Here is a 71465-nt window from a genome sequence, read left to right as displayed (position 1 = left end):
GCATTTGGCAGACGCTTTTATCCAAAGCGACTTACATTGCATTTTAAGGTACACATTATGGGTAGAATCCCTCATCAGTCTGTTCTGATTCATCAACACAGTTTCACTGATCCATAATAAACCCCAAACCCAGGATAGAGTGTGTGTGTGAATGTGGTCTGGAGTGTGTGGATGAGGCTCATTGTGTCTCCAGAGACGCTGTAGAAGGACAGAGTTCCTGCTCTGGGATCCACACACACTCCTACTCTACGACTGATGGGCTTTACAGGGAGTTCAGTGCGTGTGTTATTGTGACTGAATGAGTAACTGTAGGAAGTGCAGAGCAAACTCCAGGACTGATCATTAGATCCAAACACACACTCTTCACCCCACCCCTTCCTGCTGATGCTCTTATATGACACTGATATACACACAACACCACTCCACTCAATCTCCCAGTAGCAGCGTCCACACACACTCTCTCTACACAACACCTGAGGATACACATCAAATCTGTCTGGATGATCAGGATACGGCTGGACTGTGCGAGTGTGTGTAATCTCTCTGTTCCCCTCAGACAGACGGAGGTGTGTATTTGCTGTGTTCGGGTCCAGAGTGAACTTTTGTGAAACTGATGAAGAGAAAACACATCAGAATCAGGAATTATGAATCTGATCTTATAGTGTAGCTGAACTCTTCATGATCAATATATCAGCAGTGTCTCAGTACAGTTACCAGATATCCTGTGCAAATCTTCAGGGGTGGTAAGTAATCAAGTAAAAATACTTTGATACTTTACTTAAGTATTTTTTTCGGGGATCTGTACTTTACTTGAGTATATTTTATTTGCATCTACTTTTACTCTTACTCCACTACAATATTAAAGGCAAAGTTTACTTTTTACTCCAATACATTTCCCCATGCCCGCTCCAAGTATTAAGTATTTATTACACTTGATTTCCAAACCGGTCTGGTCGGTCATGGATGATCCAGTCGGGTATAGACTTGGAAAAGCTGACAGGTCAGGTTTGCCACACTAACGTTAGCTCAGTGTTTCCCCAGCTTTTTTATTTTGCGGCACACAATTTACTATGAAAACATCGGTAACATTTTACAATACAGGTGCACTATTATAATTCATGCCTAACTAATGCACAGATAATCATGAGTTAATGTATTACTAATGAAGAACTAAACCATTTATTAATGATTACTGCATCAGCAACTAATGAACATTCTTTATGATTAATAGATTAAGTAATATATGAATTTCTATTCATTAAATATGACATCATTAATTCCCTAATAACATATTACATTAACTAATAATGTAAATTCATGTATTCAAAGCATGCATTCCGACTCTCAGTTGTGTTTAATTCATCATTAATCATAACAATTGGCAAAATTATATTATGACTTTACTTGTTGAGGCACATGACTATTAACTAATTGTTACGTAATATGTCATTGTGGTTATGGCTTTTGAATTAATGTTGAATTAGTTAATAGTATCTTGCTCCTCATCTGTTTTATGGAGCTAATGTTAAGGAACATGTCTATTTTAAGTTTAACCCTTATACTGCGTTAAGGGGCTTCATTGTCGCAAATCTAACAATCTTAATTGCAGTATCTAATCTTATCATTTGTTCAATTAAAGCATTGCATATCAGTCCCAAAAGATTTTATCTGCTTAATTATTGATATTTACAGTTAATTTGAATATTTACTTTTTACTTTTGGTACTTGAGTACGTTTTAAATCTGATACTTTTGTACTTTTACTCAAGTAATGTTTGAATGGAGGACTTTCTACTTTTACTGGAGTATTTTTTTATTTAGGTATACATACTTTATTTAGATATATATACTTTCACTTGAGTATAACTTTTGAGTACTTTTACCACCTCTGCAAATCATTCCCATGATCAACTCTAAAGCTCTTCTGTCATGTTTTCTTTCTCCTTCTACAGGAAGAACATGAACACACACAGTGAGTTCTTCTGCTTGTTTTCTCAGTGACTTACATTGTAGGAAGTCGTTCCTGGTCCTGGGAACAATGTTGGTGAAAGTGACTGTGGAAATCAACAGACATGAAGAGTGTGATCATCATGTCAAGAGAAAAAGATCCCTGCATCCGTTCCTAAGACATTTCTAATATGATCTTCTACATGATATGAGATGATGGAGGATGATTTCTGAGAGCAGATGAATCTCCAGGACTTTACCTCTGTCAGAGATCTTCTTCAGCTCCTCTTTGCAGAAATCCTCCAGTTTGTCCTTCAGCTGACGGACAGATTCTGTCACTCCATCAAAAGAGGAGAGAGAGCTGAAGGGATTGTCATTGACGTCTGTAGATTCAGGAGGAGCTGAGAGAGACTGGAAACTCTACAGGAAACAGAAATCAAAGCTCATCACCTCCACACTTCAGCCAATAACCTGCACTACTGTCAGATTTGATCTTTAGTAACGCTCCTCAATCCAGCACTTTCACAGCCTCAGCTTCAGTCTTCTCATATTCATTATATCACGTTAGAGCTATACTGGGTAAACCCAGCGTGATCTGCCGGCGATTTGATTTCGCCCTGCAGTTCAGTCTGGAAACCTCTACATTAATTTCCACTGCTTTGGTTACACTTTTGTGGGAACCAATAACAGACTGGCTTATCCACCTGCTATTGGCGGATTTAACACGATGACGGATAGAGAAATGGGTCGTTGCCCGTTGATCACGCCTCTTGTGGTCTGATTGGTTGAAGGACTATCCAGTTGCATACAGATATATTTGAATAATGCTCGTTGATCACGCCTCTTGTGCAGTAGAAAATACAGAGCAGAACAATGTTTGATCTTAAATTGAGCTTGGTCTGGTGATAGCCAGACAAAGGTTAGAGCCAGAAGTTCTAGCATTTGACACTCCAGCTGGAGGGGGCGCCACTGAGCACCTCATTACCACAGTAACATATTCACACGGCACTTTAGCAAACATTCACCACATGCTAAGTACATTTAAGATTGATATTAGCATATAGCCCAGGTGATATGTGCAAAATTTAAGGTGATATGTTAACCTTTTCATAAAAGCATAAAAATGGGTAAACTTGTAAAACTGGTACAGTTTGGGATCCTGAACATTTTCAGAAATGGAGCCATCGCAAAAACGCCTCGTGGTGGCCATTTTGCTTTCCACCACAACCATAAGTTTTTGCATCTTATCTCTTGTACTAAATATGATAACACAGATAATGTGATGTGTACTTCTATGTTTTGATGGGAAAGGATTATGATCGTGTAAGGTATGTACTATTGGGTATCATAGTTTTGTGATAAACCTGCCCTCTAGTGGTGACCTGTAGTTTTGTCATTCTTAAAAAGGGAAGATGTGTTCGGAGTTTAGCCGACCGGATACGGTGAATGTTTAATCAGTCAGCGAGCTCTGCTTCACCTTCGTTGCTCTGGTTGGTTTAGCGCTATCCTATCGCGTGCAGAGGGAGTTTGAAAGACAACCGTTTATCCGCCCCTCAGATTGAGCTGTCAATGGTGAGTTTCCAGACCAAACATCGTGATGTGGGTCTGGCTTGTCAGGCTAGGTGTACGCAAAACTTGCCCTTGATAAATGCCGCGGCTGAAAACGATCGTCATTAGAATAACACGCCCCTATATATTCAAGTCTCCGCCTCCCCCACGCCCTCATTTTACGCCATGGACACACGGAAGACGGCAAAGAAGCGAAACTTCTCCGACGTGGAGATCGGGCGCGTCTCAATCATCTCACTAGTCCACTAGTCAGGGCACTGATTAGGACATAAGTCAACGGGCTGACTCACTGATCAGTGCTCTGACTACTGAACTAGTGAGATGATTGAGACGCGCCCATCGAGACCATCACCAGGGAAGTGGAAAACAAATGAAATTGTTTTATTTGGGAGTTTAAAGAGTGGGATTAAAGGCACCCACAAAAACTGTTAATAGTGTGGGGGTTGAGAAGCGCACTCCAGCAGTTTAAAGCTGTTTGGATGAGAAATTACCACAATGCATTATTTAACAGCACATGTTTTGAAACTATTAGCATTTAATTTCGTATCTCGGCACATGTAGGCTATTGGGGTGTACGATAGTGATGATGATGTGGAGGACCATTCATTCACATTAATAATTGCATGACAATTTGTAAGATTCTTATTATTATTATGATTTTTATTATTAATGACACCTATTGTTATTTAGAAGAAGAATGTCATTAGGCCTACAAATCAAACGCTTTGGTATAGTCACACAAATTAAACATTGAAGTCCATGCTGCACAGAAATAAACACTGAAGTTTATAATTACTATGTTGTTGTTGGTGTTGTTTTTTACAGTGGGTCATAATATAGCATATCTTTGTCAGTGCGTTTTGTGGTGTTAGGAATTGTTTTTCTGCGCATTTTCGCACTAACTCAAACGTGCGTACACCACCTCCTGAGCTGGCGGAGGATTTGAGCGTGCCGTACGCCAACGTCCATATTGATGAATCTCAAAGTCACCGTGGGTTTGGGTGTACGCTGGAAATTTGGTGTACGCACTTTTGATAAATGAGGGCCATTGTGTGTAAACGGCTCATTCTGCTCTCATGAAATGTTTCTCTGTGAGTCTCTCGTTCTTCTAGATCTCTGTTACCTGCAGGAAATGGATGTGATCCTGTGTGTGTGAAAGCTGCTCCAGCTCAGCGTCTCTCCTCCTCAGATCATTGATCTCCTGCTCCAGTCGCTCCAGTCGTCCTTCAGCTCGACTCACTGCAGTCTTTTCCTGATCTCTGATCCGCTGTGTGGCCTCAGAGCGGCTTCTCTCAATGGAGCGGATGAGCTCAGTGAAGATCCTCTCACTGTCCTCCACTGCTGTCTGTGCCGAGCGCTGTTAGGACACACATCACAATCACACAGTGGCTTCAGTGAGTCCTGACTGAGACTTCTCAAACTGCTCTTCTTCTCCAGACTCACCTTATGAGCCTCCACAGCCTCTCTCAGCTGCTGAAGATCTTTCTCTCTCTGCTGGATCCTCTGCTGGAACGACCTCTGCGTCTCCTTCAGCTGGTGCTAAAGACAAACCAATGACAGCAGAAACATCAGACTGTGTTACAGTTCCTGTTCACTTCTGCTGACGTCTGCAGTGTGAATGATGTTTCCTGATCATATGGTGCCAATCAGGGCCAGACTAGGACATCATTTCAGGCTGGGAAATATCACACCCATCCAGGCCATCCCATACACCCACAAAAGGTTTAGATCCTTAGGCTCAGCCTCTTTTGAACGGCACCTTCACTTCCCTTTTCCTTTTCTTCATTTTCCCAGCTATGTCTCGGTCTCGACTCTCTCCCTTGTGTTTTTTTATTTCTTTGCTTCTAACCCGTCACTTTACAACAGAACTGTCTCAACGGTGTTGTAAAACATTTTTTATATAAAATATAAGCGTTTTCTTATAATAGTTTTCTATGGGAGGAAAAGGTTTAGCGTGTAATTAAACGTGTTGTGTTCATATTCTGGGCTTTTTTTGTACATAGTATACTTTATTAGTGTTTATTACTGAGTTTGGTCTGTTAATAACACTCTTAATACATTAAGCCACATTAGGTGTTTTAGAAGGTCCCTATAAACAGTGTCAGCATTATTTCATCAGTGTGTGGTTTAAAGTTCATACCTGTTTCTCTGTCCTCTGAGCTGCAGCTGATACAGTGTCGTGGTTTTTATGTTCATCCATCATGCACAGCAGACATATACACGTCTGATCAGTGCGGCAGAAAACCTCAAGGAGCTTGTCGTGTTTCTGGCAGATCATCTCCTGCAGTCGTCCAGTGGCTTCAGTCACTTTATGTGGCTTACGGGAGTGATAGTCCTCATGACGGTCAAAATGAGTTTGACAGAAAGACTCCAGACACACCAGACAGGACTTGACGGCTTTGTGTTTTCTTCCAGTACAGACGTCACACTGCACATCTCCAGCTCCAGCGTAACAGTCATCAGGAAGTTTAGTCTTCTTCAGTTTGTCCACCACTTCAGCCAGCATGGTGTTTTTAGCTAAAGCAGGTCTTGGACTGAAGGTCTGTCTGCACTGAGGGCAGCTGTAGACTCTCATCTGATCCTCCTGATCCCAGCAGCCCGTAATACAGATCTTACAGTAACTGTGTCCACAGGAAGTTGTCACTGGATCCTTCAGGAGATCCAAACACACTGGACACAGGAACTCATCCTGAGAAATTCTGGCTTCTGCCATTTTACTGCGTGAATACAGAGACACAAACACACAACAGCTCAACTTCACTCCAGTTTCTGTTTTCCTGAAATGTGATTCCTGCTTCCTGGTTCTGTGTTGGAGTGACGTGTACAAAAGTCTGATCATAAAGTCACAGATCATAAAGTGTCCACTAGAGGTCAGTCTCAGACAGACACTCAAAGAATAAGTGACAGAGAATCAGGACAACACCATTAATAACTTCAGTGAAACTGCATCCTAATGATCACATCTATGTAAGTGTTTTAAACTATATAGGAAAAGTTATTTGCCTTGTTTTATAACAGTTCTTGACTAGAATTATCTACAGTGTGTTATTCTCCTCAGATGAACATCTAATGAACTGAAAATCTCTTCAGTCACAGCTTCATCCTTCATTCAGGGGATCCAGGCAAGTTATGTGGCATAGACATTGATTTTATTTAGACGTTCCCTCACATTTACTACGATTGGCACGTAACTGTGACAGAGGGCTCCGTCACGATCTACAGCAGTATTACATGTTACACGCACATTTGATGCACTATCCACTCAGTTTGCTGTTTTCTACCCTTGGGTGCACACGAGGGTTAGGTTAACACTTCATTAGCATACATAACACATACATATTTCACACCATTATCACATCCCTTCCCATATACCATAACAAACATACACAGACACCAGTTAAGTTCATCGATAAGATGTTTATTGTACTTCGCTGTACATCATGCTTTGTCTTTTGCGTTTTTTGTGTGTGGTGTTTAGTCCTGGTTAGCGGCAGCAACTGGCAAACCCGGTTACGATCCCCGGCGTTTGCTTGAGCAGGGGGTGGTAGTTTGGAGAATTGGAGTGGCCAGTGAGTACTCTTAAATGGGTGACCTTTATGGAGAAGGATCTGTCAGCCAAGTGCTTCCCCTGCAAACATGCCCCTGCGGGGCCTCTGCTGGCTTTTTGTGGGCAGAGTGGGCTAGGGCCAGCCCACACCAAACCTAAACAGGCTCACTGCGGGCTTGCCCAGGCGAGGCCCACAGCTTTTGTGTAGGTTTTGTGTAGGCAGCCCAAACGTAGTTTTTTTTTTTTTTTACTGCACACAAGATCTAAAAAAACAAATCATACTTTCAAAAGCCTTTTATTTGTTTTACTGAATATCGATGTTTGGCCTTAAATTAACAGTTCCAGTTGGTGGTTAAAATCTGGCTGGCTATATAATAATATAAAACAAACAATCTATCAACCTTGTTAATTTCGAATGCTGCATATAATGAATAAAATCATAGGCTTTTAATTTATTTGTGAAGCTCAAAATGAAAGTGTTATTGGCGGTACAGAGCTCTGCGTCATATTTTGTTTGGAACTATTTCTTGCGGAAGAATCATATCACTGCGCAGTGCGCACCTGAGAGTGACTCGCCGCCAACGGTCGAATTGGATCTGCCTTCATCTGACGGATTTCTCCTGACTCTGAGGTGAGTTTTAATTGTAATTGTATTATATTTGGTATTTAACAGTAACGTTACCTATTTTCCACAGTGTGTGTTCGTCTGGGATTGTATTTTAGTATGTTTTTGTTAATCCAGATCCTTAGTTATGTTTTGTTTAACGTTGCTTAGCTTAAACTCGATTTAGTTTAAATAAATAGGCTAAATATCGGTTAGTCCTTTTCACCCGTTTCCCCTATTCTGTATGTTATACGTCGGTTTGCCACAGTAAACTGCTCAAGTCTGATGAAAAAGTTCGTTATAAACTTATCATAACGGCTGTGCTCGGAGCACACGTGGTGTAAGCTGCTCATCCCAAATAAGGGCAGTGACGTCAGTGGCGTCCATGGGGTTTCCTTGAGTGTGCCGGGCGAGAGAGAAACACCTGTGTCAAATTAGTAATTAGAGAGTGAAGCTATAAAGGTATGATGCTTCTGTTGTTGGCCAGGGCTTTTTCTGTGAGTGCTGCTGAGTTCCTTGCCGAGGCTGCCGTGCCGGGACGTGGGCTGAGGATTGTTCCTGTTGCGTGCGAATAGCTGGGAGGGATAGTCTGTAGTATTGGGGTTGTCTAGTGATGGGCAGACCGAGGCTTCGTGAAGCACTGAAACAGTTGAAGCAAATGTGCCGAAGCTTCGAAACAACACCCGACACCCGTCTCCATGACGCCATCTAGTGGACACTGGCGTGTATTGATCTGAAATAACCTTGACTGTGATCTACTGTTTGTAAAAAAAAAAAAAAAACACGTTTTTAACATCTGGCTCACAACTACTTGGTTTTGTAACCTGTAGCCTCCTCATTGTAAATAACTTTAGTTTTTAGTTTTGTTTTTTTGAAAAATTAAGATTATTAAAAGAAATAAAGCCACAATGTGTCATTTGTTCCATAACATTTTTATTAAAAAATATGAATTATGACATACAAATGAGTGAAAATTACTGAAAATTAAGTTAATGGATCCGATCCTGCATTCTGGGTCAATACAATACACACATCTCACTTTATGTGGTGTTTCCAATTGGAAATGCTCCCACACCAGATGTAGTACGAGATTTCGTTTTTGATTAAAAAAAAGCATTGTCATTTCATCATTGCGATATTTTAGAGAAGCATACATTTTTAAGCTTTGATAATTTTAGGCGTTTAAGTACACTTGTTTAGTATACAAAATGTGACATAATCTTGCTCCCGCTCCACTGCATGGCTTTTTCCAAAGACTTGACAGTGGAGGTTATACACGGGCCTGTGTCAAAGGAGACTGCGTGATAGGCTCACCACTTTTGGGCAAAATGTTTTGTCAGTAATAGGTGGTAAACTCTGGAATAGTTTGCCCCTTTCAACAAGAGAATGTCCTACACTCAACACCTTTAAAACTCACTTAAAACAGTGGCTTCTTGAAAACCAGAGGTGCACTCATATTTAACTGTCATACATTTATCAATAGCACATGTACACTTACACTGTAAATCTGAACGTAGTATAGAGGTGAATGAACAATGTCTTGCCATTTGTGTAATTTTTTGTTTTGGTGAATGTGAATGATGTTGTATGATTGTTGGCTGTCTTTGTTATTTTTGTTATCTGCCTATAGGGACTGCAGATGAAAAGTAGTTATTTTTACTAATTCTGGCATATTTACATGGTGTATTTTTATACAACAATGTTCATGAATATGCTTGGTCCCTATTAAATAAACGAATAAAATAAAACAAAAATATATCACCTATGAATATCTATCTATCTATCTATCTATCTATCTATCTATCTATCTATCTATCTATCTATATCTATATATATATAATTCTATATATTCTATATCTATAATTCTAACTTAGCCTATATGAATGTGTTACTAGCCTATATCTATCCTATCGGTCACTGATCAGTCAATATAGCCTCATTTAAATCTAGCCTAAATATAACTAACCAAAGCACACAATAAATCTCACTTATATCACAAAATCTCTCTCCTCTGACAAAAACCCACGAGGTGAAGATGGATTATCTTGACTTTTAAACTGTGGGGAATGAGGTTCATTCAGATGTGTGACGGTGCGGTTTGTTCCCGCCCCTTTTAATCAAAGCAGTCTCGACAGGCGCACCTGATGAAACACTTCGGTGCTTCGTTTAGCGGCAGTCACGTGGCATGGGTGTGTCGAATCACAGCTCGGAGCAGCGTTTCGAAGCATCCGCGCTTCGGGATCTCGATACAGCGTCGAAACGGCAGGTTCGCGTCAGCCATCCCTAATAAAAAGACTGTTACAATAGTCTAAACGGGATGAAATAAAAGCATGAATGATCATCTCCAATTCAGCCTTTGACACCAAGGCTCTTATTTTCGAAATGTTCCTTAATTGAAAGAAACAGTTTTTAATAAGTAGATTTGAGTGTTTCTCCAAGGACATGGCCGAATCAAAAACAACACCTAGGCTCCTAAGACTCGGCTGGACAGACGATCTTAGGGCACTGATATGTTGTTTAATCTGAGAGATGCTTTGCTCAGGGGCAATGATCAGTGTTTCAGTCTTAGCTGAATTCAGAAGTAAAAAGTTATCATTTAGCCACTGCTTGATACTGCTCAGACAGCTGATTAAAGAAGACAGTTTATGTAACTCAGTAGGATTAAAAGAGCAGTACAACTGAATGTCGTCGGCATACAGATGATAGGAAACATCAGTAAACTGGCCAATTACCTGTCGTAGCGGCAGTATGTACAGCAGGAAAAGAATCGGTCCCAGGACAGAACCCTGAGGTACACCACTCATTAAACCTGCAGTATCTGACATGATCTGAATAAAAAAAAACACAAAAACTTCTACCAGAAAGGTAAGAGGTAAACCATTTATAGCCGATTCAGATATCCCTACTAGATCCTGAAGTCTATTAATCAAAATATTATGATCAATAGTGTCAAAGGCAGATGTAAGGTCCAGTAAAACTAATACTGTATGCTTCCCAGAATCAGCTGACATCAAAATATCACTCGAGACTTTAATTAATGCAGTTTCGGTAGAATGGTTTTTACGGAAACCTGACTGATATTTATCAAAAATATCATTTATCTTTAAGAAAGTCGTAAGCTGCTCTGCTACCACTTTCTCTAGAATCTTAGCCATAAAGGGGAGTTTGGATATAGGCTTATAATTCATTGGCTTCAATGGGTCTAGACTTGGCTTTTTAAGAACAGGTTCAACAATAGCATGCTTAAAAAAGTTTGGAACCACACCAGTTAAAAGAGAACTATTGATAATTTCTACAACACAGGGGCCAATACTATCAAAAACCTGCCTTAACAGCATAATCGGGAGAACATCACTATGACAGGAAGTAGGTTTCAGATTATCTAGCAGAGTGGTGACCTCATGCAATGTCACTAGTTTAAAGGAGAAACACGGATGTGAAGGAGCCAAGATACATGCCTTTATACGGGCAGGTCGAGGTAAGATACTAACTCTAATATCCCTAATCTTCTCAACAAAGAAGTTAAGGAATACATTACTGTCTGATGGAGAGAAAACTGCAATTGGAGGGACAGATGGCGAAACAATAGAGTTAATGGTAACAAACAAGAATTTGGGGTTTTTCTTATTAGAGGATATTAGCTGAGAGAAGTATTTCGTTCTAGCACTTTTCAGAAGTTCATTTAGAGAAGCAGTTAATTCCCTAAGATAGAGCCTGTGAACTTCGAGTTTAGTTGTTTTCCATAAGCGCTCTATTTTCCAAAACAAGGTCCAGAGTGTGCCCCTTTAAATGTGTAGGTCCTGAGACATGGTGCGTAAAGTTAAAAGAGTCAGTAATGGATAAGAGGTCTGTAGCTGCAATACATGAGATATCATCAATATGAAGATTAAAATCTCCAATAATTAAAACTTTCTCCAGCTTGATTATAGAGGATAGAAAGTCAGTAAAATCAGTAAGGAAGATGCCTGTAGGACCAGGGGGGCGGTAAATTACCACACAATAAAACATATGAACAGAACCGACCTTAATCATCTGTGACTCAAATGAGGAGAAGGTTTCGGAGTTAATTACTCTGCATAAGAATTTGTCACAATACACAGCAGCAAGGCCGCCACCTCGACGTGCCATTCGAGGTGTCCCAATCACAGAGCAACCTGCAGGGCAGAGTTCATTTAAATGTACAGCTTCCTTATCCTTTTGCCACGTTTCTGTAAGAAACATGAAATCCATCTTTTCCTTGGTAAAAAGATTGTTGATGGCATGCGCCTTACTAGTGATGGAGCGAACCTTTAGCAGTGCTAAACAGAGTGATGATGGCAAGCTGGTCTCCTTAAGGGCAAGGTGTAGTGGCCGCAAACACCTGATACAATCACGCGGTTTCCAGCGGTGCCAAGTGGTCAGTCGCTGGTCAGGCAGGTCCGCCACAAACTGCAAATCCAGACAGCGTTTTCTCCATCGGCCCACATTGACCGAAGGGGAACTTGTCCAACGAGCACCAGCATCCTGGGGAAAAACAGGCAGCAGCCACCGTGGCCGCCACCCACAAAAAGGCTTGGGCACCCCCATTCCCGAAGACAGTCTCATTCCGACCTGAGTGCCAGCTCTGCAGCCCCTTCTCCTTCGTCTCCGCTTGGAATTGCCACGGCACCGAAACAAAAATCGGAATTCATGTAGGCTGGGCACACACACCAACGGGGGCGGAAAAGTTTGACTATAACTTTCCCAGTTGTTACAAAGTCCTTCCATGTACACTCCAATGTTCATCAGGGTGAAACGATCGTATGTCCGAACAGCAGTGGCACACTGGTGTAAAGGCATGGTTAATGTAACCATAAGAGAGACGAAAACAAACAAATAAAAACTACATAAATGTGACACAGTAGTGGCCATGCCAAACAAAGGCGCCATCTTGCTTAGTGGGCGTGGGCGTTAAAGGGGTCATATAATGGTAAATGCACTTTTACAAGCTGATTGTATGGAAATGTGTGTTGGCAATGCCTGTACACAACCATCCTATAATGATTAAAATCCATCAAGTGTTTTTTTTTTTTTAATCTCCTTGTATGTTTTCCCCGTCTCATATCGAGCCGTTCGATGTGTGATGTCACACGCTTGGACACCCCTCCCCCGATTGTTGATTGACAAGCAGCGTTTCGTCTCAGACCCGCCCTGAGCGAGCTCAAGCTGTCATCATTACCATAGACATCATGCCAAGGAAGTGTCCAGCATACGGCAGAATTTGTAACGAGTGCTCTCAGAAGAACCATTTTAGCCGTATCAGACGTTGTGGGAGTAAACCTCACTCCTCTGATCTCAAGAGACACTCTAGCGACTGACACTAGAGGTTGAAGCCTTTAGCCTCCTTGTTAAAGCGTCCGATTCTCATGCTTGGAGCGGTTTGAACAGGAGGGGTAACACACGCACAAATAATTGTAGTAAATATTTAGTTATAATAATAGTTGTGACAGTGTTAATCTAAATAATTGTAGAACAGTAAAGTAATACTTATTTATCTGTTATAGTAATAGTTTATGATTGTACCAAATGTCAAATACTGACACATTGGAAAGTCCATAGAAAATTAGATAACGTAAAGTAAATAAAACTAAATAAATACAAAATAATACGAATAATAGAAAGAGTGAAAGAAATACAAATGTCAACTATGATATGAAGAGTAATCGGCACTGGGTGACGGGATATAGCCTGAGCTTCACGTTTTTAAAAAAAGGGCACGTTTCTCGTAGTTTATGAAAAAGAGGAATCAGTTCTCCTGTTTAGGGATTGCAAAAGAGGGGACCAAGTCAATATGATGTGCAAATGCAGTTAATTGCTCCAAATTTGAGTGTACTAACAATAATCTGACCATTGATTTATTGAGACTTCTTTCCCATTTGTTTCTTTGCTACAGTCAGTGAGATTAATAAAAATGGTTTGAGATGGTTAGAAATCTGTAATGTAGACATGTCCCCTAGCAGAGCTATTATGGGACAAACTGGGATGCTGAGCCCAAGGATATCTTGAGAGCCTATTCATCACCAACCAGAATGACCGAACAAGTGGACACTGCTAGAATGCAGGAAAATAATCATCAGTGTTCTGTGTATAATCTTATATTGAATCAATTGGATTCTGTCATTGCAAGACACACAATAAATATTATTGCAAACTTCTGGCCAGTTGATATTTTGATCTGTACCTAGGTCATTAGCCCATTTTTGCATTGGAGTGACCATATCATTTTCTGAAGACTTAAAAAAAAGTATATATTTGTGATAGTATTTTAAATGGCGCTTGAGTGAAGTGTAGTTCAGGAAGACCACTGATCGCTACACGATATCAGCTGACGCTCAGCTGGCTTGATACTCCACCTACTCTAAGTTATAGCAGGGGGTCCAGCCCTGCTCCTATACCCCTTTTCCACCAAGGCAGTGGTGGTGCTAGTTCAGAGCCAGAGCCTAGTTTCAAATCAGTTCTTTGTGTTTCCACAGCAAACTTGTGACCGCCATTTTTTAAATAGCAGCTAATCAAGCTAACAGCTGCTCTATTGTAATCTCTGTCTATACAAATCATGGAGAGCTGCACGAATGCGTTGGATTCGCGGCGTTTTGATGCCGATGTAGGATCATAAAGCCATGAGCCATTGAGGGAAGGCTCGTTCGAGATGCATCGAACCAAACCGGTTCTTAAAGGCTCTCAAGTCAGCTAGAACTGCTTAGAACTGACACTAGCACCGGCTCTAAACTAGCACCCGGTTCATTCTGGTGGAAAAGGGGGGCTAGAGGGATACCATCCTGCAAATTTCAGTTCCAGCACTGCTCCAACACACCTGTCTGTAATTATCTAGCACCCTGATTACCATGATTAGCTGGTTCAGGTGTGTTTGATTCAGGTTGGAGCTCAAATCTGCAGGAAGGTAGCTCTGCAGGACCAGGTGTGTTTGAATGTTCTGTCCCTGAATGGAGCTGTCCCCGGAAATGTACCCGGTTTACAGCTCATTCCAAACAACCCGCAGATATATTGGGAAAAAGCGCACAACCAACATCATACAGCAGCCGCTGGTTTTAGGAGCAAGAGTTTAGTGATCATTTTCACCAGCAGATGGCGCTGTGAGCTACGCTGACTCTGCTTGGCACGCCGCTACTACTTCATGAAGAACGTCGAGAGCAGAAAGAACGGCATTATCGTCAAATATCAAAAGAAACCTCGTTATCGCTTTCAAGGTAGTAACATACTAACTATTGGCTTTTAATGTAAAGTAATATTGTTTGTATGTACTTTATAACAGAGCCTCAAAATGTGTGGATTGATTTGCCCTGAAAAGTTCTGCAGTCACAACGCAGTGATTACCATACCTCTGAAATATAAATTAAATACAGTACATGTGCAGAATACATATACAATTTCTACCTAAAATAAGCCTAAAATGCTAAATAACATGACCAATTAAGGATAATAAGAATTATTTTCAGGACTAAACATAAAACTTTTGAAGTAAAAACATTCATTTATATAGTAAAGCCTAAACTTAAATACAGTTATACAATATTTTTGATTAGTTTTATTTATCCTGATTGTTTTAATTTTATGTATTTTTGTTCAGTCATGTTACAATATTGTTTTAAACTGCTTATTTACAATGGTTAATAGCCTAACTGCTTTCATTTGTTTTAATGTTTTTTTATTGTATTAAATCCAGACCAAAAATCCTAATAATCAAACTAAATCATAATGATTATTAATGTTAATAGTAATATAGGGACTCCACAACAACAGAAACATTACAATTATTGTCCCCGTTTTTGAACTAAAATACAACAAATGAGATTTTGGTGATATTTTGACCACTGAAATAGGAAATGTCCCCCAGTTACCATTTCAGAATTATGGTCACTGTTTTCACTACATTAGTTTGAATCACTAAATTTAGTGATGATAAATATTTGCAATAAATTTAGTCATGGATTATTATCATCTAAAATCTTCGAAATAGTTAAATTGTTTCAAATGTTTACATTTTGTATGTGTTTATCTGTTCAAAAGATTAATAAACCAGACACGGATGGCAGTGCTCTGTTTTAAGTCTTTTTTTATTATTATTTTTTTACCAAAAATACTTTTTGCTGGTTATGGGGTACTTGGCTGAAAAAATACTTCACGGGGGCTACGTCACTAAAAGAAGGTTGAGAACCGCTGTAGTAGATCATGTACCTTCCACCAAGCATTCATGGTACTAATAGTCTTACTGTTTTTACAACCTGGGAGAGATTTGATTGATTTGTCTATTAATGGTCGAAGCGTTATGTCTAATGGGTGAACCAGATCACTTTCGCTATTTAACCATGGGAGATTTGAGTTGTGTATCCAGTGGTAGATGTTGAGAAATAAAGTAAAGGTAGAAGTTGGGTGCTTTGAGTCCTCCAAACTTCTGTGGCCTTTGAAGAATGGATAGCTTTATGAAAACTTGGATATTGTACTATTTAAAGTGGAGAACCAGCCCGGGGCTGGAGTGACTGGGATCATGGAGAAAAGATAATACATTTTTGGAAATATATTCATGTTAACAGATGATAGACGACCAATTAGGGATATGGGCAAATTGTTCCATCTTTCCAAGGTACTTTGTATATCTTGCAATGAGGGGACATTGTTGAGTATAAACAGATGTTTGAGATTAGGGGAAATATGAATTCCAAGGTATTTTATTGTTTTGGCAGTATGTTTGAATGGGTAAGTCTCTAGCTCAGCATCCCAATTAGATTTGGTAATCGGCTGAGTCTCGGATTTTGAGCAGAGTATCCTAAAATCATTTATCAGATTTAAGTGGTTTTTAACCGGACCTTTTTTAACCAGCCCATGTTTTGGAATGACAATAACATAAATCCTTTATCATCATCATTAGGCATATACAGCAGTTATTAATCATTAAGATTAAGGCTAAATTATTCATCGAAACTTGGAAGCCATATAAAGAATATCTTTATTTATTTCCCATTACACAAAATACAATATTAACACTGCAGATTAAGAATTCAGATTATTTTACAGATATTAATGTAATGAACAGATGAAAGCATTATTTACATTTATGCATTTGGCAGACGCTTTTATCCAAAGCGACTTACATTGCATTTTAAGGTACACATTATGGGTAGAATCCCTCATCAGTCTGTTCTGATTCATCAACACAGTTTCACTGATGATCCATAATAAACAGTAAACCCAGGATAGAGTGTGTGTGTGAATGTGGTCTGGAGTGTGTGGATGAGGCTCATTGTGTCTCCAGAGACGCTGTAGAAGGACAGAGTTCCTGCTCTGGGATCCACACACACTCCTACTCTACGGCTGATGGGCTTTACAGGGAGATCAGTGTGTGTGTTATTGTGACTGAATGAGTAACTGGAGGAAGAGCAGCACAAACTCCAGGACTGATCATTAGATCCAAACTCACACTCATCACGCAACCCCTTCCTGCTGATGCTCTTATATGACACTGATATACACACACCACCACTCCACTCAATCTCCCAGTAGCAGCGTCCACACACACTCTCTCTACACAACACCTGAGACCACTCATCAAATCTGTCTGGATGATCAGGATAGCGCTGATCTGTGCCAGTGTTGGTAATCTCTCTGTTCCCCTCAGACAGACGGAGGCGTTTATTCACTGTGTTCGTGTCCAGAGTGAACTTTTGAGAAACTGGTGAAGAGAAAACACATCAGAATCAGGAATTATGAATCTGATCTTATAATGTAGCTGAACTCTTCATGATCAATATATCAGCAGTGTCTCAGTACAGTTACCAGATATCCTGTGCAAATCTTCAGGGGTGGTAAGTAATCAAGTAAAAATACTTTGATACTTTACTTAAGTATTTTTTTCGGGGATCTGTACTTTACTTGAGTATATTTTATTTGCATCTACTTTTACTCTTACTCCACTACAGTATTAAAGGCAAAGTCTACTTTTTACTCCAATACATTTCCCCACGCCCGCTCCAAGTATTAAGTATTTATTACACTTGATTTCCAAACCGGTCTGGTCGGTCATGGATGATCCAGTCGGGTATAGACTTGGAAAAGCTGACAGTGTGTCAGGTTTGCCACACTAACGTTAGCTCAGTGTTTCCCCAACTTTTTTATTTTGCGGCACACAATTTACTATGAAAACATCGGTAACATTTTACAATACAAGTGCACTATTATAATTCATGCCTAACTAATGCACAGATAACCATGAGTTAATGTATTACTAATGAAGAACTAAACCATTTATTAATGATTATCAGCAACTAATGAACATTCTCTATGATTAATAGATTAAGTAATATATGAATTTCTATTCATTAAATATGACATCATTAATTCCCTAATAACATATTACATTAACTAATAATGTAAATTCATGTATTCAAAGCCATGCATTCCAACTCTCAGTTGTTTAATTCATCATTAATCATAACAATTGGCAAAATTATAATATGACTTTACTTGTTGAGGCACATGACTATTAACTAATTGTTACGTAATATGTCATTGTGGTTATGGCTTTTGAATTAATTTTGAATGAGTTAATAGTATCTTGCTCCTCATCTGTTTTATGGAGCTAATGTTATGGAACATGTCTATTTTAAGTTTAACCCCTATACTGCGTTAAGATGCTTCATTGTCTCCTATTAATTGCAAATCTAACAAATTCTTAATTGCAGTATCTAATCTTATCATTTGTTCAATTAAAGCATTGCATACCAGTCCCAAAAGATTTTATCTGCTTAATTATTGATATTTACAGTTAATTTGAATATTTACTTTTTACTTTCGGTACTTGAGTACGTTTTAAATCTGATACTTTTGTACTTTTACTCAAGTAATGTTTGAATGGAGGACTTTCTACTTTTACTGGAGTATTTTTTTATTTAGGTATACATACTTTATTTAGATATATATACTTTCACTTGAGTATAACTTTTGAGTACTTTTACCACCTCTGCAAATCATTCCCATGATCAACTCTAAAGCTCTTCTGTCATGTTTTCTTTCTCCTTCTACAGGAAGAACATGAACACACACAGTGAGTTCTTCTGCTTGTTTTCTCAGTGACTTACATTGTAGGAAGTCGTTCCTGGTCCTGGGAGCAATGTTGGTGAAAGTGACTGTGGAAATCAACAGACATGAAGAGTGTGATCATCATGTCAAGAGAAAATGATCCCTGCATCCGTTCCTAAGACATTTCTAATATGATCTTCTACATGATATGAGATGATGGAGGATGATTTCTGAGAGCAGATGAATCTCCAGGACTTTACCTCTGTCAGAGATCTTCTTCAGCTCCTCTTTGCAGAAATCCTCCAGTTTGTCCTTCAGCTGACGGACAGATTCTGTCACTCCATCAAAAGAGGAGAGAGAGCTGAAGGGATTGTCATTGACGTCTGTAGATTCAGGAGGAGCTGAGAGAGACTGGAAACTCTACAGGAAACAGAAATCAAAGCTCATCACCTCCACACTTCAGCCAATAACCTGCACTACTGTCAGATTTGATCTTTAGTAACTCTCCTCAATCCAGCACTTTCACAGCCTCAGCTTCAGTCTTCTCATATTCATTATATCACGTTAGAGCTATACTGGGTAAACCCAGCGTGATCTGCCGGCGATTTGATTTCGCCCTGCAGTTCAGTCTGGAAACCTGTACATTAATTTCCACTGCTTTGGTTACACTTTTGTGGGAACCAATAACAGACTGGCTTATCCACCTGCTATTGGCGGATTTAACACGATGACGGATAGAGAAATGGGTCGTTGCCCGTTGATCACGCCTCTTGTGGTCTGATTGGTTGAAGGACTATCCAGTTGCATACAGATATATTTGAATAATGCTCGTTGATCACGCCTCTTGTGCAGTAGAAAATACAGAGCAGAACAATGTTTAATCTTAAATTGAGCCTGGTCTGGTGATAGCCAGACAAAGGTTAGAGCCAGAAGTTCTAGCATTTGACACTCCAGCTGGAGGGGGCGCCACTGAGCACCTCATTACCACAGTAACATATTCACACGGCACTTTAGCAAACATTCACCACATGCTAAGTACATTTAAGATTGATATTAGCATATAGCCCAGGTGATATGTGCAAAATTTAAGCTGATATGTTAACCTTTTCATAAAAGCATAAAAATGGGTAAACTTGTAAAACTGGTAGAGTTTGGGATCCTGAACATTTTCAGAAATGGAGCCATCGCAAAAACGCCTCGTGGTGGCCATTTTGCTTTCCACCACAACCATAAGTTTTTGCATCTTATCTCTTGTACTAAATATGATAACACAGAAAATGTGATGTGTACTTCTATGTTGTGATGGGAAAGGATTATGATCGTGTAAGGTACGTACTATTGGGTATCATAGTTTTGTGATAAACCTGCCCTCTAGTGGTGACCTGTAGTTTTGTATAGGAAATCAAGTTCAGTTCCAGTTCAGTAAAAAGAACAACGTGAGTTGCAAAGTTGACGATTGTGTTGCGTGATTATTATCTGCCGGCAGACACGACAGATTCCATATAAAATATCATAATCAAATCATAATTAATGGTGAATTCAGTGACGTGAGAAGGAAATCTGAGAACCTAGGCTTGACTTTATAATATCATGTCTGTTGCGTGCATGTTGTGTAGAGTTTCAAAGGTTTAATGCTTTTGTTCATTAACCCTAAAAATACAGTGACTGTAAAGAGCAGAATATTTATGATGACCTAAACAACAAAGCTTGAAGAGAATGTGTCAGAATGTCAGAAACACGTTTGTTTGATTGATTTGCTGTTGTGTTTTTGCAGCAACTCCATTTCTCTCCATTTCTGAAAATATTCAGGGCCGCAAACTGAACAAGTGTGCTTTTATGAAAAGGTCATAACTTTTACATATCACCTGGACTAATAAGAAATATATGATTAATTCATTAGAAATACTGCTAAATAGTAAAAAACTAAACTTTTGTTTAATTGACAGAATTATAAGGCAGAGTTTTCTAAATTCATATTTCATATGTGTGATAAGACATTAATAAGTTAATAATTAATAATTAATGTATTTGTTTTCATTAATTTATTTTACTTACTATGTAAAGTATTATTATTACTAAATAATAATTTAATATGCTTGGATTTGGGCTAATTTAACTTTATAAAGTATTGAAAAAATAATATTCTAAAGTTGAAATATTTCAACGTTTCTCATTTTATTCTAAGCGTGGTCCATTGATCTTTAATTAAACACATTGGCCCTCATTTATCAATCTTGCGTAGAAACGGGCGTATATGTGGGCGTAAGATTATGCTTACACTCCTCTCACCGCCCGATTTATGAAGCTGTGCGCACCTCTGACATCCAGGAGTACGCTAGCCGAGAAATCTAGAGGCACCCTAGCGGCAGCAAATCTAATCTCCCCGCGAGTGTCGTCTAGCAACTCTCAATACCCTTCTGAGCTGTATTCCCCTAACTCTTGCTGGCCCAATCACATCGTGTATAGAGTCGGTGGGTGGGGCCATAATGACGACGGCCGAGTTGCGTTTGCGTGCTTCTAGTAAACACAGAAACTGGCGAACGGCGGTCTTTTGAATCAGCTTTGACCGCGACTCTGGAAGACTTGGAGTTAAGCTTTTCTCTGAGAAAAGAACAAAGAACGGCACTGAAGTTATTCTTAAAAAGGGAAGATGTGTTCTGAGTTTAGCCGACCGGATACGGTGAATGTTTAATCAGTCAGCGAGCTCTGCTTCACCTTCGTTGCTCTGGTTGGTTGTAGCGCTATCCTATCGCGTGCAGAGGGAGTTTGACAGACAGCCGTTTATCCGCCCCTCGGATTGAGCCGTCAATGGTGAGTTTCCAGACCAAACATCTTGATGTGGCTCTGGCTTGTCAGGCTAGGTGTACGCAAAACTTGCCCTTGATAAATGCCGCGGCTGAAAACGATCGTCATTAGAATAACACGCCCCTATATATTCAAGTCTCCGCCTCCCCCACGCCCTCATTTTACGCCATGGACACACGGAAGACGGCAAAGAAGCGAAACTTCTCCGACGTGGAGATCGGGCGCGCTCAATCATCTCACTAGTCCACTAGTCAGGGCACTGATTAGGACATAAGTCAATGGGCTGACTCCCTGATCAGTGCCCTGACTACTGAACTAGTGAGATGATTGAGCCCATCGAGACCATCACCAGGGAAGTGGAAAAAAGCGAAATAGTTTTATTTGGGAGTTTAAAGAGTGGGATTAAAGGCACCAACAGAAACAAAATATGGACCCAAATAACGAGTACTGTTAATAGTGTGGGGATTGAGAAGCGCACTCCAGCAGTTTAAAGCTGTTTGGATGAGAAATTATCACAATGCATTATTTAACAGAACATGTTTTGAAACTATTAGCAGTTAATTTCGTGTCTCGGCACATGTAGGCTATTGGGGTGTACGACAGTGATGATGATGTGGAGTACCATTCATTCACATTAATAATTGCATGACAATTTGTAAAATTCTTATTATTATTATGATTTTTATTATTAATGACGCCTATTGTTATTTAGAAGAAGAATGTCGTTATTATATATATATATATATATATATATATATATATATATATATATATATATATATATATATATTATATATGTCGCAGCTGGAGGAATACAGGCCTACAAATCAAACGCTTTGGTATAGTCACACAAATTTAACATCGAAGTCCATGTTGCACAAAAATAAACACTGAAGTTGATAATTACTATGTTGTTGTTGGTGTTGTTTTTTACAGTGGGTCATAATATAGCATATCTTTGTCAGTGCGTTTTGTGGTGTTAGGAATTGTTTTTCTGCGCATTTTCGCACTAACTCAAACGTGCGTACACCACCTCCTGAGCTGGCGGAGGATTTGAGCGTGCCGTACGCCAACGTCCATATTGATAAATCTCAAAGTCACCGTGGGTTTGGGTGAACGCTGGAAATTTGGTGTACGCACTTTTGAAAAATAAGGACCATTGTGTGTAAACGGCACATTCTGCTCTCATGAAATGTTTCTCTGTGAGTCTCTCGTTCTTCTAGATCTCTGTTACCTGCAGGAAATGGATGTGATCCTGTGTGTGTGAAAGCTGCTCCAGCTCAGCGTCTCTCCTCCTCAGATCATTGATCTCCTGCTCCAGTCCCTCCAGTCGTCCTTCAGCTCGACTCACTGCAGTCTTTTCCTGATCTCTGATCCGCTGTGTGACCTCAGAGCGGCTTCTCTCAATGGAGCGGATGAGCTCAGTGAAGATCCTCTCACTGTCCTCCACTGCTGTCTGTGCCGAGCGCTGTTAGGACACACATCACAATCACACAGTGGCTTCAGTGAGTCCTGACTCACCTTATGAGCCTCCACAGCCTCTCTCAGCTGCTGAAGATCTTTCTCTCTCTGCTGGATCCTCTGCTGGAACGACCTCTGCGTCTCCTTCAGCTGGTGCTAAAGACAAACCAAATGACAGCAGAAACAGCATAAAAAAGGTTTAGATCCTTAGGCTCAGGCCATGCAGTATGATTAAAGGTTTTAATAAGATTTTAAACAATCAGAATAATTAAAGGTTCTCTATTGAACTGCACCTTCATTTTCCCTGATATGTCTCAGTCTCGACTCTCTCCCGTGTGTTTTTTTTCTTTGCTACTAACCTGCCACTTCACAACAGAACTGTCTTAAAGTGTTTGCAAAAAAATATTTTTTATATAAAATATAAGTGTTTCCTTATAATAGTTTCCTAGGGGATGAAAACATTTAACATGTAATTAAACGTGTTGCGTTCCTATTTTGGGCTCTTATTTTGTACATAGTATACTTTATTAGTGTTAGGTTTACTGAAATGGTCTGTTAATAACACTCTCTTAATATGTGTGATGATTGACATCTCAATGATTGACCAATTATGTGAGATTTATGTTGAAGGTCTGCCCCACCACGCTAGTTGCTGGATGGGAGAAGCCATTTTTTTCCTCTGTGCGACTGGTGAAACGTAGCCTAGAAATGTAGACGCACCCTAGCGGCAGCAAATCTAATCTGCCCGCAAGTGTCGTCTAGCAACTCTCAATACCCTTCTGAGCTGTAATCGCCTAACTCTTGCCGGGCCAATCACATCGTGTATAGAGTCGGTGGGCGGGGCCATAATGACTACGGCTGAGTTGCGTTTGCGTGCTTATAGCAAACACAAAAACTTGCGAACCGCGACTCTGGAAGACTTGGAGTTAAGCTTTTCTCTGAGAAAAGAACAAAGAACGGCACTGAAGTCATTCTGAAGAAGGGAAGATGTGTTCGGAGTTTAGCCGACCGGATACGGCGAATGTTTAATCTATCAACAAGCTCTGCTTCACCTTTGTTGCTCTGGTTGGTTGTAGCGATATCCTATCGCGTGCAGAGGGAGTTTGAAAGACAACCGTTTATCCGCCCCTCGGATTGAGCTGTCAATGGTGAGTTTCCAGACCAAACATCTTGATGTGGGTCTGGCTTGTCAGGCTAGGTGAAACGAGCAGCAGCATAACCGTGTAAAAGTTTAAAAATTGTGCAGAGAGGTTTAGCTGAGAAACATATGGTCGATTTTCTTTGGATTTGGTGAGTACACATTTTGAAATGTGTAAACTGTCATAAATGTGATTTTAAATGAGTAATGATGTGTTCAACTGAGAGAGATTGAAAACGTATTTCCTTATCAGAATGAAAAGCTGATAAGATCTGCTGTTTAACATGGTAAAAGAGATGTAATGGTAAACTAATTGAGTAAATGAGTTCTTAATGTTAATATTTCTTTGTTGATGGTGATGAAAGAGCAGTTTTATGTTTGTTAACCAATGTAATGTTACCTAAGCTGTCGAATTACGATGGAAGTGTAACTGCTATATGTTAAATAAGGTAACAACTGTTACTATGTGATTGTTGTAAGACTAGAAGCAGTTAATGTAATGTGTATTGTGAACCAAAAACTGCCTGTTGCACATGCAGGTCGGGGTTTTGGCCTACGCTGGAACTGTTCAATTCAGCGTGAGTGTGATGATTCGAGATGGCGGGCCTTTCCCAGTGAGCTGAACATTGTGAACTGTGAGATTTGAGTTCAAACAAACACCTGAGGTATTGGGTAGGAAAGATCTGATTGCCTGTTAGTTCCTTCTTTTTCGAGAGAGAGACTGCTCAATGAGTGTTTTATTTTTTCTCAACGGTTTTTTCTTTTGAACTACTGAATCGTTTTCAGCGATCCTACAGACTTTTTGAATCTTTGAACCGATTCTTTGAACCAAATCTTCAAATATACCTTTTTGAACTGAATCTTTTTGAACTGAATCTATTTGAGCTGAACCTTTTTGAACTGAACCTTTTAAAGGGATAGTTCACTTTGAAATTACATTTTGATGTTTTAGCTTACCTCATGGGCATCCGAGATGTAGGAGTATTTGTTTCCCCAGCAGTTTCAATTTTGATAATTTTAGGTCAAACCGTTCTTGTCTGTGCCTCAGATAATGCAGGTCTATGGTCACCACCTCAAAGAGCACACACAGAGAAGTCCAAATGAAACAATGCCCCATCGTAAGTACACACTGATGGCCTAAGACACGAAACGAGCGGTTTGTGTGAGAAAACCAACAGTATTTATATCGTTTTTACCTCTTGTACACCACTACGTCCGACTGATCCGAGGGCGCGCGTGCGTGTTTCTTGTGGTGTACATGTGCTCTTTGAGGTGGTGACCTGCATTATGTGAGGCACAGACAAGAACGGTTTGACCTAAAATGATCAAAATTGAAATTTCTGGGGAAACAAATACTCCTACATCTCGGATGCCCATGAGGTAAGCTAAAACATATCAAAATTTAATTTCAAAGTGAACTATCACTTTAAGATTTATTGAACTCTTATTGTGAACCATTGGATTTCCTTGTTTAATCAGGGATTTATTTTTGAATGTGAGTTGAATGAATTGTCCACATTTACAATTGTGAACATTTGAAATTGATACTGAATGGGTGTTATTCTAGGAAGTTTTCATAGCCTAGAAGGTGCACCCAAACCAACTAAGAGTCAAGTGAACTTGCTCAATTGAATTGAATTGGTTTTCATTTTATTTTCCTTTGAAAGAAATTTCTATTGTTACTAAAGATTTTCTTTACTAATTCTAGTGTTGTCTTTATTACACCTCCATAGTCGAACCTACTGGCCTATTATTAATACTAGCAGCAAGTACAATATTATTTGACGCATGTGCTACATGTAGTTTAAAGTTCATACCTGTTTCTCTGTCCTCTGAGCTGCAGCTGATACAATTTCGTGGTTTTTATGTTCATCCATCATGCACAGCACACATACACACGTCTGATCAGTGCGGCAGAAAACCTCAAGGAGCTTATCGTGTTTCTGGCAGATCATCTCCTCTAGTCGTCCAGTGGCTTCAGTCAGATTGTGTCTCTTTCCTTTAAACAAACTCTCATGTTGTTCAAGGTGATTCTGACAGTAAGAGTTCAGACACACCAGACAGGACTTGACGGCTTTGTGTTTTCTTCCAGTACAGACGTCACACTGCACATCTCCAGCTCCAGCGTAAGTCATCAGGAAGTTTAGTCTTCTTCAGTTTGTCCACCACTTCAGCCAGCATGGTGTTTTTAGCTAAAGCAGGTCTTGGACTGAAGGTCTGTCTGCACTGAGGGCAGCTGTAGACTCTCATCTGATCCTCCTGATCCCAGCAGCCCGTAATACAGATCTTACAGTAACTGTGTCCACAGGGAATGGCCACTGGATCCTTCAGGAGATCCAGACACACTGGACACAGGAACTCATCCTGAGAAATTCTGGCTTCTGCCATTTTACTGCGTGAATACAGAGACACAAACACACTACAGCTCAACTTCACTCCAGTTTCTGTTTTCCTGAAATGTGATTCCTGCTTCCTGGTTCTGTGTTGGAGTGACAAAAGTCTGATCATAGTCACAGATCATAAAGTGTCCACTAGAGGTCAGTCTCAGACAAACACTCAAAGAATAAGTGAGAGAGAATCAGGACAATACCATTAATTAATAACTACAGTAAAACTGCATCCTTATGATCACAGGCATAGCTTCATCATTAATTAATTATGTGTGATTGATTTTATTTAGTCCTTTTAGATGTTCCCTCACATTTACTGCAGTTGGTAGATAGCAAAATGAATGGACTGGAATAGCCTACAACTACATTAATTATATAACTATATCTACATGCATGATAATTGTGATGTATGGTAATTGCATTATTATCCCTTGGAGGATGGGGCGACATGTTGGGTTGTAACCTGTAGAGGAGAATGAAAAGTTCAATAAAACAGTAAGTCGCATGAAACCAGTGTCTCTGTGAATTATTCAAACTTGCATCTAATAAAAATCACAGAAAACTATGGAGCAATTGAAGCCTCCTAACCGTCTCGATTTTGAAGGAGATCTGGCAGAAAACTGGTGAACGTGGATTCCAACGTTTGACCTGTATCTCATTGCAACTGACACTGCAGAGAAAAGAGACAAGGGGAAATGTGCGACATTTCTTGAGATGGCTGGAGATGATGCCATAAAGGTATTTCACGAGTTTGTGTGCCCATATAATCTTAGTGAAAGTGGTAAACAGATTTGGCTTGCTGTCTGCTATAGAGGGGCTCGGAGAGGATATTCTACCCGAGCTCTGATTGCCCCCCTATATCAGGCAAAATTGTACAAAAGGAGTAGCAGGGGAAGAAGAGAGATATCTAAGGGCATCTGTACAGGAACAGGAACCGAACGAAACCATTGATGCATACGTGACTGCCTTGAAAAATGATGGCGAAAGACTGTGAATTTGGAAGATTAAAGGATGACTTGATTAATGATTGCGTTGTCTGTGGAGTTAGCAAAGACACTGTGAGAGCTAGGCTTCTCAGGGAAACTGATTTGAACCTAGCAAAGGCTCTAGTTATCTGTCGGACCAACTAAATAACACAAAGCCATATGAAAATGCTGCATGAAGAAGCAGAAGTGGCTGTGAACAAAATCACGAAAACAAAGTCAACTGTAATGCGAATTTCAAGCACAAGGGGAAAGAGAAAGACGAGTACATTGTGAATATGTACATGAGCCAAGGAAGTGTCCAGCATATGGCAGAATTTATAATGAGTGCTCTCAGAAGAACCATTTTTGCCATATGTGTTGTTGTGGGAGTAAACCTCACTCCTCTGATCTCAAGAGACACTCTAGCGACTGACACTAGAGGTTGCAGCCTTTAGCCACCTTTTTAAACCATCCGATTCTCATGCTTAGAGCGGTTCGAACAGGAGGGGTTACACATGTACAAAACACCAAAACAGAAAGGCAAACCTAGAAGTTTGGAGAAAGAGGTCCATGAGATGGAACAAGAAGATGCTGAATTGTTATATAGATCCAATCGAAATTGAATAAAGTGAGCAAACAGCTAGCAAATGGCTGACACAAATTAATACAGTCTCTACCAGAGAAAGGGAAAACAAGAAATGGACTCAATAATTAAGAATAAATAACTGCATACTTACCTTTAAGCTAGATAAAGGAGCTGAATGCAACGTGTTGTCCTTTGAAGACTTTGAGAAAGCCTTTAACATGAAAACACCTCTGAAGAAGTCAAACTGCTCATTAGCTACATATTCTGGCCACACATTGGAGAGAAAAGGTAAAGTATACACACAGTTTTTGTGGGGGGAAAAAAGTATATATATACAGGTCCTTCTCAAAAAAATAGCATATTGCGATGTAGTTCATAATTTTCCATAACGTAACGATAAAAATTAAACTTTCATATATTTTAGATTCATTGCACACCAACTGAAATATTTCAGGTCTTTTATTGTTTTAATACTGATGATTTTGCCATACAGCTCATGAAAACCCCAAATTCCTATCTCAAAAAATTAGCATATCATGAAAAGGTTCTCTAAACGAGCTATTAACCTAATCATCTGAATCAACTAATTAACTCTAAACACCTGCAAAAGATTCCTGAGGCTTTTAAAAACTCCCAGCCTGGTTCATTACTCAAAACCGCAATCATGGGTAAGACTGCCGACTCGACCCTGTCCGGAAGGCCATCATTGACACCCTCAAGCGAGAGGGTAAGACACAGAAAGAAATTCCTGAACGAATAGGCTGTTCCCAGAGTGCTGTATCAAGGTACCTCAGTGGGAAGTCTTCGGAAGGAAAAAGAGTGGCAAAAAACGCTGCACAACGAGAAGAGGTGACCGGACCCTGAGGAAGATTGTGGAGAAGGACCGATTCCAGACCTTGGGGGACCTGCGGAAGCAGTGGACTGAGTCTGGAGTAGAAACATCCAGAGCCGCCGTGCACAGGCGTGAGCAGGAAATGGGCTACAGGTGCCGCATTCCCCAGGTCAAGACACTTTTGGGCTACAGAGAAGCAGCGCGGGGCTGTTTCTCAGTGGTCCAAAGTACTTTTTTCGGATGAAAGCAAATTTTGCATGTCATTTGGAAATCAAGGTGCAAGAGTCTGGAGGAAGACTGGGGAGAAGGAAATGCCAAAATGCCTGAAGTCCAGTGTCAAGTACCCACAGTCAGTGATGGTCTGGGGTGCCATGTCAGCTGCTGGTGTTGGTCCACTGTGTTTTATCAAGGGCAGGGTCAATGCAGCTAGCTATCAGGAGATTTTGGAGCACTTCATGCTTCCATCTGCTGAAAAGCTTTATGGAGATGAAGATTTGGTTTTTCAGCACGAACTGGCACATGCTGACAGTACCAAAACCACTGGTAAATGGTTTACTGACCATGGTATTACTGTGCTCAATTGGCCTGCCAACTCTCTTGACCTGAAACCCATAGAGAATCTGTGGGATATTGTGAAGAGAAAGGTGAGAGACGCAAGACCCAACACTCTGGATGAGCTTAAGGCCGTTATCTAAAATCTATGAAAGTTTAATTTTTTTATCACAAAAGATCACAATATTTAAAACTTTTATCACAATATGCTATTTTTTTTAGTGGACCTGTATATCACATAATAGTCGCTTCAACCCGCGGACATAGAAAACAAACCACGTCAGGCTAAGACCTAATTCTGCCGTTTGCCAGTTGGACACGCGATCCGGATCATGATTCCTCCTACTTTGTGTCGGTTGCATTAAATTACTTTACAATATATTCACTTCATTTTTTAATCTGATTTATTTAAAAAAACATTAAATCATCATCAATAATATGCAGCAGTTATAAATCATTACAACTCGAGGTGAATTTATTTGTTGAAACTTGGAAACCATATAAAGAATCATTTTTTTATTTCCCATTAAACAACATGCAATATTTACACAGAGAATTAAGATTATTTTACAGATATTAATGGAATGAATGAATGAATGAATAATGGGTAGAATCTCTCTTCAGTCTGTTCTGATTCATCAACACCATTTCACTGATCCTTTATATACCCCAAACCCAGGATAGAGCGGCTGAGTGAATGTGGTCTGGACTGTGTGGATGAGGCTCATTGTGTCTCCAGAGATGCTGTAGAAAGACAGAGTTCCTGCACTGGGATCCACATACACTCCTATTCTATAGATATCATCATACATTCCTACTCTACAGCTGATGGGCTTTACAGGGAGTTTAGTCTTTATGTCACTGTGATTGAATGAGTAACTAGAGGAAGAGCAGAACAAACTCCAGGACTGATCATTACATCCAAACCAACACTCAATACCCCGTCCCTTCCTTCTGATGCTCTTATATGACACTGATATATACATACCAAACATTTCACCACTTAACTCAATCTCCCAGTAACAGCGTCCACACACACTCTCTCTACACAACACCTGCTGATAATGTTCAAATCTGTCTGGATGATCAGGATATGACTGAATCTCTGGGTAAGTGTCAGTAATCACTTTTTTCCTCTCAGATAGTCGAAGGTGTTTATTCACTGTGTTCCGGTCCAGAGTGAACTTTTGAGAAACTGATGAAGAGAAAACACATCCGAATCAGGAATTATGAATCTGATCTTATAATGTAGCTGAACTCTTCATGATCAATATATCAGCAGTGTCTCAGTACAGTTTACCAGATATCCTGTGCAAATCATTCTCATGATCAACTCTAAAGCTCTTCTGTCATGTTTTCTTTCTCCTTCTACAGGAAGAACATGAACACACACAGTGAGTTTTTCTGCTTGTTTTCTCAGTGACTTACATTGTAGGAAGTCATTACTGGTCCTGGGAACAATGTTGGTGAAAGTGACTGTGGAAATCAACAGACATGAAGAGTGTGATTATCATGTCAAGAGAAAATGATCCCTGCATCCGTTTCTAAGACATTTCTAATATGATCTTCTACATGATATGAGATGATTGAGGATGATTTCTGAGAGCAGATGAATCTCCAGGACTTTACCTCTGTCAGAGATCTTCTTCAGCTCCTTTTTGCAGAAATCCTCCAGTTTGTCCTTCAGCTGACGGACAGATTCTGTCACGCCATCAAAAGAGGAGAGAGAACTGAAGGGATTGTCATTGACGTCTGTAGATTCAGGAGGAGCTGAGAGAGACTGGAAACTCTACAGGAAACAGAAATCAAAGCTCATCATCTCCACACTTCAGCCAATAACCTGCACTACTGTCAGATTTGATCTTTAGTAACGCTCCTCAATCCAGCACTTTCACAGCATCAGCTTCAGTCTCCTAATATTCATTAGTTTCCGAGTTTACACTTTCATCAAAAAAAAAAGTTATGCATATTTGGCGTGCTGTCCGAGGGGAGCAGAGGGGAGATAACTCCTTATCTGTAAATACCTATAAAAGTCCTGTTTTTCCAAGCCAAAGGTTTCCCTCAACACATTAAAGCTTTTCATTTGATTTTCTTTTCACAATTTGGTAAAAAATCTCTACACCCTTTGTGACCCAGACCTTGAATCTCAGGTTGGTTCTGTTGGGTACAAAACCTTGGTCATAAGCCAACCAGCTTAAGATTTTAACATCTTTATTTAGTTTGTATGTTTTGATCAGCTCTTTCCAGGTTGTAAGCACCGATTTTACCCAGGGATTCTCAATTTCATCCAAATGACTCAGCCGTTTAACATCTGCCAATAAGGCCTGAACAGGGACCTCAGGCAAAACACTACACTCAATATTTTTCCATTGAGCTTCACATTTTGAATCACACCAGTACAGCAATGCTCTGATTTGGGCTAAAAAGTAATTTTTCAGGCAAGGTAAACACTATCCACCTTTTTCTTTTGTAAGTTGTAAGGTTTTAAATCAGATACAAGGTTTTTTGGCTTGCCATGCAAATCTTGAGATTGTTTTATTCCACTCATCGAATAAATGACTGGGAATGGAAACTGGGAGGGTCTGGAACAAGTAGAGGAATCTGGGCAAAACGTTCATCTTAATAGTTTCTATCCTTTGACTTAGACTTAAGTATGGAATAAGATTCCATTTTTCAAGGTCCTTCTTTATATTGGAAAAAGGAGGGGTATAGTTTTTCTTTAGAATTGTTGATGAGTCTTTATGGAGAATTCCACCTAAATATTTGAGAGATTCTGCTTGCCATTTAAATGGGTAAGTCTTTCTAAAAATCAGCGGAGGTCTCCAATAGGAAAGAATTTCAGTCTTCTGTATATTCAATTTCTATCCAGACACTGGACCAATACCATTTAGGAAATGCATCACATTAGGTATACAGATTTCTGGTTTAGTCAGGAACAGTAGGACATCATCTGCGTAGCATGTAATTTTCTGTTTGATCCCATCAATTGTAACCCCGTGGATAGTGTTTGATTTCTAATATATTGGGCCAATGGTTCTAAGTATAAAGCAAACAGAAGAGGGGACCAGGCACAGCCCTGCCTCACCCCTCTTTCCAATATCTAGTGACCATTAATTTTGACTCCTGATGTTGGACCATAATAGAGAGCCCCAATATTTCTAATTATTTGGTTATCCATTTGGAATTTGTTTAAAACTTTGAATAAATAAAGCCAATTTACGGAATCAAAAGCTTTCTCAGCGTCCAAACTAATTATGACAGCTTATTTTTGGTGTTTTTCCACATAATTCATTATGTGTAAAGATCGTCTTATGTTGTCCTGAGCTTGTCTATTATTAATAAACCATGTTTGGTCGTTGTGAATTAAATTTGGGAGTATTTGTTCCATTCTTTTGGACATAATTGAGGTGTATATACAATAATCCACATTCAGAATCGAAATTGGTCTATTTGATGCACAGTCGAGTCGATCTTTCCCTTCTTTGGGTATTACAGATATAATAATGCGTTCGATTTATATAGCGCTTTTCTAGGCACTCAAAGCACTTTACATTGAAGGGGGGAATCTCCTCAACCACCACCAATGTGCAGCATCCACCTGGATGATGCGACGGCAGCCATTTTGCGCCAGAACGCTCACCACACACCAGCTGATTGGTGGAGAGGAGACCGAGTGATGAAGCCAATCAGGTTATGGGGATTATTAGGAGGCCATGATGGACAGAGGCCAGTGGGCAAATTTGGCCAGGATGCCGGGGTTACACCCCTACTCTTTTTCCGAAAGACATCCTGGGATTTTTAATGACCACAGAGAGTCAGGACCTCGATTTAACGTCTCATCCGAAGGACGGTGCTCTTTGTCAGTACAGTGTCCCCATCACTATACTGGGGTGTTAGGACCCACACAGACCACTGGGTGAGCACCCCCTGCTGGTCTCACTAACACCTCTACCAGCAGCAACCTGGTTTTCCCAATTGGTCTCCCATCCAGGTACTGACCAGGCTCAGCCCTGCTTAGTTGCAGTGGGAAACCAGTCTTGGGCTTTATTCTTGGGCTTTTTTACAGATATAATGGCTTTTTTCCAACTTGGGGGGTCTGAGCTTCTTTAAGTGTCCATTAAAGGTTGTTAAAAGCAGGAGAGTATGTGTTTCTTTCAATGCTTTATACCACTCGGAGGTGAACCCGTCACTCCCCGGGGACTTATTGTTCTTTAATCTCTTGATTGCATTCTGTATTTCCAGAGCAGTAATTTCAGACCCTAGTTTTTTATTTTGTTCTTCCATCATGACAGGCAGGTTAAGGGTTTCCAGAAAGGAATCTATTTCGTCTTCCTTATCAATCAATCAATCAAACTTTATTTGTATAGCACCTTCTAACAACCAAAGGAACTGTTACACAAAATACAACAATAAAATTTAAAGTGCTATAGTGCTACAGTGTGGTAAAGGCCAGTCTAAATAAATGCATTTTTATCCTGGACTTGAACAGGGCCAGGTCTGTAAGAACACACAGGTCTACAGGTAAAGTGTTCCAAAGTTTAGGAGCAGCAAAAGCAAATGAACGATCGCCCCACTGCTTGCACCGGGACCTCGGAACAACTAGCCTCACCTGGTCAGCCGACCGGAGGGCTCTGTTTGGACGGTAGACACTTAAAATCTCTAAATAAGGTGGTGCAAGGCCCTAAGAGCTTTAAAGGCAAACATTAAAATTGTAAAATCAGCACGGTACCGAACCGGGAGCCAGTGGAGGGAACAGAGAACTGGGCTAATGTGGCTGTTTCTAGATGTACTGGTTAGAAGACGAGCAGCTGCATTCTGTACCAGTTGGAGACGATGGAGTGAAGACTAGTGTGATGCCAATGTAGAGTGCGTTACAATAATCAATGCGTGAGCTGATAAAAGCATGAATTGCCTTTTCCAGATCACTGCGGCACAGAAAAGGCTTTGGCTAAAAGTCGCAGCTGGAAAAAGCTTGCTTTTACTACAGAGTTAATTTGTTTGTTAAAATTCAGATCTCTGTCAAAAGTCACCCCCAGATTCTTTATGGCATCACTAACTTGAGGGGTTGTGCTTGATGATATATTGTTGTTTAAAATAGAGGAACCAAAAATGATGTATTCCGTTTTACTCTCATTCAGATGAAGAAAGTTTTGTGAAAGCCATTGTTTAATATCAGACAGGCAACTATGCAAGGAGTCTAGAGCTGAGCCATCATTTGAAAGCACAGGCATATAGACCTGGAGGTCATCTGCATATAGGTGGAAAGAAAGATTGTGCTTAGCAATAATGGAACCAAGAGGCAACATGTACAGTGAAAATAGAACAGGGCCAAGAATAGATCCTTGTGGCACTCCAGAGGACAGAGGAGCAGTGGATGACGAAAATTCATCGATCATAACTGAAAAGCTCCTGTTGTTCAAGTAAGAGCAAAACCACTGCAGGACTGAACCCTTGAGGCCGACCTGCAGACTCAGTGCTATGTCATGACCAAAACCAGACTGAAACTTTTCTAAAATTGAGTTATTTTCTAAAAAAGGCTGTAACTGTGATAGAACAACTTTTTCTAGGACCTTTGATAATGGTAAATGAGAGACGGGTCTAAAATTAGACAAAATGTTGGGATCCAGGTTGGGTTTTTTCAAAATTGGTCTGACCACTGCGTGCTTGAAGACAGTTGGGACAGTCCCTGAGCTGAGGCAGCTGTTAATAAGCGAGAGGATGCATGGCCCAACAGTATCAAAGACCTGTTTGAGCACCTTGGTTGGAACAGTATCGAGGGGGCAGTTGGTGGGCGACATCCCCTGCACCACCTCAGAAAGGCGTAATAAAGACACAGGTTCAAATCGTTCAAACACTGCAGGGGAGACAACAGAAGGGTCAGCGTTGATGTAAAAAGTACTGTTCATATTCTGCCTATCAAAGGACTAGCCTGACAAGCCAGACCCACATCAAGATGTTTGGTCTGGAAACTCACCATAGACAGGGCTCAATCCGAGGGGCGGGATAAACGGTTGTCTTTCAAACTCCCTCTGCACGCAATAGGATAGCGCTACACCAACCAGAGCAACGAAGGTGAAGCAGAGCTCGCTGACTGATTAAACATTCGCCGTATCCGGTCGGCTAAACTACGAACACATCTTCCCTTTTTAAGAATGACTTCAGTGCCGCTCTTTGTTCTTTTCTCTGAGAAAAGCTTAACTCCAAGTCTTCCAGAGTCGCGGTCAAAGCTGATTCGAAAGACCGCCGCCGTTCGCCAGTTTCTGTGTTTACTAGAAGCACGCAAACGCAACTCGGCCGTCGTCATTATGGCCCCGCCCGCCGACTCCATACATGATGTGATTGGGCCGTCCAGATTTTGAGGAACACAGCTCAGAATGGTATTGAGAGTTCCTAGACGACACTTGCAAGCAAATTAAATTTGCTGCCGCTAGGGTGCGTCTAGATTTTTAGGCTATCAAAGGACACTTGCTCAATAAAATAAATAGTTATTATCTACTGAAATTAGATGAGGGACTCTGCCTCCGTTGGCGATTTAAACACATATTTCTTTCCTTCGTATGTCTACAGCAATGTAGCAGAGAAGGTGAAAACATGCCTTAGTTTCCTTCTTCTGAATTCCTCACAGGCCTGCTGGAATTCTGCTTGCTGTTGACGAATGGGGTGCGGAAAATCCTGGGAAAAGTAGATCTTCTTCCCCTTGTATTGGATGCTTTTCTTAAGCCTGGCGGCATGCATGACTCGTTCCTTATCCAGGAAATTCAGGAATCTCATTATGAAGCCGCGTGGGGGAGATCCGCATTTCCTCTTCTCGCGCCAAGCCTATGCGCCTGTTCTATTGTCACCTGGGGAACCTCTACCAGCTTCTGAATCAACGATTCGAGGAAGCCTTCCACATCTTCTGGTTCCTCTCCCTCCGGAATTCCCACGAGTCTGAGATTCTTTCTGCGTCCCCGTGCTTCAAGATCAATGAGCTTTCTTTTTTTGGTTTTGTTTTTAGCCCATGACTGAGCGTTCTCCTCATGTATCTGAATCACTTTCGCTTTCAGGCCTTTAGCTCTCTCAATTCGGGGAGTTCGTCTTCTGTATCACTGATGCGGGCTTCTGCGGTCTGGATACGCCTCTCCACTCCTCCCAGATCAGTCCTTAGAGCGACAATCTCAGCCCTCTTTTCAGCTCTTCATCTCTCCACACTACGGCAGACATCGTCCAGTTTCTCAATGCCCCTTTCGAGTGTGCGTTCTTTTCAGGCGTCATCAGTCTCTGCCCTCGTTGGCCTAGCATCGCTAGCTTGAGCCGCTACATTCCCGGGCGAGGTACAATCTGTTATTTTAGATTGCTTACTTGTCGAGGATTTACCCGAACCAGTGTTCTTTGGCTGTTTGGACATCTTTCACTGCGTCTATTGTATTGGGGTTTAAGTCCAATGTAAGTCTTTTAACTTCTCAAATTAATTTCTATGAAAGTTAATCTTGCAAAGGCATGAACTGAAATGTGCCAGACTGAACTCGCGTTGTGAATGTATGCCGCTAGTGTAGTCGCGATTACCTCAGCTCTCATCATGAGACAAGCTCAAAGACTGGCTGTTTGGGACTATTTATGATGGGGTACTTTTGAGGCAATGGTAGAGGTTCTCGCTCGAGAGCAGGAACGAGGTGCCAGGGAGAGGATCTCTGTTCCAGTGGTCCCAGTTCCTGTGGTTCCCGTCTTCCGGTGGTGCCAGTTCCGGTGGTCCCAGGTCCTGTGGATCTAGTTCTGGTGGTCTGTGTTCCAGTGGGCTCAGTTCCGGTGGTCCCTGTGCTGGTGGTCCTTGTGCCGGTGGATCATGTTCCGGTGGTCCCTGTGCCAGTGGTCCGTGTTCCTGTGGTCTCAGTGCTGGTGGGTCCTGTGCTGGTGGATCGTGTTCCGGTGGTCCCTGTTCTGGTGGATCTTGTTCCGGTGGTCCCTGTTCCAGTGGATCGTGTGCTGGTGGTCCCTGTGCCGGTGGTCTCAGTGCCATTGGCTCGTGCTCCGGTTTTCCCTGTGCCGGTGGATTGTGTGCCAGTGGTCCCAGTTCCGGTGGATCGTGTTCCGGTGGTCCCTGTGCCGGTGGTCCCAGTTCTGGTGGACTCCGTTCCGGTGGTCCCAGTTCCAGGGGATCTAGTGCCGGTGGACTCTGTGCCTGTGGACTCCAGGCCGGTGCCCTGGTCTGTCCCTCCCGTCCCTAGTGGAGCATCTGGTAGCCGCTCCTTAAGGAGGGGATCATGTCAGATGCCTGTCCTGTCTGCACATGTGGGTTTTATGTTGAGCGTGTGCTTCTGTCATTGCCTGATCCCTCCCCCTTGTTTTATGATTAGTGTTTGATTTCTCCCATCTGTTCCCTCTTCATTTCTACCCTTTATAAGCTCCTTGTGTTTGTCAGTCTTTGTCGGATCGTTGTTCCTTGTGATCTCTGTTGGTTTGTTCCAGTTTTGTATTTTGTTATTCTTATTATGGTTTTTTTCCCTCGTGGGTTTTGTTTTGAGTTTGTTTTATTTTTTAAAATAAATCACCTTACTTACTGCACTTGAGTCCTCACACCTGCTGTCCTTAAGTCATTCCGTGACACATCCAGAAAGTATTCACAGCGCTTCCCTTTTTCCCACATTTTATGTTTTTCAGCCTTATTCCAAAATGGATTAAAATCATATTTTTTCCTAAATTCTACAAACAATACCCCATAATGACAACATGAAAGAAGTTTGAAATCTTTGCAAATGTATTAAAAAATAAAAAACAAAAATCACGTACACAAGTATTCACAGCCTTTGCTATGACACTGAAAACTGAGCTCAGGTGCTCCTGTTTCAACTGATCATCCTTGAGACTGAGTCCACCTGTGGTAAATTCACCTTCCAACAGGACAATGACCCTAAGCACACAGCCAAGATAACAAAGGAGTGGCTATGGGACATGAATGTGAATGCCCTTGAGTTGCCAGGAGATCTCTCCAGTCTGGAGAGATCTGAAAATGGCTGTGCACTGAAGCTCCCCATCCAACCTGATGGAGCTTGAGAGGTCCTCCAAAGAAGAATGGGAGAAACTGCCCAAAATAGGTGTGCCAAGCTTGTAGCATCATTATTTAAAAAAAACTTGCGACTGCCAAAGGTGCTTCAAAAAAGTATTGAGCAAAGGCTGTGAATACTTATGTACATGTACATTTTTTTTTTTATTTTTTTTTACAAATTTGAAAATATTTCAATTTATTTTATTTTATGTTGTCATTATGGGGTATTGTTTGTAAAATTGAGGAAAATAATAATTAGTTTAATCCATTTTGGAACAAAGCTGTAACATAAGAAAATTTGGAAAAAGTGAAGCTCTGTGAATACTTTCCGGATGCACTGTATCTAGAGGCATTATTTAAAAGCACACTGAAAGACTTTTAATGAAGTGAAACAGGTTTTTATTAGTGATCTGGCAGCTAGTGATGAGGAGAGAGAAATTATCAACTGAAGTCTCAATAGAAAGCAAACTGGACAATTGGTTTACTATAAATAAGTTTAGATTTGGAGCCTGTGCACTCTTAAGTTGTGAAACTATCACTGCTAATGAACATTGCTGAACTACTGAACATTAACGTTGTTCTTACAACCAATATGTTTGTGCCACTGCAATGAAAGCAGAACAATAATTAATGTACGCCAGTTGGGAATCGTTCAAAATTAAGAAACTACATTTATATAATTTGTGTCATCACTGCTTTATAAATGTTGCTATGTAAAATTTGAGTAAGTAAGTTGTGGAAACGGCCCTGATCACATTGTAGACTTTAGTAGATTTCAGTTCAAAGGCTACGAGTAAACTGACCATTATTTATAACTTTTGAGCAGTGGCTCTGAAAGGTCATGTTTTGTGTGGTTCCTGTATGTTATACAGCCTCACTCGGTCTTCATGGTCACATTCATAAATGTATTAAAGGCAAACAATTACGAAAATTATTTTTTAAGATTTGAAAATCATCTGATGCAAATCTGGTGAATATTACTTGTTCACTGAATTCACAATGATTAAAGAAATCAGAAGGAAAAATTTGTGAGGACTTCAGTCATCGGGTGTTTCTCTGTGAGTCTGTTGTTCTTCTAGATCTCTGTTACCTGCAGGAAATGGATGTGATCCTGTGTGTGTGAAAGCTGCTCCAGCTCAGCGTCTCTCCTCCTCAGATCATTGATCTCCTGCTCCAGTCGCTCCAGTCGTCCTTCAGCTCGACTCACTGCAGTCTTTTCCTGATCTCTGATCCGCTGTGTGGCCTCAGAGCGGCTTCTCTCAATGGAGCGGATGAGCTCAGTGAAGATCCTCTCACTGTCCTCCACTGCTGTCTGTGCCGAGCGCTGTTAGGACACACATCACAATCACACAGTGGCTTCAGTGAGTCCTGACTGAGACTTCTCAAACTGCTCTTCTTCTCCAGACTCACCTTATGAGCCTCCACAGCCTCTCTCAGCTGCTGAAGATCTTTCTCTCTCTGCTGGATCCTCTGCTGGAACGACCTCTGTGTCTCCTTCAGCTGGTGCTAAAGACAAACCAATGACAGCAGAAACATCACATAAAAAAGGTTTAGATCCTTAGGCTCAGGCCATGCAGAATAATTAAAGGTTTTAATAAGATTTTAATACATCAGAATAAAAGGCTCTATTAAACTGCACCTTCACTTCCCTTTTCCACCTCTTCATTTTCCCTGATATGTCTCGGTCTCAAATCTCTCCTTTGTTTTGTTTTATTTCTTTGCTACTAACCTGTCACTTCACAACAGAAATGTCTCAACATTGTTGCAAAAATAAGTTTTATATAAAATATAAAGTAATAAAATATAAGCATTGTGTTCATATTCTGGGTTCATCTGATTTTGTTTTACATGGAATACTTTATTAATATGATATTTCCTTAGTTTGGTCTGTTTATAACAGTGTCTTATACATTAAGCATTTTTCACGTTAAGCGATTTAATCTGTCGCTGCACAACACAACTGTTTTAACATTGTTGCACATTTTTTTTGTCAAATATAAAACGTTTACTGAGTTTAGTCTGATAATAACACTCTTAATACATTCAGCCACATTAGGCGTTTTAGAAGGTCCCTATAAACAGTGTCAGCATTATTTCATCAGTGTGTGGTTTAAAGTTCATACCTGTTTCTCTGTCCTCTGAGCTGCAGCTGATACAGTGTCGTGGTTTTTATGTTCATCCATCATGCACAGCACACATATACACGTCTGATCAGTGCGGCAGAAAACCTCAAGGAGCTTGTCGTGTTTCTGGCAGATCATCTCCTGCAGTCGTCCAGTGGCTTCAGTCACTTTATGTGGCTTACGGGAGTGATAGTCCTCATGACGGTCAAAATGAGTTTGACAGAAAGACTCCAGACACACCAGACAGGACTTGACGGCTTTGTGTTTTCTTCCAGTACAGACGTCACACTGCACATCTCCAGCTCCAGCGTAACAGTCATCAGGAAGTTTAGTCTTCTTCAGTTTGTCCACCACTTCAGCCAGCATGGTGTTTTTAGCTAAAGCAGGTCTTGGACTGAAGGTCTGTCTGCACTGAGGGCAGCTGTAGACTCTCATCTGATCCTCCTGATCCCAGTGGACTGTAATACAGATCTTACAGTAACTGTGTCCACAGTGGATCGTCACTGGATCCTTCAGGAGATCTAGACACACTGGACACAGGAACTCATCCTGATCCACTGAAATTCTGGCTTCTGCCATTTTACTGCATGAATACAAAGACACAAACACACAAAAGTTCAACTTCACTTCAGTTTCTGTTTCCCTGAAAATGTGATTCCTTCTTCCTGGTTCTTTGTTGGAGGGACGTGTGCAAATGTCTGATCATAAAGTGTCCACTAGAGGTCAGTTTTAGACAGACACACAAAGAAATATTACAGAGAATCAGGACAACACCATTAATAACTTCTGTAAAACTGCATCCTAATGATCACATCTATGTAAGTGTTATTAACTATATAAGAAAAGTTATTTCCCTTGTTTTATAACAGTTCTTGACTAGAATTATCTACAGTGTGTTATTCTCCTCAGATGAACATCTAATGAACTGAAAATCTCTTCAGTCATAGCATCATCCTTAATTCAGGGGATCCAGGCAAATTATGTGACTTAGACATTTTTATTTAGAAATTCCCTCACATTTACTACGATTGGCACGTAACCAAATTAATTGCCTGAAATAGCCTACAGCTACACTAATTATATATCTACACATATGATAATTATGATAAATAAACTCTTATATTCTCCACTCAGAATGAAAGAACACACAGGATTACAATGAGAATTAATATCTTTTTTTAAAAGTTATAAAACAATAGAAACAAAGACTGCAGGCAAAGATTGTCACATGCCCTTTTCTCTGTGGGACAAACCTGCCTCAGTGGGAAAGCTATGCTATGTAGCTAATCCATTTAATTGTCTTTAGCATGTGGGGTAAGTAAAAACTATTTGAATGTATCACATTTAATATTATCTTATAGATTAAAGCAGTGTTGAATGGTTGAATATTTTCTGTGGTTGAATCAATGAGAGGTAATGGCTGATTTTGTACTTTCTGTAGAAGTGGTTTTGGTCTACTGTTTTAAGTTCTAAAAATCTTTTCTTTTAAATTCACAGTTAGGGTTTGGAAATGGACTTGTTGTAAAATATTACAGGCGGATAACTGTGAAATAGTGGACACATGTAGGCCTTCAACTTGTTGGTTGTTGTGTTGTGCCTCATGAATGTGTTGATATCAAGACATGTTTTAATGCTTAAATGCTCTTGTGTGTTGGACAACATTTATATGAATATGAATAAATGGGTTTCCCTGTATTTTGATGGTCTCTTTAACAGATTCTGTTGACTATGAGTAACATTGCACTACATATCTATTAGCTCTCATTATAGTGTTAGTAGAGTATTAGAAGACTGGTTGGGTTAGGGTTAGATTAGGTTGACATGTAGTTACTTATAACCTTTTGCCATGGTCACCAGAACTCCTGGATTCAGTTCCTCACCTGGACTGAGTATGCCCAGAACTCCTGGATTCAGTTCCTCACCTGGACTGAGTATGCCCAGAACTCCTGGATTCAGTTCCTCACCTGGACTGAGTATGCCCAGAACTCCCTCAACTGGTCATCCACCGGCCTGACCCCGTTCCAGTGTGTTCTCTGTCACCAGTTCTTATGATCTGGGGAACCTTCAGATATTCCAGCTGTGGATTTCTGGATCAGGGAGAGCAAGAGTCTGGGACGAAGCACACCATCGTCTTCAACGGCAGTGTGTAACGTCCAACGGTCCGAAGCCAACCTACCGACCCGGGAATAAGGTGTAGCTCTCAACAAGGTAAATCAAGCTGCAAAAGACATATCACCATCACATGATACCATCACCATCCTCCGTCAAGTAAACCCAGTCATATATGAACTGCAACTCTCATTGAATTCACTCAATATTCACATCTAACCTCACCATCCCTCTTTACTTTCCATTAAATTTTTGGGATTAACACTCTTTGCATGCAGGATGGTGTTACAATCTGTATTCATGAAGACAACCGTATTAGTTTTTATAAATAGTAATATCCAGAGATGGGGACTCGAGTTTGAGACTCGGACTCGAGTGCGACTTAAGTCGCACATACAGTTACTTCAGACTCGACTTGAGACTCGTCCTCGAAAGACTTCAGACTCGACTCGGACTCGAGCTGCGGGACTCGTGAACAATATTTATTTTTAGTAGGGCAGTCAAAATTAACGCATTTTAACGGCACTAATTTTATTAACGCAGTGCACATTTTCTGTTTGATCTGTGGCCAGTAGTTGGAGAAATTGACATCAGCCATAGACGTAGGCTAGTAATGCAGCAGTAGCAAACATTAATAGGGGAAGAAAAGGGTTAACAATAACATTACTCTGAAAAGTGCAGTTATAGCCTACATAAGATACCATATTTTCTACTTAACTTTTATTAGACTCCAGATCGAAAAGTGCGTTTTTGACTGAGCGCATTCTCTGCCTGCCGAGCGCGATGGACTGAAGCTGGAGGTAAATCATTAACACCATCACTGCTTATACTACATGTGTTTTATTGAACTAAATACATTAAATCGGCTAAAATGAATACGCAGGTTAGTTTTCTGAACAAGAGCGCTCCCAAGTCGGTGTTACTCACACTGTTCGCGTGAATCGCGGCACAGTTCAGCGCAGCTCTTAAAGGGGCCACGCTCTATTCCTACTCATGGAATATGGACCTCCTCCAAGTATGTTGTGGTGCTGGTGCTCTCACAGGTCCGCATTATCATTATAATTCAGCGACAGACAAGGGAGTCCTTTTTCTTCAGAACCTAAATTTTTGGTCTGTACTGTATAGGTTACTGTGCATTTATGCTAAGGCAAAATGCAGATATTATCTTAAAGGTAAAGCATTCTTTTTGTTTTTGTCATGTTGCAATACCCTGTTTACAGTTATATAACAAAATCAAAGCTGATACGGTATGTTAATAGAGATAGGTGTCAAAATAACATATTACATGCTTTGAATTCCTATAGCTTTGCAGTGTTCTACACAGCCTGGATGGGTCGCCATACGTGATGCAACACTTAAGAGACTTATTATAATAAATAGACTTGACTTGGACTCAAGCCTAGAGACTTGAGACTTGACTTGGACTCAAGCCCAGAGACTTGACTTGGTCTCGAGCCCAGAGACTTGAGACTTGGACTCGAGCCCAGAGACTTGTGAGCATCTCTGGAAATATCTAAAATGTCTCTACTCCAGTGGTCCCTTCTCTGGTGATCTCTGCTCCGGTGGTCTCTGTTCTGGTGGTGTCTGCTCCAGTGGTCCCTTCTGCCGGTGGTCCCTTCTCTGGTGGTCACTGTTCGGGTGGTCCCTGTTCCAGTGGTCCCTGCCCCGGTAGTCTCTGCTGCTGCGGTGCCTGCTGCTGTGGTCCCTGCCCCGGTGGTCCCTTCTCTGGTGATCTCTGCTCGGGTGGTCTCTGCTCCAGTGGTCCCTTCTCTGGTGATCTCTGCTCCGGTGGTCATTGCTCGGGTGGTCCCTGCCCCGGTGGTCCCTTCTCTGGTGATCTCTGCTCCGGTGGTCACTGCTCGGGTGGTCTCTGCTCCAGTGGTCCCTTCTCTGGTGATCTCTGCTCGGGTGGTCTCTGCTCCAGTGGTCCCTGCCCCGGTGGTCTCTGCTACGGCAGTCCCTATTCCAGTGGTTTCAATCACAGAGACGTCACAGATATTGATGCCATCCCAGACGCGCTGCCCAGGCATCTTTCTCTGCCTGCTCTCTCCCCAGGAGCTGTGCTCTGCCCACGCCGCACTGGCCTCCCGAACTCTAAATTCCTCCCTGGTCTGTCATTCCTATCCCTCCTGTTCCGCCCTGGGTCTACCCCGCCATCCCGCCCCTGGGTCTACCTCAGCTCCAATTCCCTCCTGGACCTTATAGGAATGTCTGGTAGCCATTCCATTTAAGGGAATTTATGTCACGATTCCAGCTCTGGGTCTTTTGTTTTGTATGGACATTTATGTTGAAATGCTTTCTATTTTCATTGTTTCTATGTTCTTTTCCTGTTTGGTTTCTCTGTCTCCTTGTCTTATCAGTTGTTATGGTTACCTTCATCGTACACACCTGCAGTCTATCTACTCAATGTTTTGTGTATTTATGGTCTTGGTTTTCATGTAGGGTTTGCTAGTCGTTAATTGTAAGTTATGTTCTGACCTGCGTTTACTGTTCTCTGGTATGGATCATGTTTGTGTTCTGTTTCTGATGTCCCTGTACTCTTCTGAGGGGTCCTGGAATTAAATGTGTGCATGCAAATGGATTCTCTCTCAGCTTCTTTTCTCAGTGATCCGTTACAGATAGTTAGTAAACTAAATGGTAAACGTATTTGGTGTGCTGTCCGGGGAGAGGGCTCTGAGCTCGGTAACTGGCCCAAACACAAGAGTATCCCCCCATAAATGCAAAAATTAGCTTCAGACAACAGCCAGGAATTATCCCCCCCAAAATATATAAATGATGAGGCTGATGTTGTGGTGTTTTGCAAGGAGACAGTTGATTGCTGGATTGGGAGCTTTCGCTCTATATACGATAGATGTTCAATATTCACTGTAATCGGATGGGTAGGTAACCACTGATAATGTGTGCATCTAGTTATTATTGTAGAATGGGAAGGCTTTGCGGCATCCAACCGGAGTTCAGTACTCACTGCGATCAGACGGGTAAGCTTTGCTGATGATGTGGATATTTTGTTATTTTAGATTGGGAAGGCTTTTGCGGCGTCCAACTGGAGTTCAATATTCGCTGCAATCGGACGGGTAAGTCTCCGCTGATGATGATGTGGACGATTTTGTTATTTTATATTAGGAGGGCTTTTTGCGGCATCCGACGGGAGTTCAATACTCACTGCAATCGGACAGGTAATCCACGCTGTTGGTGTGGATGTTCGTTATTTTAGATTAGGAAGGCTTTTGCGGCGTCCAAAGGGAGTTCAATACTCACTGCTATCGGAAAGGTCAGTCCCTGCTGATGATGAGGTGGTCAATTTGGTTCTTTTATATTGGGAGGGCTTCTTGTGGCATCTGACAGGAGTTCAATATTCACTGCGATCGGACAGGTACGCCTCCGCTAATGCAGACAAGAAGACGTTTAGCTGTTACCGCTTGGGAGGGCTCTCGACCCATTCGACAGGAGTTCAATACTCACAGCGATCGAATGGGTAAGCCCGGGAATCAAATGAGTTAGTGTTTAGCTGATAAGGGTTTGGTGTGCTTTTTGATGTGGAAGCGGTCAACCAAGATTGAATGTAGCTTTTGAAAGCTTCAGGTGGCCAGCGACCAAGAGCTTGGGGTATCGAAAGGATGGGAGATTATCACAAATCATATTTTGTGAGGGAATGCCTTTGAGACCTGGGTCAAAACCAGCTTGAGGCCAGACAGCAAATATTTGGTAAATTCAGGATCAGGGTGCTGAGACAGTTCTGATGTCAAATGTAAAATATTCACAGGAGTCTTTAAAAAAATGTATTGGTGTGTTTCTTAACAAGGCATGAGCGCCACCACAATAATTAAAAAATGTTTTTTTAATTTCCTTTAAAACTGGCAGATAATAATAATAATAATAATAGATTTTATTTATAATGCACTTATAACAACAAAAATGAATAACAAGTAAAAATATAGAATACTACAAACAATCAACCAACACAGAAAACAGAACAGAAAGAGCTGATGGTGAACAGAAACAGAGTTGATGGTGAACAGAAAACAGAACTGATGGTGAACAGAAACAGAGCTGATGGTGAACAGAAGCAGAGCTGATGGTGAACAGAAGCAGAGCTGATGGTGAACAGAAACAGAGCTGATGGTGAACAGAAAACAGCTGATGGTGAACAGAAACAGAGCTGATGGTGAACAGAAACAGAGCTGATGGTGAACAGAAACAGAGCTGATGGTGAACAGAAAACAGCTGATGGTGGACAGAAGCAGAGCTGATGGTGAACAGAAAACAGCTGATGGTGGAAGTCTCTGTTAGCTCCGCAGCACACTGTTGTCCACTCCATGTTTTAATTTTCTCCCAGCGGCAGTGTCCTGATGACATCGCCGAGGCACGACAGCTGAAGACCAGATGATGGGTCTTCATGACGATTCAAACGATGGGGATCACCGCAGCACCATGCAGGAGGCAGAAAATTTTTCCGGGCACTTCTGTGGACACACCGGGGCCGGCGCAGATGTCCAAGCCGCTCCACGGCCGCAATGCAGGACGGAACAGCGGCGCAGCCGAGAAGCGGAACATCCCAACATCATGCCGGACGCCGATTACGATGGCCCGGATGACGCTAGCCCGGTGCAAACTTCAGCCACCATGCAGCTTAAGCCCAAGGGAGACCACCAGTGAGCAGTCGCGGCGAGAAACATCAAATGTCCTCCAAACCAGAACCAACCGCAGCAATTAAAACATAAACACTAGAGAAGCGGTGGAAAACGGCGAAACGACGAACAAAGTCCTCTCAGTGGCTGCCAGCAATCAGCAACAGCCCCAATTGTAGCTCTGACTGTTAGACTAGTCACAAACATAAGAAAATAAAATAAAATCTAAATCTAATAGTACATTAACATGATTTGTGGGTGGAGAAGCGGCGAACAGACAACGCCAGCGTCCTCTCCCCCACGTATGATGTCATCAATATATCAGAAGATTTTTGTACAAAAAGCATTAATATATCAATGAAGACAAACTCTTTCTCCCAAAAACGCAACCTGTTGGGAGAAGTTATCTTCAAACACAAAACCCTAATGTTTCAAAGTCAGGATAGATTCTGCTGGAAAACTCTCATCCATTAATCCAGATGGTAAATAATATCAGAGCAAAAGCTGTTGTAAAAGAAATGACTAACTTTTGTTCAAAATTTGGATGACCTAAAGTCATAACATACAGATCAAGAGTCTGATTTGACCTCTTCTCACAGGTTCTTCATGAGCTCAGGCTGAAACATCAGTTATCGAGCGCCTACCATCCGGAGTCCAAAGGTACGCCGGAACGTTTTCAGCAGACTCTTAAGATCATGTTGTGAGTGTACTGTGTTGAAACCAGTCGAGACTGAGATGAGGGGTTTACAGAAATCATTAGGCTTTAGTCCCATCGATCTGGTGTTCGGTCATATTGTGTGCTGACTTCCGTAAAGGAAGAAATTTCGGTAATGGAAGAAATTTCCTCACCCCTGTCCGTACGTGATTATGTGAGTCAAGTTCAAAAGCGATTGTGCCGTGCCTTAGAAATTGCTAAGAAAAACTTGGCCGTGGCTCAAACGAAAGTTAAAAGAAATTTGCCAATTTTCTGGTCCCTACATAATTGACAAAAAATATATATTTTTTGTCAAAAATATTTATTGTAAAAATATATATTTCTTCAACAATTATGGTGATGTTGATCAGAGTATTTCCTTAATTATTATCCAACTATTTATCTCAAACTACAGTGCTGTTCCATGATAAAAGACGGCCTTAAACTGTATCCACATCATGTGAAAAGCTGCAGTCTGTAACTTTTGGCGCTCTAGCAGTTAATAAGCAGAACAGCATGCGTCTTTTGGAAGAACATTGTAGCTGGAGCTCTTTCTCTGTTCATATCTATGATGAGTCGTGCAGGTACTGGGCTAATCCCTGCCACCATTTTAGTGCATTCCACTTCATGAAGTGGACAAACCCTCGTCCCCTCGATTTCGACAGAGGGAGCGAGTCTACTCTTGATGTACACTTCAAGCAACTTTATATACCACAATTCAACTTTGTGACATCACAGCAGATTGTGCTTAACGTAAGTGTATGATCTAATAATTATTTTCACAATTAATCCCATAATACTTGTAACTAACTACCTTATGTTCACAGTCAAAGAATATTGATGTTTTTTCATTTGTGTAATTTTAGCTCATAGGATTTTATATATTTTCTCAAACAACTTATAAGCATATAGAATGGTGCATAAAACAGATCCATAAGTGAAAAGAGGGTTTGAATAATAAATGACTCCACAGTGATTTCCAATTGATCAAGGGCTTAGTGCTTTCCATTTAAACCTTATTTGTGAGTTCCACCAGTAGTGGCCACTCGTGTAGCATAAGCAACCAAGCACATCCGAGCCCACGAGATGAAGGGAAGTTAGAGAGTGAAGGGCATACAAATTTGGAGTTGAACGTAGCCCAAGTACGCACTAACTTTCTTACTATAGAGCCACACAGCCGTAGTGGTTCCCTTTTTTACTCTAAGGCCCTCCTCCTCTCCGAATCTATACTGCAAGCCTGTGTTCAAGCAGAAATACAATGTTATAGTGATCAGTGAGTCTAGAGCTCATATAAACGGAACTCAACTTTTTTGTCCCTATGTCTCCTACTTTGTGTCGGTTGCATTCAATTATACATATCAATATATTTTATATATCATTTTTATCTGTTTTATTTAAAAAGCATTAAATCATCATCAGTAGGCATATACAGAAGTCATAAATCATTAAGGCTAAGGCTAATTTATTTGTTGAAACTTGGAAGCCATAAAAACAATATTTCCCATTATACAACATACAATATTAACACTGCAAATTAAGATTATTTTACGGATATGAGTGTAATTATGAACGCATTATAAGTAGAATTTCTTTTCAGTGTATTCTCATTCACACTGCAAACAATGCTTTTCTTAGTATTTTTGTCTTGTTTCTAGTCAAAATATCTAAAAATTCTTATATTAGGAAATATTTACTAGACAAGTAAAAATTATTTTCTTGTTTTGGCAAAAAATAACTCAATATTAAGAGTTTTTGCTTAAAATAAGCACAATAATCTGCCAATGGGGTAAAAAAAAAATATTATTTTCTGTTTGAATTGAGATTATTTTCCTTACCCCATTGACAGATTATTTTTCTTATTTTAAGCACAAACTCTTTTAATTTTGAGTTATTTTTCCCAAACCAAGACCATTACTTTTGCTTGTCTAGTAAATACTTCTTGTTTTAAGAATTTTTAGATGTCTGGACTAGAAACAAGACACAATTCTAAGTAAGAAAAGCATTTTTTGCAGTGCATCAACACAGTTTCACTGTTGATCCATAATAAACAGTAAACCCAGGATAGAGTGTGTGTGTGAATGTGGTCTGGAGTGTGTGGATGAGGCTCATTGTGTCTCCAGAGACGCTGTAGAAGGACAGAGTTCCTGCTCTGGGATCCACACACACTCCTACTCTACGGCTGAAGGGCTTTAAAAATAGAAATGTCTCTATTATACCTCTGATCGGCTTTACAGGGAGTTCAGTGAGTGTGTTATTGTGTGTGAATGAGTAACTGGAGGAAGAGCAAAGCAAACACCAGGACTGTTCATTACATCCAAACTCACACTCATCACCCCATCCCTTCCTCCTGATGCTCTTATATGACACTGATATACACACATCATCACCACTCCACTCAATCTCCCAGTAGCAGCGTCCACACACACACTCTCCACACAACACCTGAGCATTATATCCATCAAATCTGTCTGGATGATCAGGATACAGCTGCTCTATTTCAGTGCCAGTAATCACTTGGTTCCCCTCAGACAGTCGGAGGCGTTTATTCGCTGTGTTCGGATCTAAAGTAAATTTTTGGGAAACTGGTGAAGAGAAAACATCAGAATCAGGAATTATGAATCTGATCTTATAATGTAGCTGAACTCTTCATGTTCAATATACAGTGGGTACGGAAAGTATTCAGACACCCTTAAATGTTTCAGTCTTTGTTATATTGCAGCCATTTGCTAAAATCATTTAAGTTCATTTTTTTCTCATTAATGTACACACAGCACCCCATATTGACAGAAAAACACAGAATTGTTGACTGATTTATTAAAAAAGATACTGAAATATCACATGGTCCTAAGCATTCAGACCCTTTGCTGTGACACTCATATATTTAACTCGGGTGCTGCCCATTTCTTCTGATCATCCTTGAGATGGTTCTACACCTTCATTTGAGTCCAGCTGTGTTTGATTATACTGATTGGACTTGATTGGGAAAGCCACACACCTGTCTATATAAGACCTTACAGCTCAGTGCATGTCAGAGCAAATGAGAATCATGAGATCTGGCCAAAGTTACACACAAAAAAAATTCTGCTGCACTCAAGGTTCCTAAGAGCACATTGGCCTCAACAATCCGGGGGTTTATGGCAGAATGTCCCGACGAAAGCCTCTCCTCAGTGCAAGACACATGAAAGCCCACATGGAGCTTGCTAAAAAAAAACACCAGAAGGACTCCAAGATGGTGAGAAATAAGATTTTCTGGTCTGATGAGACCAAGATAGAACATTTTGGCCTTAATTCTAAGCGGTATGTGTGGAGAAAACCAGGCACTGCTCATCACCTATACAATAGAGTCCCAACAGTGAAGCATGGTGGTGGCAGCATCATGCTGTGGGGGTGTTTTTCAGCTGCAGGGAAAGGACGACTGGTTGCAATCGAGGGAAAGATAAATGAGGCCTAGTATAGAGATATCCTGGACAAAAATCTTCTCCAGAGTGCTCAAGGCCTCAGACTGGGCCGAAGGTTCATCTTTCAACAAGACAATGACTCTAAGCACACAGCTAAAATAACAAAGGAGTGGCTTCACAACAACTCTGTGACTGTTCTTGAATGGCCCAGCCAGAGCCCTGACTGAAACCAAATTGAGCATCTCTTGAAAGACCTGAAAATGGCTGTCCACCAACGTTTCCCATCCAACCTGACAGAACTGGAGAGGATCTGCAAGGAGGAATGGCAGAGGATCCTCAAATCCAGGTGTGAAAAACTTCTTGCATCTTCCCCAAAAAGACTCATGGCTGTATAAGATCAAAAGGGTGCTTCTACTAAATACTGAGCAAAGGGTCTGAATACTTAGGACCATGTGATATTTCAGTTTTTCTTTTTTAATAAATCAACAAAAATGTCAACAACTGCTGTGTGAACATTAATGAGAAAAAAAGAACTTAAATGATTACCAAATGGCTGCAATATAGCAGAGTGAAAAATGTAAGGGAGTCTGAATAATTTCCGTACACACTGTATCAGCAGTGTTACCAGATATCCTGTGCAAATCATTCCCATTATCAACTCTAAAGCTCTTCTGTCATGTTTTCTTTCTCCTTCTACAGGAAGAACATGAACACACACAGTGAGTTCTTCTGCTTGTTTTCTCAGTGACTTACATTTTAGGATGTCGTCTCTGGTCCTGGGAACAATGTTGGTGAAAGTGACTGTGGAAATCAACAGACATGAAGAGTGTGATCATCATGTCAAGAGAAAATGATCCCTGCATCCGTTCCTAAGACATTTCTAATATGATCTTCTACATGATATGAGATGATGGAGGATGATTTCTGAGAGCAGATGAATCTCCAGGACTTTACCTCTGTCAGAGATCTTCTTCAGCTCCTCTTTGCAGAAATCCTCCAGTTTGTCCTTCAGCTGACGGACAGATTCTGTCACTCCATCAAAAGAGGAGAGAGAACTGAAGGGATTGTCATTGACGTCTGTAGATTCAGGAGGAGCTGAGAGAGACTGGAAACTCTACAGGAAACAGAAATCAAAGCTCATCACCTCCACACTTCAGCCAATAACCTGCACTACTGTCAGATTTGATCTTTAGTAACGCTCCTCAATCCAGCACTTTCACAGCCTCAGCTTCAGCCTTCTCATATTCATTATATCACATTAGAGTTAAAAGTTCTAGCGTTTGACACTTAAGATCAATATTAGCATATAGTCCAGGTGATATGTACAAAATATGAGGTGATGTTCCAAGTTTTCATAAAAACATAAAACTTGGTGAACTTGTACAGTTTGGGACCCTGAACATTTTCAGAAATGGAACTATTGCAATACGCCTCGTACTGGCCATTTTGCCTGTCTGGTTTTTCATCTTATCTCCTGAACTTAACGTTTGATGTCTACACCTATGTTTTGATGGAAAGGTGTTACAATGATTCCATATAAAACATCATAAACTAATCATAATTAATGGTGAATTCAGTGACATGAGAAGGATATCTGAGAACCTAGGCTTGACTTTATAATATCATGTCTGTTGCGTGCATTATATGTGTGATGCCTTGCCAGGTAAGGGAGCTAATAGTCGAGGATATACTGTAAACATGGTGACTAAATCCAGTTGTTAATGACCTACATAACGTTCAGTCAAACTTATTACATGGTCCCTGAAGTATCAAATTCAAGCCCATTATGGAAGGACTAAAGCCACCATAACTACTGTATGTGAAAGGCAACACCGGAGAACTGGAAAAAATGGAGAAAAAAAAATTAAAACTGCAGGCTTTTGGGAGGCTATATTTTGCGCATCATAACCCATTGCTGCTCAAAACAAAGTCAAGTCAAGTCAACTTTATTTTTATAGCGCTGTTACAATTACGATTGTTTCAAAGCAGCTTCACAGTGTTAAACAGGAAAATATTGCAACAAAATTTGATTTGGCTGTACAGTCGTTCTGGAGAAAGCGGAGATATCACGTAGCGACAATGTGGGCAGATCAGTGATATATTTGATACAGTTAATTTAGTAATTAATTTTATTTGGATATTTAGTTGAAGACTTAGATAACAAAAAATTGTGAAATTTTAGTAAGCAAGCCAAGCCAAAGGCAACAGTGGCAAGGAACCAAAAATCCATCAAGGCATGATGGAGAAAAATAAACCATAACTGGCTAAACCGACCATCTGCTAGCTGTCTCACGTCACCAAAGTCAGATTAATCCCAGCACATAGAGACTATTTCACCTAGATATTATCACATTTATATATATATATATATATAAATCCACTTCGCGTCGGGGTCCTGATCACTCTGTCGGGGTTTATTCTGCGATAACAACCGGCTGGGTGTACATTATCCCTTACATAAGGTATACATTAATTCCAAATGAAGTTGTGGCTTCGAAAGCCCAGCAGATTATAAACTGAAATTTTGATAATTATAAGGGGTGCCAAAACCTTTGCATAAAACTGTCTCATTAGGAATAATAGCATTAGTTCCCTTTCAGTCAGTACACTCCAAATTACATCAGTACTGACGAAACGGGGGTTTCGCTTAGAGACCAGCTGCCTTCGATCTCAATCAAAATTATCCAATGGCATGAAAATGTCATGGGTCTGAGGAATTTGCATAATGCAACTCCGCCCCACCGCGTGGGTATAAACGGCGTTGCATTTCAGTCACGCATTTATGTTTCTGCTTCGGAGCCGAGTTCTACTTGCCTTCCTGAGCGTTTATATCTCTGCAAGACGAGTGTTTTCCCAGAGTGTTGGTGATACGGCGCATTCCAGCAAGTTCTGCATTCCTGTCAATCTGTGCAGTGGTCTGTGCAAGTGTGCGCGTTCTTCCTGGACGTCTCCACACTCTGCTTGAGTAAAACTCCTCTAAAAGAGCTGTACGCGGCGCATCTTTTTAAAGATGTCTCGCCTGGGCTCCGTTCCTGGGTCCGGTCGGCAGGTTAGTCCGTCTGACGTGCTCTTTGGTGTGGGCCAACCTGACGAACATTCCTCGGGCCATAGTGTTACCAGATGAGGGTGCTGGTGTTTCCTGTCCTGGGCCCAGCATTTCGTTTCATGTCGATCGCCGCGTCACAAAGTGGACTGGATTCCTCCGGAGATGAGGATTCCGCAGTGCTGCCTACCTCGGGAGTGTCAGCATTGCCAGAGTCTGAAACGGAGCTGACAACCATGCTAACCCGGGCGGCCGAGAGCATCTGGGTTGAGTGGAACCCTCCGCCATATCCTGAGTGCTCGAGTCTGGACGATTGGTATCTGGGGGCGGCCCGTGTCGACCGCACCCGTCAGCCCCCAGTGCCCTTCTTCCCAGAGGAGCATGAAGAGGTGCTGAAGTCATGGACATCCCTGATTTCTTTTCGCGAACACTCGGCAGCCGCTTCCGCCTTCACTGCTCTCGGTAGCGGCGTGGTGAAAGGGTCCACTGGGGTTCCCCCCGTCGAGCGCTCTGTTGCAATGCAGCTGTGTCTCCAGAGTGCATCGCCATGGCAACCCAAAGCACCCGTCCAAGGCCTGTAGGTTCTCATCCACAATGGTGGGCAAGGCCTATAAGGCTGCGGGCCAGGCCGAGTCTGCTCTGCATGCTATGGCCATCCTTCAGGTCCATCAGGCCAAGGTGCTCAGAGACATACACTGTATCTTTCACCCACAGAAAACATTTGGCGCATCATAAAGAGGAAGAAGTGACAAAGAAGACCTAAGACAGTTGAGCAACTAGAAGCCTGTATTAGACAAGAATGGGACAACATTCATATTCCTAAACTTGAGCAACTTGTCTTCTCCCCAGACGTTTGCAGACTGTTATAAAAACAAGTAAACATGGCCTTGTCCCAACTTTTTTGAGATGTGTTGATGCCATGAAATTTAAAATCAACTTATTTTTCCCTTAAAATTATCATTTTTCTCTGTTTAAACATTTGATATGTCATCTATGTTGTATTCTGAAAAAAATATTGAAATTCACATCAATGCATTCTGTTTTTATTCACAATTTGTACAGCGTTCCAAATTTTTTGGAATCGGTTTGTAGAATTACTAAATAATAATTTAATAGGCTTGGATTTTGGCTAATTTAACTTTTAATAAAGTATTGAACAAATAATAGGCTACAGTTGGATTATTAAAGGAAATATTTCAGCATTTCTCATATTATTCTAAGTATGGTCCATTGATCTTTAATTAAACACATTGGCCCTCATTTATCAAAAGTGCGTACACCAAATTTCCAGCCTACACCCAAACCCACGGTGACTTTGAGATTTATCAATATGTACGTTGGCGTACGGCATGCTCAAATCCTACGCCAGCTCAGGAGGTGGTGTCCGCACGTTTGAACAATTCCTAACACCACAAAACGCACTGACAAAGATATGCTATATTATGACCCACTGTATAAATAAAACAACATAGTAATTATAAAATTCAGTGTTTATTTTTGTGCAACATGGACTTTTAGTTTAATTTGTGTGACTATACCAAAGCGTTTGATTTGTAGGCCTGTATTCCTCCAGCTGCGAGCCTGTGCGCTTAACCTGACGGTTCAGGGTTAGGCCCGGCAGCTGCGCACGGACTGGGACTAAATAATTCAGACTGACAACCTAATAAAAATTACATTCTTCTTCTTCTAAATAACAATAAGCGTCATTAAAGGTGGGGTAAGTCTTATTTCAAAACCGTTTTAGAAAAAGGACACAGGCCGAGTGGAATAACAAACTTGTAGCCAATCAGCAGGTAAGGGGCGTGTCTACTATTGATGGTGAGAAGAGCGCTCGCTCTCGCTCTGTGCACGTCATTATTCAAAACACACGAGTCACACAGGACGGACATTAGCCGAGAACTAGCCTAATATTTGCTGCTTGACTATGCTCGTGTGTCATGTTCACTTGTTAGTCCAATTGCGATCGTATTGTGTCTCACTACAGCAATGATAAAGACCCGTTCATTTCCACACCGTATGGAGCATCTAAATCTCCTCACTGTGCTTCAAGCATCAGCTCACACAATGTCTCCGACAAGTAAGACACTATACTCATAATATATGTTTGCTTACTCTTTTCATGATCTATATAACCCTTATCCAGTCATAATTGTAATATGTCGTTAGCTGGACTGTCGGCTCATGCAATAAAGTTGTTCATGAGAACAGTTTGTGATTTTATGATCGCTATGACTCTAATCTTGTCATAATTGTAATATGTCGTTAGCTGGACCGTGTGCTTGTGTACTATCGAGTTGTTCATGAGAACGGTTTGTGTGTGTTTTTGTGATTGCTGTAACTAATCTGGTCATAATTGTAATATGTTCGTTAATTGGACTGTCTTGCTCGTGTACAATCGAGTTGTTCACAAGAACGGTTTGTGTTTTTGTGATAGAAGGGATGACTTTTTCATTGAATAGTCAACCTGGATTAGATATACAGAGATTCTGCCATAGTCGTTGCCTCTGGGTTTACGTATGTGTGGGGCGGCGCTTTCACAATAGGGGCGAGACACTTTTAGGGGTAGGGGCGTGTTTGGTTTGGTGATTTGAAATACCAACAACGGTTACCAGATAGCACTTACCCCACCTTTAATAATAAAAATCATAATAATAATAAAAGAAGAATCTTACAAATTGTCATCCAATTATTAATGTGAATGAATTGTACTCCACTAGGCATGTGCCGATATTAATTTTTCATGTTGCGGTTAATTGCTGAAGCTTTCATAACGGTATACGATATTATCACGATATTGAAATAAGTTGCAAAAAAAGTGTTGTCATAGCGTAACAGCTTTAAGAACTATTTTTGTAATAACGAAAATAACTGAATGTTTAAATACAATAATAAAATGCACCAGAAATATATACAGCTCTGGAAAAAATTAAGAGAAATCAATGTTAAGTGGTCTCTTAATTTTTTCCATAGCTGTAAAAGTACAATTTTCAAACAGATTAAAGTGCAAAAGAATTAGGCTATAAAGAACAACAGGTAACAAATTAATATAAGGTCTCATTATTTAATGCATTAACTCAGATTGAGCAATAGCTACATTTGGTACAGAAAGTATAATGTTTTTGGTAATGTTAGTTAAGAAATACTGATCATTGTTAGTTTATCTTAGGTCCATTAAAAAAGTTATTTTGTTATCAAACAGCAACTAAGAAATTAACATTACTTAGAATAATTAATTCTTTATAAGTATTTTTCATTGTCAGTTTGGTAATAATGAATTAACATGTTAACTAATGAAGTCGTATGTCTTTTGGACAAATAACCCAAAAAATTCTAATCATTAGGGCATGTTGTAGTCCAAATTAAAACATATTGTTTAAGTTTGAAAATAAATAGCCTATTAAGTCTTTAAGTATTAATTGCTGAGGCTGTGATGAACTAGCCTAGAAATGTAGACGCACCCAAGCGGCAGCAAATCTAATCTGCCTGCGAGTGTCGTCTAGCAACTCTCAATACCCTTCTGAGCTGTATTCCCCTAACTCTTGCCGGGCCAATCACATCGTGTATAGAGTCGGCGGGCGGGGCCATAATGACGACGGCCGAGTTGCGTTTGCGTGCTTCTAGTAAACACAGAAACTGACGAACAGCGGTCTTTCAAATCAGCTTTGACCGCGACTCTGGAAGACTTGGAGTTGAGCTTTTCTCTGAGAAAAGAACAAAGAACGGCACTGAAGTCATTCTTAAAAAGGCACGATGTGTTCGGAGTTTAGCCGACCGGATACGGCGAGTGTTTAATCTATCAGCGAGCTCTGCTTAACCTTCGTTGCTCTGGTTGGTGTAGCGCTATCCTATCACGTGCAGAGGGAGTTTGAAAGACAACCGTTTATCCCGCCCCTCGGATTGAGCTGTCAATGGTGAGTTTCCAGACCAAACATCTTGATGTGGGTCAGGCTTGTCAGGCTAGTGATGAACAACATTGAGATTACAAAAACGAATGGCTGTTCTAAAAACTCCTTAACTAGCGCAGTTGCTTTTGTTTCCGGGGTTTCCGGGGTAAGCACTGCATTCTGCAGTTCATCAGCGCCCTCTGCTGTCACTGAGTGGCACTTCATAGAGGGGTGTGTTATTCTAATGACAATCATTTTCAGCCACGGCATTTATCAGGGGCAAGTATTGCGTACACCTGGATTGCAGAGGTGCGCACAGCTTCATAAATCAGGCGGTGAGAGGAGTGTAAGCATAATCTTACGCCCACATATACGCCCGTTTCTACGCAAGATTGATAAATGAGGGCCAATGTGTGTAAACGGCTCATTCTGCTCTCATGAAATGTTTCTCTGTGAGTCTCTCGTTCTTCTAGATCTCTGTTACCTGCAGGAAATGGATGTGATCCTGTGTGTGTGAAAGCTGCTCCAGCTCAGCGTCTCTCCTCCTCAGATCATTGATCTCCTGCTCCAGTCGCTCCAGTCGTCCTTCAGCTCGACTCACTGCAGTCTTTTCCTGATCTCTGATCCGCTGTGTGGCCTCAGAGCGGCTTCTCTCAATGGAGCGGATGAGCTCAGTGAAGATCCTCTCACTGTCCTCCACTGCTGTCTGTGCCGAGCGCTGTTAGGACACACATCACAATCACACAGTGGCTTCAGTGAGTCCTGACTGAGACTTCTCAAACTGCTCTTCTTCTCCAGACTCACCTTATGAGCCTCCACAGCCTCTCTCAGCTGCTGAAGATCTTTCTCTCTCTGCTGGATCCTCTGCTGGAACGACCTCTGCGTCTCCTTCAGCTGGTGCTAAAGACAAACCGATGACAGCAGAAACATCACATAAAAAAGGTTTAGATCCTTAGGCTCAGGCCATGCAGAATAATTAAAGGTTTTAATAAGATTTTAATACATCAGAATAAAAGGCTCTATTAAACTGCACCTTCACTTCCCTTTTCCACCTCTTCATTTTCCCTGATATGTCTCGGTCTCAAATCTCTCCTTTGTTTTGTTTTATTTCTTTGCTACTAACCTGTCACTTCACAACAGAAATGTCTCAACATTGTTGCAAAAATAAGTTTTATATAAAATATAAAGTAATAAAATATAAGCATTGTGTTCATATTCTGGGCTCATCTGATTTTGTTTTACATGGAATACTTTATTAATATGATATTTCCTTAGTTTGGTCTGTTTATAACAGTGTCTTATACATTAAGCATTTTTCACGTTAAGCGATTTAATCTGTCGCTGCACAACACAACTGTTTTAACATTGTTGCACATTTTTTTTGTCAAATATAAAACGTTTACTGAGTTTAGTCTGATAATAACACTCTCTTAATACATTAAGCCACATTTGGTGTTTTAGAAGGTCCCTATAAACAGTGTCAGCATTATTTCATCAGTGTGTGGTTTAAAGTTCATACCTGTTTCTCTGTCCTCTGAGCTGCAGCTGATACAGTGTCGTGGTTTTTATGTTCATCCATCATGCACAGCACACATATACACGTCTGATCAGTGCGGCAGAAAACCTCAAGGAGCTTGTCGTGTTTCTGGCAGATCATCTCCTGCAGTCGTCCAGTGGCTTCAGTCACTTTATGTGGCTTACGGGAGTGATAGTCCTCATGACGGTCAAAATGAGTTTGACAGAAAGACTCCAGACACACCAGACAGGACTTGACGGCTTTGTGTTTTCTTCCAGTACAGACGTCACACTGCACATCTCCAGCTCCAGCGTAACAGTCATCAGGAAGTTTAGTCTTCTTCAGTTTGTCCACCACTTCAGCCAGCATGGTGTTTTTAGCTAAAGCAGGTCTTGGACTGAAGGTCTGTCTGCACTGAGGGCAGCTGTAGACTCTCATCTGATCCTCCTGATCCCAGCAGCCCGTAATACAGATCTTACAGTAACTGTGTCCACAGGAAGTTGTCACTGGATCCTTCAGGAGATCCAGACACACTGGACACAGGAACTCATCCTGATCCACTGAAATTCTGGCTTCTGCCATTTTACTGCATGAATACAAAGACACAAACACACAACAGCTCAACTTCACTCCAGTTTCTGTTTTCCTGAAATGTGATTCCTGCTTCCTGGTTCTGTGTTGGAGTGACGTGTACAAAAGTCTGATCATAAAGTCACAGATCATAAAGTGTCCACTAGAGGTCAGTCTCAGACAGACACTCAAAGAATAAGTGACAGAGAATCAGGACAACACCATTAATAACTTCAGTGAAACTGCATCCTAATGATCACATCTATGTAAGTGTTTTAAACTATATAGGAAAAGTTATTTGCCTTGTTTTATAACAGTTCTTGACTAGAATGATCTACAGTGTGTTATTCTCCTCAGATGAACATCTAATGAACTAAAAATCTCTTCAGTCACAGCTTCATCCTTCATTCAGGGGATCCAGGCAAGTTATGTGGCATAGACATTGATTTTATTTAGACGTTCCCTCACATTTACTACGATTGGCACGTAACCAAAGGAATGGACTGAAATAGCCTACAGCTACACTAATGATATATCTACACATATGATAATTATGATAAATAAACTCATATATTTTCCACTCAGAATGAAAGAACACACAGTTGTAGAATGAGAATTAATGCCTTTTTTAAAAGTCATAAAACAATAGAAACTAAAAGACTGCAGGCAAAGCTCATCACATGCCCTCTTCTCTGTGGGAAAAACCTGCCTCGATGGGAAAGCTACGCTACGTAGCTAATCTATTTAATTGTCATTAGCATGTGTGGTCAGTAAAAACTGTTTGATTGTATTACCCTCATTATTATCTTATAGATTAAAGCAGTGTTGAATGGTTGAATATTTTCTGTGGTTGAATCAAGGAGCGGTAATGGCTGATTTTGTACTTTCTGTAGAAGTGGTTTCGATCTACTACTTTGAGTCCTAACAATCTCTTCTTTTAAATTTGGTTAGGAAATAACTGACAGATCAAGAGTCTGATTTGACCTCTTCTCACAGGAGAAGAGGAGTTCGGGCTGAAACATCAGTTATCGAGCGCCTACCATCCGGAGTCCAAAGGTACGCCGGAACGTTTTCAGCAGACTCTTAAGACCATGTTGTGAGCAGACTGGGATGAGGGGTTTACAGGAATCATTAGGCTTTAGTCCCATCGATCTGGTGTTCAGTCATATCGTGCGCTGACTCCCCTAAAGTGTTGGAAGAAATTTCCTCACCTGTGTCCGTACGTGATTATGCGAGTCAAGTTTAAGAGCGGTTGTGCCGTGGCTGAGAAATTGCCAAGAAAAATGTGGCTGTGGCTCAAATAAAAAATGAGAAGAATCATCTCTCTCTCTCTCTCTCTCTCTCTCTCTAAATTTATATATATATATATATATATATACAGGTCCTTCTCAAAAATTAGCATATTGTGATAAAGTTCATTATTTTCCATAATGTAATGATAAAAATTAAACTTTCATATATTTTAGATTCATTGCAAACCAACTGAAATATTTCAGGTCTTTTATTGTTTTAATACTGATGATTTCTGCAAAAGGATTCCTGACCAAGTATTGAGTGCATAACTGAACATAATTATGTGAAGGTTGATTTTTTTTCTTTGTATTAAAAACACTTTTCTTTTATTGGTCTGATGAAAACAAGGGCTTTTATAGAGCTTGTGTGGCCACGATATTGAACTGCTTTCTTATTTTCCTGGTGAATTCCCTCAGATGTTGCTCACGGTGCTGTATATTCACCCAAAAGCAAAACGGCTATGGTGAAGGAGACTGTTGGCTATTGTTAAATACAACTGATTTTGTGTTTTTCACTGTCCAGACTTTCAAAAAAACATCTGGATAAAGTCTGGATATGCAAAAAAATTGGATTTTATCGAGCAGTCTAAACATAGCCTACGAAACTTCCCTGTTTCACCGACTTTAACCAGATAGGCCCTGTCCCAAATGGCATCCTAAACCCTCACGGTCTTCCTCCGAGTCCACACTTTCACGACGTAATGCCGCTTTGACTGCCGGGTAGATGTCCTCTGCATAGCTCGAAAACTTGCGGGCTCAGCTGAAGTGCGCATCGAGGGCGCATAGCAACCGCAAAGGGGGCGCTCATGAGCACCCTTCTTTAAGCTGAAATGACGAATTGGACACCCCGACGGCCATTGTAAGTTCACAAGACCGAAAGTGCACATGAAGTGTGCCATTTGGGACAGGTGCTGCGTTCCACTCCACTTTAACACACGCACTTGCAAACTTCCCTAAGCACTTCCCCTTGAGGGAATTTCGACGCCATTTTGAAGTGCGTTCCACTTCGTGAAGTGGACAAGGGAAATTTATATGGACAGAGCCTTGCTCCCTCGATTTTGACCGAGTGAGCATGTCTACTTCATATGTACACTTCAGGCAACTTCATATACCACAATGCAACGTGATTGTGACGTCACCACATATCGCGTTTAATTTACCCCACCTCAAACAACTCTATGATATGTAAAAAACATTTAAAACAACCCAAAAACATCCATATACATATAGAATGATGCATTAAACAATTTCGTAAAGGAAAAAAAAAAAATAATATATCAACTCAATAGTGGATTCCAAGTGATCAAGGGCTCAGGGCGTTCCAGTTCAGTCCATTGCAAAGTTTCCGCCAGTGAAGGGCATGATAAAAACCAACTGGAACGCAGCACGGACCAGAGATGCAGTGAAGGAGCTGATCAATCACTCAAGGCCTGATTACTCTCGGCTCCTCCCACTCGTCCTCCTCCTCCAATCAGAACGCTGGAAGACTCATTGATCACAGCTGCACTGGAGAACAGAAGCTTTGAAAAGCTCTTGTGGTGAATCAGTGTCTGTCTGCCGCTCGCTCAGATCTCTCTCTATCTCTCTCGTTTCCCTCTCTGCGGTATGGTAATATAATGTTTCCTCCTTTCAGCTCCAGTCTCTTCTGGGCTGTTTGTTGTGTTGGTTTTTTTTAAAATCAGTTTTATTATGTTATGTTGGGCTCATTATGGGGAAACCTTTGATAAAAAACATTTTGAGTCTCTCACCCATTTGCTCGTGAGTTTTTGTCCAGCTAACAATCTACATAAAGAATAGTTTGACCTCAGCCTCAAACAAAAAGAAAAGAAATGGATATTTTTCAGCATATATAATATTGTTCATCAGTGAATCCTGAAAACAGCCGCTGTATGACGGTTCTCCACTTCACTAAGCAGCCCAGCCGTTTTCAGCTGTGATGAGGAGAAGGGTTTCTTGAGCAGCAAATCTTAGCAGGGTTTCTGAAGGATCAGTGTTTGTTTGACATGAACTCAAGGAAATAACAAAAGATATAATATTGAACTTTATTCAACTTTAACTTGAAATTGGGTTCCCTGCTCATTGTTGAAGTTTAAGAAAGTTTTAAACTCTGTTCATCAAATTTAAGGCCATAAAAAGTCCAAAATATATTTAAAGGTCTTAAGTTTGGGGAACGGAAGAATGGGAATCAAGATATCGCATAATGTGGTGATTAAAGTTCATAAGGCGATGATTGATTTACGTGAGCACTGCATGTTTCAAGTCAACTGTGAAAGAGGAAAAAAACTTAACTTATTCTGTGGCTGATAGTAGTCTCGACAAATATGTATTTCTTCATTATCATATAAAGCCACATCTGTCTTCATATTTGAGCACCGTATGGCTCAGAGGATCCACAAAAGATTCTTTGTCTTTTCTGAACCCATTCACTAAATGTGGACATTAGAAGAGACTTTTCTTTAAAAGAGCTCTTGGTCATTCACATTCGCAAAACGATACCGTCCCTGGAAACAGGCTATAAATAAATATTTCCATACGTTTTATAGAAGGATGGTATAAAATATTTCAGTCATAGATCCTCATTTTCAGAATTTTCTGGAATATCTATGACTGTTATTAACATTTTGTCCCATTTAAACCATAATGTCATCGCCAAGACTAATCAAAAACATGTTTCTGGGAGTTTTTCATCCTAACTCTTTTTTGTAGAAGGTAATATTAAATATTTCCGTCATAAATCCTTATTTTCAGATTTTTTATTTGCTCCTAAGACAAGGTTTTAGTCTTTTATTGCTCTACTAAATAAAGTATAGTAAATATAGTATGTTTAGGCCAGAGGAGAACTGGCACCCCGACTGAGTCTGGTTTCTCCCAAGGTTTATTTTTCTCCATCATGCCCCGATGGAGTTTTGGTTCCTTGCCACTGTCGCCTTTGGCTTGGCTTGCTCAGTTGGGGACACTAAAATTATGATGCACGTTATTCAACTAAATATCCAAATAAAATTAATTTATTAGGTTTTAATTAATTGTATAAACTATAATACTGATCTGCCAACATTGTTGCTATATGATAAATTAAAGTAAGCTGATAACATCACTGTTTTCTCCAGTACGACTGTACAGCCAAATCTAATTCTGTTGCAATATTATCCTGTTTAACACTGAAGCTGCTTTGAAACAATCGTAATTGTAAAAGCGCTATATAAATAAAGCTGACTTGATAGTAATGTAAGCTGTGTGTTTTGGCCTCATGACAATCAATTAATTGACTTAATCCACAAATCTATGATAATTGCAATATAGGTATAAATTGGTAAAACTATGTGTGGAAGTGCTCTTACACTGTTAAGAAATTATGTATATCATATTAAATAATAATAAAATATTTGCATGTGATGGAAGTTAAATTTGTTCAGTTTGGATCGGAAAATTTGTCAAAACCCCAATTTGTCTTGTGTAAGTGCATTCTCTTATGGATCATTAAACTAGCGCACTGACTGTGTGTGCAGAACAAACATTTAAATGGTTTACAATAACGTTCAATGAGATCGCACACCGACTAAAATAACTTGAGGAGGAGCGACGACGACCTTTTAAAAAGATACTACAACAATCCATTAAAAACCAATGCAAACTGAAAAGGCAGAATTTGATTACAAATGAAAGTTAAATTTGCCCAGTGACTCACTGCCTGCCTGCCAGTCATCCTTGAAAACAAAAATAAGCACGTTCCCTTTCGGGGAACTCGAGCTGCGTCGAAACGCTGTGAGAACGCCTCTGCGTTAATGCGTCGTGAAGCGCCTGTAGAACCATTCCATCGGAAAAAAGATCGATCGTCGGCGTGATGACGTCATCGACCGGAAGCTATAAAACGTCCGTGAAAACAAACAGGAACTAGCTTCTGAGCCTTCAGCAAGCGATCTGTGTGAACCTGTCTGTCTATTTGGTGTTTTTGTCTGTCTATTGAAGAGTTTTTCCACCCTTTTTGTTAAATATTTCATATATATTAGCAAAACAAAGAGAAAATAAAATAGATAGAGAATTATGGCGAGTGAAAGCAGTTTTAAGAGTTGTGTTCATCCCTGCCCACGTTACATCATGAGTGGGGATACACACTCTCTTTGTGTAGCCTGCTTGGGAGCGCAGCATGCCCAGGCAGCCCTCGAGGGGGCTGCTTGCGAGCACTGTGAGCGTATGCCACTGAGAACGCTGCGCTCCCGCCGGGCACTCTTTGAGGAGGGTGCCTCGGCTCGTGTTCCCCGCGGCTCTGGTCCCGCTGCCGCCGAGGCGGAGCGGAGGCTGCAGTCGTGGGGATCACAATTGGATGTTGCAGAGGGGTTAGAGACGGGCGCTGCCTTATCTCTGCCCTCACCTGCACCATCCAGCGGCTCTTCTCGGGGCATGGAAGCACGCATGGCGGTTTCTTCCCCCCCGAGAGAGTCGCCGGTGCTTCATCTGTCCAGCTCTGAGGAGGTGGACGTTGAAAGCATCGAGACTGAAGACTCGCCACTTCAGTCCCCTGCATGCGATGAGGTTCTGACGCGAGCGGTGGCCAGGCTTAACATCGACTGGCCAACCGAGAGATACGAGGCAGGAAGAAAACGTGCAAGTAAATTAGACGAGAGATTCCTGCTTTCTCGTGCTTCAGAGCCTCAGCGGCGGGGCTTGCCGTTCTTTTCACGACTTGCACACTGAGGTGGCAAGATCGCGGAAGAGACCGGCATCATACCGTGTTTTCAGCCCACAGACTTCGGTCTATAGTAACATCGCTGGGCTGAAACAGTATGGGTATGGGGCGATGCCAAAGGTTGAAGAGACGCTCGCGAGCCATCTCTCGCCTTCCTCGGCATCGTCCCTTAAAGCCCCCTCTTTGCCCACCAGACCTCTAAAAACAAAGTCGGCGTTGGTGGGCAAAGCGTACTCGGCAGCGGGTCAGGCGGCTGCATGCCTGCACACTATGGCAAGCTGCGGCGGTCAAGCAGCCCAAGCCGAATACGGGAGCCTCGCACAGGGCAAAACAAGAAACAGAGCGTCGCTACCCGAACTCCCCCTCAGCGCGGGGACGAGGGGCGGCGCTCTCAGACGAGGCCTTCGAGGGGCAGGGCTGATCTGAGGACAGTCCTGATCGCCAAGAAGGCCTCGTCGAAGCGTTCCTGACGCTAGAAGCGCCCGGACGCTGAGGGTGGTTCCCCCCGTAGGGAAACGGTGTTTACCCCTGCCTACGGTACGCGCTGCCAACCCCGCCGCAATGTCGGGGCGCAGTCGGTCTCCGCGGGCCACCTGAGGGTGGTCCGCCCCCTCCTCGGAGGGCAGGAGAAACAAAAGGACGCTGAGGGTAGTCCCCTCCGAAGGGAAACGGTGTTTACCTCTGCCTACGGTACCCGTTGTCCTGCAGCGCCCTCTGGGGGCCGCGCTGCCAACCCCGCCGCAATGACGGGGCGCAGACGGTCCCCGCGGGCCACTCAAGGGTGGTCCGCTCCCCCTTCGGGGGGCTCCCGAGCAGTCAAGTCAGTCGTTCCCTGCCGGTCCGCCGCTTCAGGGCACTGTGCTTGTTGCTCAAGGTACACCAGAGGCCAGCCTCGAGAGGCTGGTTCCCTTAGTAGATTTTCTAGACGAGTGGAAACGTCTATCAAATATATCTCATTGGGTCCTGCAGATAATAGAAAAGGGGTACGCCATTCAGTTCAGAAGTCGGCCACCTCCTTTCTGCGGTGTCCTACCTACAGAGGTGGGCCCGGAGCAGGCTCTGGTAATGGCACAGGAAGTAGAGACACTCCTGCAAAAAGGGGCTATAGAGAGGGTTCCCCCTCCCAGCAGGGAGTCTGGCTTTACAGCCGTTACTTCATCGTGCCGAAGAAGGATGGGGGCTTACGCCCGATATTAGATCTGCGGCTATTGAATCGCTCGGTGGCCAAGCTCAAATTCAAGATGCTTACACTCAGACAGATTGTAGCGCAGGTCAAATCGGAGGATTGGTTTGTCACCATAGACCTTAAAGATGCGTATTTTCATGTCTCCATCCTTCCACATCACAGGAAGTTCCTGAGGTTTGCCTTCGGGGGAGAGGCATACCAATATCGTGTACTTCCCTTCGGTCTAGCACTGTCACCCCGCACGTTCACCAAGTGTGTGGATGCAGCTCTGGCGCCGCTGCGTCTACAGGGCATCCGCATACTGAACTATATCGACGACTGGCTGATTCTAGCGAATACAGAACAGATGGCGGTTCAGCATCGAGATGCTGTTCTCGCCCACATGTCGAAGCTGGGGTTGAGGCTGAACGCCAAGAAGAGTGTGCTTTCTCCGGCTCAGAGAACCACTTTTCTAGGTGTGAACTGGGATTCGGTAATTATGCGGGCGCAATTATCGCCAACACGCATAGCATCGGTCCTGGCAGCCGTCAAGGAACAGAAGCTAGGCCGAGCCGTCACTGTGAAACAGTTCCAGAAACTGTTAGGACTCATGGCAGCAGCGTCCAACGTGATACCTTTTGGCCTACTGTACAAGAGGCCACTGCAGTGGTGGCTCAAAACAAAGGGATTTTCCCCGAGGGGAAATCCGCTCCGCACGATCACAGTCACGCGGCGATGCCTACGTGCTCTGGTCATGTGGAAAAACCCGGGGTTTCTATCTCAGGGTCCCGTGTTAGAGGCTCATGTTCGTCGCGTAACGCTAACGACAGATGCCTCTCTCACGGGCTGGGGGGGCGACCATGAGTGGTCGCTCATCCCAGGGTCTATGGCAGGAACATCAGCGGCACTGGCACGTAAATCGGCTAGAGATGCTCGCAGTGTTTCTTGCATTGAAACAGTTCCTGCCTGACCTCAGGGGCCACCATGTGCTAGTCAGGTCAGACAACACATCGGTGGTCGCCTATATAAATCACCAGGGGGGTCTGAGGTCCCGTCCGTTGGACAAATTGGCACATCGGATCCTCCTGTGGGCCCAAGGGAAATTGCTGTCATTCAGAGCAGTATATATCCCGGGGGTCCTGAATCAGGAAGCAGACAGCCTGTCGAGGCAGGGGCCGAGGCCCGGGGAATGGAGACTCCACCCAGGAGTGGTGGAGCTCCTATGGAAGGTATATGGGAGCTATTTGCTTCGGCGGAGAGTTCTCACTGCCCGCAGTGGTTTTCTCTGACCCATCCAGCCCCGCTGGGGTTGGATGCCATGGTACAGGAGTGGCCGAGGCTACCTCTGTACGCCTTCCCCCCGATTGTCTTGCTTCCAGGAGTTCTGGAGAGGGTACGCCGGGAAGGGGCCCAGGTACTTCTAGTGGCTCCGTACTGGCCGACCCGAGTATGGTTTTCGGACCTGATATCTTTCCTGGAAGGCTCTCCGATGGAGATTCCGACCAGGAGGGATCTACTCTCTTGGGCGGGCGGGAGATTCCTGCACCCACGCCCAGAGATGTGGAAACTGTGGGCCTGGCCTCTGAGGGGGCTAGGCTCATAGAGGAAGGTCTCTCGGCCGAGGTCGTAGAGACCATCCTTCACTCCAGAGCTCCATCCACGAGGAAACTGTACGCTCTGAAAGGGAAACTTTTCTCAGCATGGTGCAGAGAACGCCAGTGGGACCCAGTTAACTGCCCGGTTGGTACAGTGCTGAAGTTTCTGCAGGCAAGGTTCTCGGCAGGGTTGACCCCCTCCACAATAAAGGTGTACGTGGTGGCCTTGGGTGCCTTCCACGTCCCTTGGGGTGGAGTGTCTTGGGAAGACACCCTCTGATTACACGTTTCCTCCGTGGCACTTTAAGGTTGAGGCCGGTTATGCACTCGAGGGTCCCAGCATGGGACTTAGCCATTGTTTTGCGGGGCTTGTCCGAGCCTCCGTTTGAACCCTTGGAGGAGGTGTCGGATAAGTTCCTCACCTCAGGACTATATTACTTTTGGCTATTTCATCTCTCAAAGAAGAAGAGATATTCAGTCCCTGTCTGTAGGGCCCTCATGTCTAGAGTTTGCGCCGGGGATGGTGAAAGCATTTCTACATCCCAGGCCAGGTTATGTCCCCAAGGTTCCTACGAGCCCACGGGGCCCCATTACTCTTCAAGCATTCTGTCCTCCTCCTTTCACGACGTCAGACCAGGAAAGATTAATCTGCTGTGCCCTGTTAGAGCACTAGATACTTATGTCCACAGAACTGCCCTGTGGAGGAAAACTGATCAGCTGTTTGTCTGTTTCGGGCCCCCTAAGAAGGGGCCCCAGTATCTAAGCAGAGAATGAGCAAGTGGGTGGTCGAGGCCATCTCACTTGCTTATGAGGCGGTCAGGCAGCCGTCTCCACTGGCTGCCCGGGCGCATTCTACCAGGGGTATGGCTGCTTCTAAAGCACTGTTGTCGGGGGCTTCCCTCCTTGACATCTGTAACGCGGCCGGTTGGTCGTCTTCATTACTTTTGTCAGGTTCTATGAACTAGACCTGGCATCTACTGTTGGGGCACAGGTACTCTCGTTACCGTGTGCGCTTCGGCTTCACACATACGAGACACTTGGTCCTATGGCGATGTGGGTATAAGCGTTCTCACAGCGTTTCGACGCAGCTCGAGTTCCCCGAAAGGGAACGTCTCAGGTTACGTATGTAACCCTAGTTCCCTGAGGGAACGAGACGCTGCGTCGCTCTGCCATACTCCCGGCGTGTCCGTGATCACTTACTTCAGGCTTTATCAGAAGTTAGTTCCTGTTTGTTTTCACGGACGTTTTATAGCTTCCGGTCGATGACGTCATCACGCCGACGATCGATCTTTTTTCCGATGGAATGGTTCTACATGCGCTTCACGACGCATTAACGCAGAGGCGTTCTCACAGCGTTTCGACGCAGCGTCTCGTTCCCTCAGGGAACTAGGGTTACATACATAACCTGAGACGTTCACAACGAGTACGGCTTGCCTCAGGAGTTGTGTTGTGCTTGAATTCCACGGGCAGCTTGTCCCGTTCCACCACTAGCAGATACCGGTCGCTGGTGCTGGTGCTGACCACTGGAGCGGGAGCGGTGTCCCAATTCTGGAGCTGTCCCAATTCTCCTTCGACGGTCCCATTTAAATGCTGAATGCGTCACTGCAGTGCAACGAAAGTTGTGTCCCATTTCAGAGCTGCATCCTTTGAAGACTGCGTCCTTCGAAGTGCGCAGTCTACACCGCCTTCAAAGGATGCAAAGAGACTTGTCTACAGTGGAAGGGTTTCATCAGGCTCCGAAAACTCTTCCAAAAGAACACCAAGAATGGCGGCCATAGTTGCGTCATCAGAACAGCGCGTCCAATGCACCACCGTTTCCGGTTGTGTAGGAACTAGATTTATACTTTAAAACACACTTAGAAATGTGCTACTAAGGCTTATTCTGGAGTCGTTTTAGTGAGAGTTTTACTTCCGCATCTAAAAATGCCAAAAACAGAAGTGACATAACGGGAGTGCGGTGAATTTCAACGATAGGAAAACAATGGAGCGCAACGACAGTTCGGACGCTGAGGAAACTGTCCGTTGCCGTTTGTGGGCATCTTTGTTCAGTGTGAACTGGACTTTAACTGACAGTAATAGAACAAATATAATGGTTCCTTCAACCAAGCACAAATTACTGAAAGAGAACACAGTGCAAAAATATATACTTAATAAATAGTGTGTGTGTGTGTGTGTGTGGGTGGGCCTTCTGTTCTCCTCCGCCTCCTTCCGGAGGAAAGACAGGGCTGCCTCGGTGGCCTCCTGACGGGAGCTAGCACTTGGGGAGGAAGGAACTTCATCATTCAACTCACAAATACA

At 41.8% G+C, this 71465-nt stretch overlaps 3 protein-coding genes and 1 pseudogene across 7 annotated transcripts in view; all 4 read right to left on the bottom strand.

Moving 5' to 3' along the window:
* The window catches only part of LOC137049270 (tripartite motif-containing protein 16-like), a 6630-nt gene extending 291 nt beyond the window's left edge, over positions 1–6339 (bottom strand). Inside the window, exons 1-6 of one of the 2 annotated variants that reach the window (XM_067427769.1) lie at positions 5656–6339; positions 4959–5054; positions 4639–4872; positions 2207–2366; positions 2006–2053; positions 1–610 (exon numbers count right to left, since the gene is read on the bottom strand). The exon at positions 1–610 is cut by the window's left edge and continues 291 nt beyond it. In XM_067427769.1, coding sequence (XP_067283870.1) covers positions 93–610; positions 2006–2053; positions 2207–2366; positions 4639–4872; positions 4959–5054; positions 5656–6228 — 1629 coding nt within the window. In that variant the 5' untranslated portion in view covers positions 6229–6339 and the 3' untranslated portion in view covers positions 1–92. Of the gene's footprint in view, positions 723–1885; positions 2054–2206; positions 2367–4638; positions 4873–4958; positions 5055–5655 lie in introns of both variants that reach the window. The other variant, XM_067427768.1, reaches the window with a different exon arrangement.
* A 10321-nt stretch (positions 6340–16660) lies between these two features.
* On the bottom strand, positions 16661–26763 carry LOC137049241 (tripartite motif-containing protein 16-like; annotated as a pseudogene).
* A 13-nt stretch (positions 26764–26776) lies between these two features.
* Positions 26777–41281, bottom strand: LOC137049245 (tripartite motif-containing protein 16-like protein). 2 transcript variants are annotated; one of them, XM_067427737.1, is made up of 6 exons: positions 40590–41183; positions 39877–39972; positions 39557–39790; positions 31074–31233; positions 27098–27179; positions 26777–26972 (listed from the first exon to the last, which is right to left on the bottom strand). In XM_067427737.1, exons 1-6 carry the CDS (start codon positions 41166–41168, stop codon positions 26792–26794), a joined length of 1332 nt encoding a protein of 443 aa, XP_067283838.1. In that variant the 5' UTR covers positions 41169–41183; the 3' UTR covers positions 26777–26791. The 2 variants fall into 2 exon arrangements, with proteins under 2 accessions (XP_067283838.1, XP_067283837.1); XM_067427736.1 differs by lacking the exons at positions 26777–26972; positions 27098–27179 and adding exons at positions 29947–30639; positions 30873–30920 and having other exon boundaries at positions 40590–41281.
* Positions 41282–42584: 1303 nt separating this feature from the next.
* LOC137049236 (E3 ubiquitin/ISG15 ligase TRIM25-like) lies at positions 42585–60528 on the bottom strand. Of its 3 annotated transcripts, none has more exons than XM_067427724.1 (6): positions 59865–60522; positions 59150–59245; positions 58830–59063; positions 52373–52532; positions 52172–52219; positions 42585–42761 (listed from the first exon to the last, which is right to left on the bottom strand). In XM_067427724.1, exons 1-6 carry the CDS (start codon positions 60441–60443, stop codon positions 42682–42684), a joined length of 1197 nt encoding a protein of 398 aa, XP_067283825.1. In that variant the 5' UTR covers positions 60444–60522; the 3' UTR covers positions 42585–42681. The 3 variants fall into 3 exon arrangements, with proteins under 3 accessions (XP_067283825.1, XP_067283826.1, XP_067283824.1); XM_067427725.1 differs by lacking the exon at positions 42585–42761 and adding an exon at positions 42788–42807 and having other exon boundaries at positions 59865–60521; XM_067427723.1 differs by lacking the exon at positions 42585–42761 and adding an exon at positions 49974–50602 and having other exon boundaries at positions 59865–60528.
* Positions 60529–71465: the final 10937 nt, after the last annotated feature.

The sequence above is a fragment of the Pseudorasbora parva genome, chromosome 20, assembly GCF_024679245.1.
Source record: "Pseudorasbora parva isolate DD20220531a chromosome 20, ASM2467924v1, whole genome shotgun sequence".
Lineage (NCBI taxonomy): Eukaryota > Metazoa > Chordata > Actinopteri > Cypriniformes > Gobionidae > Pseudorasbora > Pseudorasbora parva.
This window is presented reverse-complemented; position numbering and strand designations above follow the sequence as displayed.

What these genes read in the sequence shown, in the direction of transcription:
- LOC137049236 (XM_067427723.1), bottom strand. Translation starts at nt 60,443, where the DNA reads ATGGCAGAAGCCAGAATTTCAGTGGATCAGGATGAGTTCCTGTGTCCA. An exon ending in AGGCTGTGGAGGCTCATAAG is followed by an intron (nt 59,064 to 59,149) that starts GTGAGTCTGGAG and finishes GTGTCCTAACAG; the next exon opens with CGCTCGGCACAGACAGCAGT. An exon ending in ATCACATCCATTTCCTGCAG is followed by an intron (nt 52,533 to 58,829) that starts GTAACAGAGATC and finishes TGTTTCCTGTAG; the next exon opens with AGTTTCCAGTCTCTCTCAGC.
- LOC137049245 (XM_067427736.1), bottom strand. Translation starts at nt 41,168, where the DNA reads ATGGCAGAAGCCAGAATTTCAGTGGATCAGGATGAGTTCCTGTGTCCA. An exon ending in AGGCTGTGGAGGCTCATAAG is followed by an intron (nt 39,791 to 39,876) that starts GTGAGTCTGGAG and finishes GTGTCCTAACAG; the next exon opens with CGCTCGGCACAGACAGCAGT. An exon ending in GAAGAAGATCTCTGACAGAG is followed by an intron (nt 30,921 to 31,073) that starts GTAAAGTCCTGG and finishes TGATTTCCACAG; the next exon opens with TCACTTTCACCAACATTGTT.